The sequence below is a fragment of the Miniopterus schreibersii genome, assembly GCF_964146895.1.
Source record: "Miniopterus schreibersii genome assembly, chromosome: 12".
NCBI lineage: Eukaryota > Metazoa > Chordata > Mammalia > Chiroptera > Miniopteridae > Miniopterus > Miniopterus schreibersii.
In genome coordinates this window covers 15,812,618-15,884,706 of record NC_138112.1, presented here as the reverse complement: position 1 = coordinate 15,884,706, position 72,089 = coordinate 15,812,618, and the positions used below count along the sequence as shown (strand labels likewise).

The 72,089-nt window shown below is 40.8% G+C and overlaps 2 protein-coding genes across 2 annotated transcripts; both read right to left on the bottom strand.

The window, feature by feature from the left end:
* Positions 1-25,553: 25,553 nt before the first annotated feature.
* On the bottom strand, positions 25,554-36,268 carry MMP27 (matrix metallopeptidase 27). The gene is made up of 10 exons (XM_081153668.1): positions 36,159-36,268; positions 35,098-35,336; positions 33,866-34,014; positions 33,647-33,775; positions 30,026-30,187; positions 29,727-29,847; positions 28,328-28,458; positions 27,413-27,572; positions 26,774-26,877; positions 25,554-25,810 (listed from the first exon to the last, which is right to left on the bottom strand). Exons 1-10 carry the CDS (start codon positions 36,258-36,260, stop codon positions 25,569-25,571), a joined length of 1,539 nt encoding a protein of 512 aa, XP_081009794.1. The 5' UTR covers positions 36,261-36,268; the 3' UTR covers positions 25,554-25,568.
* A 4,368-nt stretch (positions 36,269-40,636) lies between these two features.
* MMP8 (matrix metallopeptidase 8) lies at positions 40,637-52,506 on the bottom strand. Its single transcript, XM_081153661.1, has 10 exons — positions 52,310-52,506; positions 50,324-50,568; positions 49,486-49,634; positions 49,274-49,399; positions 46,237-46,398; positions 44,615-44,732; positions 43,731-43,864; positions 43,023-43,176; positions 42,222-42,325; positions 40,637-42,057 (listed from the first exon to the last, which is right to left on the bottom strand). Exons 1-10 carry the CDS (start codon positions 52,475-52,477, stop codon positions 41,957-41,959), a joined length of 1,461 nt encoding a protein of 486 aa, XP_081009787.1. The 5' UTR covers positions 52,478-52,506; the 3' UTR covers positions 40,637-41,956.
* Positions 52,507-72,089: the final 19,583 nt, after the last annotated feature.

Genomic DNA, 72,089 nt, shown 5'->3' with positions numbered 1-72,089 from the left:
CTATTCAAGGGCAAAATATCCCTTCTGCAATTTCTACAAGGGGTTCATCGTGTGTCCCCACAGATCCAAGACATAGATCGACTCTCTAGTTGATGTTTATGGAGTTTGCATCTTATATTTAAGTTTCAGACTCTTAGCTTAAATTTTTGGGTTATTCTATCCATGACCCATCTTCTTATACCCTAAGAGCATGGTGAAGCAAAAGTGGTTGTGTCCATGGATTCTCCACGTCAACCCCAAAGTTCCATAATTTGCTAGGAGAACGGACGGGACTCAGCATATACGTAGTAGTGCTCATGGCTATGATTTATTATGGTTAAAGGATACAGAAAAAAATCAGCAAAGGGAAAGGGTGGAAGGGACCAAGTCCAGGGCAGGTCAGATACAAGTTTCCAAGGGTCCTTTCTCAAAAGTCACATAACATGCTTACATTTCCTAGCGACAAGTCGTGACAATATGTGTGATGTGTTGTCAACTGGGGAAACTCATTAGAGACTCAGTGCCCAGGGTTTTTATTGGGTGCTGGTGACATGCTCCCTCTGCCTGCCTCTGTCAGGCAGGTAGCCAAATTCCAGACTCCCAGAAGGAAAGCAGGTGTTCAGCATAAACCATACTGTTTGCACAAACAGTTCAGGCACAGCGAGCCATTCTTATCCATTAATGGTGGGAACTCCTCCAAAACCTAAGTTTCTAGAAGCCAGCCAAAGGCCAACCCTGCAAACAGAGCTTTCTAAGGATAGCTGTTTAGGCCTGCTCTGTTAATTCTTTTCTGCATGGTGGTCCTTTAGACATTTTCTGAGAAAGAATTCTAGTCTTGCCAGCAAAGGTAGGACCTCTGGCTCTTCTTTTGTAGTTTTAGGAATGAGTATAACCACTCTACAAACTTTCCTTCCTTTCTAAACCAGAAATAACAGGGAGAATTACAAGGGGAGAATCAGTAGGAGGATTTTTTTTTTTTTTAAATCCCTCAAACAGGACCAAATAAGTAGAGGCTTGTCCACATGAGCATCACAGTTTGGCCCAGGTAAATAACCATAAAAGAGATCCCTCACCACAACCCAGTGTCTGCCCTAAGTATGTGTTGGATCAGGAAAATATACACGTGCAGGAGCCCCAGTAAGCACTTAGAAGCATCCTGTTGGCTTACTGACAGGGGCTAAGTGCTGATTTCAGGCTTAATACACAGTCATCACATTAAACAGTGTTTACTTGTCAGGATCCTATTGTGTCTGGCTGGTGCAGCTCCTGGATGTTCTTTCCCCACTTCAGCTGAATGCCCCATCTAGCACATGTCCCCGAACTCTTTTAATTGCCTTCTTCATGTCTCTGCATCACCTGTGTATCTCCTAAAGTACCATCACCCCAGTAACAACAGAGTTGCCATAGTTTCCTTCCTCTACTTACTAGTGTCTCTTGGGAAAACCTGGTTCTACCGGTTATCCAGTAAGGGAATGGTGGTGGGAGAAAGAGAAGTTACTCAGGAATCACCTCTGAAAAGTTGAGTGGGTGGGACTAGATGCAGGATGGCAAATAGGTGACCAGGCCCCTCATGCCAGCCTCCTGAGCCCTTGGCAGAGAGCGTTATGGCATTTTTTCCTTTATGTGTCCAACACAGCATTCCAGGCAGCCATTGCCAATTCCTCAAAATTGGCATATAAAACAAAGCCTACTTGTTTCTGGAATAAATAGCCTTTAAATTCATTTTTAGTTATAAAAGAGGTAATTATTATTTTTTCTTTAACAAAATAAACTTTTAATGTGCTTGACTTTCACCTATGTTGACAGCTATTGTGAGATCAACTAATAGTTGTTTTAATCCCCAGACTTATCTTTGTTAAGCAAAGTGAAAAGCAAAATGCAGTAAAATAAAAATGGTAACTTACCTTTCTTTAGAAAAAAGACTCCACGGACAATGGCTATAGGTGACCCTTAAACAACAGGAGCTTTAACAGCTTGAGCCCACTTATTCATGGATTTTTTTTTCAATAAATACAGTCAGCCGTAATATCTATGGGTTTCATGTCAAAGGATTCAACACTTCACCTGAATCAAAAACTATTTTTGCATTCCCAACCACATATGGAAAGTACTGTTTTCTTTTTTGCTTTTAACTTTTTTAAAAAATTATCTTTATTATTGAAAAAATTGCAAATGTCCCCCTTTCCCCCCAATGACCCTTTTTACTCCAACCTCCCTCCCCCGGCCCCACCGCAGGCCTTCACCACACTACTGTCTGTGTCCATGAGTTATGCATTTATGCATATAAATTCTTTGGTTAATCTTTCCCCGCCACCCACCCACCCCCGACTTCCCTCTGAGATTGCTCAGTCTGATCCATGCATCTATGTCACTGGATCTACTTTGTTCATCAGTTTATTTTGTTCTTTTGATTCCACATATAAGTGAGATCATGTGATGTTTGTCTTTCTCTCCTGGCTTATTTCACTTAGCATAATATTCTCCAGGTCCATCCATACTGTCCCAAAGGGTACAAGATCCTTCTTTACAGTTATGTAGTATTCCATGTTGTAAATGTACCAAAGCTTTTTTACCCACTCATCTACTGATGGGCGCTTGGGCTGTTTCCAGATCTTAGCTATTGTAAATAGCTGCTATGAACATAGGGGTGAAAGTACTGTTTTCAATCCGCGCAGTTGGTTGAATCTTGGATGCAAAGGGCTGACTGTAGATTCAAAGTTACAGCAGGTTTTTCTCTGCGTGGTAGTGGGCTCCCCTAACCCTCACATTTTTCAAGGGTGAACTTGAAAAATGTACTTGAATTTATGGGAAAAATGACTCTCACCTGCAGTATTGGATTGTTTGTATTTGTGTAGAGAAGGTATATTGGCCTTGTGTGCAGTCCTAGTTAATATGTTCTCAGACTGATGTTCTTTCTGAGGGACCAGAATGAGTACTGGGACATGCTCATGATTCTCAGCATATGGGGTTTTGTAATATGCAAGCGGCAGCTTCACTTTTTACTTTGTCCTGTTTGAACATAAGCTTTTAGTCTTTTGTTCCCCGGATAAAATTTTCTGCATTGCATCTTCACTGTAGTATCTACCCATAATAAAAAGAGAACTGCCTCTGGAGAAAAACTCAGTCTGGGGAATTCCATTTTTATGAGGAAGCAGTTTCCTTTGAGAGGGTTGATTGGGTTGGAATCTACTAACAGAGTTCCTACCGGAGTATTGACAAGAGTTTATCATAAGGGTCCTGTTATCATAATTTGCTTCTGATATGAATGCAAGTTACTGATAATTTGCTCAAGTCATTAAAATATTGATTTATAGAGTACTGTACATTTCTTACAATATTATTCCATCAGTTAATAATTTTATTCTTTTTATAGTCCAGGGAAGAGCTATAACGTGGCATTATTCAAATGTAACAGATAAGAGAAAGTAGCTGTTCAGAGAATTGCCAAATGTACCAAAGCTATTTAATAGTAGACCAAAGTCTAGAACTGAGGTCCTATGAACTGAGTCCTGTGTTCTTTTATATACACAGTTCACAGTTTTCTCTCTCACTCACTTTTTTATTCTTCTGTTTTGTCACCCTTTCTTTTTTTTAATTAAAAAATTTTCAATGTTTTTATTGATTTTTTTTTCTAGAGCGAAAGAGGAAGAGGCGAGGGAGAGAGAAACATCAATGATGATAGAGTCATTGATCAGCTGCCTCCTGCACATCCCCTACTGTAGATCAAGCCTGAAACCCGGGCATGTGCCCTGACTGGGAATCGAACTGGCAACCTCTTGGTGTATGGGACAATGCCCAAACAACTGAGCTACACTCGCCCCGCTCTCTTTTTCAGTTGTGATAAAAAATTCAACTTGAAATCAACCTTCTTAACAAACTTTTAAGTGGACAGTGGAGTATTGTTAACCATATGAACATTGCTGTACACAGATCAACTACTTTATTCTTGTAACGCTATATAAACAAACAGGCTAAGCAGCATGACGCACATAGGGCTGTTTACCAAGGTGAGAGATGGACAAACTTTTAAGAATTGTATATTTATTTTCATGTGAATTAGAATAATTGACCAACATATCAATCTCACTTGTGAAAGTGAAAATGAAGTTTACATTTATACTATATTTATGTAAAGAAAAAAGAGACAAATTAGAGAATATTTAGTGAACAATAGTGCACATGTGGCAAAAGTCATGTAAGTGGTAGGCAGTTTTGAAAGAGTTAGCACAGAGGAGAGAGACAGCTTTGGGTTCAAATGCTTTCTCCAGCACTTCCTGACCATGTCATTTTGGGAAAGATACTTAACCTGTGTGAGCCTCAGCCTCTTACCACTTGAAGTGGGAAATACTGACTCCTTCCAGTGTTGTAAGGATTAGAGCTAATATATGTCAAGTTTTGAGCATCACAGCTGTCATACAGCAGACACTCAATAATTAGAATTAATTGAATGTTTACTATGTTTCAAGATTGTGCCAGAAAGACTTACATATTAACCCAATCCTCAAAAAAATAAAAATAATTTAAAAAAAGGTATGGGAAAGGTACTATTATAAGCACCTTTTTGCCAATGAGAAAACTGAGGCACAGAAAGGTTAAGGTAATATTTTCCCAAGTCACACAGCCAGTAAGTAGTGGAAGGGAAATTTGAACCCAGGCAGCACGGCTCTAGAACCTTCCTGTTAACTAATATTTTAACATTTTAAGTATGATCAATCATCATGTACTTAAAGTTTATCATTCAAGGGCCTTTTTCTAGGGGCACTAGGCAGTCTCTGACATGTGCTAACAGGGACGCCCAGGGTGTTCAGCCTGGCTGGGAGTGATATGTAGGGAAATAATTAAGGAACATGCTTGGTGACTTTGAAGATGGGGCAAGAGGCTTGGAATTTATTTGGTAGGTAATGGGGACCAACTATGGGGATCAAAATGCTCCAGATCAATTTTGGGGTATTGAATATTAAAACACACACACAAATAAATAAGATGTTGACCAGCCCTTGAAGACCTTCTAGTCAAGTGAGAAGCAGCTGGCTAAAAATTCATTGCAACAAGGAGGAATAGATGCTACAAGAGAAGTCTACATGAAACACAGTGGAGACCCAAGGTGAGAGGGGTCAGCTCTACTTGGACAGGTAGGGAGAGAGAAGGCTTCATAAAGGAGGTGGAACAAGGGGATCCCTACAAGGTCTGTATGTTAGATAAGACAAGGGCCTCAACATCTGGGCCCTTCTTACTAAATGCTCTTCTTGCTAAATGTTGAAATGTAGTGCAGTATTTTGCAGACCAACTGCAAACAGGATGAGCTAGAGAGGAACCCAACCTGATAAATGTAGCCAACTGCAAAGAAGAAATCAACACGTAATTGACCAAATAGGGTGCATAAGCATCACTAAGCCTCCCTTCCAGGAGACAGAGCTTTGGATATGAATCCCGTTTCTTTTACTTGCTGCAAGTAAATAAAGCTACCTTTTGACAGCCACGTCTCATTTTTCAATAGAGCTCCCCAAGCAGTGAACCCCTTGAGTTTGATAACACATTGGTGGTTTTGAGCAGAAGGTCACGGTCAGAGCTATGCATTTCATCAAAGAGTCTGTTGCAGAAACCCAGGGAAAGGAGGGCCTGACCCTGGTGGTGGTAGTAAGAAAGGAGAAGAGGAACATAGAGCCATGCTTGAGGTGGGATTATTAGGGTGTGGTGATTACACATGGGGTCTAACTAGAGCAATGACCTGAAATCCTGTGCTATTATCAAGGACAGTTTATGGAAGAAAATAATGAATTTATTTGAGTTTGACGCACCTATAAGACACTGAGGTGGGGATAAAAGACAACAAGGAGGAGATGTTGGGTTTTGGCAACATTTTTCTCTACAGCAACAACTACTAAAAGTCATGCTACTGATAAGGAAAGAAGGGGGTCATTCCTGATTTTTCCCATTATCTCAGAGGCCAGGCAAAGAGAGGTTAAGGTCATACTTTCTTAAGTCACACAGTTTATTAGCCTTGCAATTGTCAATGGAGGTTCAAGGAACATAGGAGGTGGGATGTGATTTCCACAGGTGAGAGGTGGGGAATCACTGCAGATCCAGCCCGGGGCTGGTTGGACATAGAGTCTCTCTTGTTCTCTTGAATGTGGATTTGCTTTCTTGAGGGAAAGAGAATGGGTGTTGCTTCAGCTAGTGGGTGAGCAACTTTTGAGACCTTGGGTATTCATTTAACTTTTATTTGATGAATATTTATGGCCTCAATTTTTATTCTTATGTAGTAGGCATAGTGCTTGAGGTTGGGGATGTCATAGGGAACAAAACACAGCCTGCTCTCCTGAGACATCGTAGAGGGAGGGAGCTAGTAAGTACATACATGAATGAGTGGATTATACGATGTCTGGGGAGGATCCAGGAAGATGGGACAGCAAGTGCACAGACTCTGTAGCAGGAGTGACCTCGGGTTGGTTGGATGAGTGCCTTTGTGGAGTAGGTAATGAATTGCTCTTCTGGACTGTCACCCGCTTCATCTTTGAACATCAGGAAGGAGCCCTGAATTGCTTGGTTAGGCAGCGAACAAATTCCCTTTGAGGGGCTACCCTGTGCCTTGGTGTGGCTCTGGGCCTGATTTGTAACATGAAAACCTGCCTTGCAGGCAATTTGGGGATTTAACTTCCTTCCAGCACAAATGCTCTGGGAGGCAACTGCCATCTAGTGGCAAAGTGAAGAAGCATCCCTGGTGCACTGGGAAGGAGGGAAGCTCCACTTTCCATACTTGTCTATGCAATTACTGTGAAAATCTGCTCATTTCCTGCTCTCACAAAACTCAGAGTTGAACAATTAGTCCAAAATGATTTCTATTACAATTGTTTTCTGACATAAAATGTCATTACTTTGACATCTACTTGGCATTTTACAAGTTTCTACATTTAATCTTCACATCCACTCTGCAAACTGGGCATTTTTATTATTTTCATTTTGAATATAAAGGTATTTAAAGATTAAATTTCTTATCCATTGTCTTAAAACTTTTTAAGTGACCCGGCCGGTGTGGCTTAGTTGGTTGGAGCATCGTCCAGTGCACCAAAGGCTTGCAGGTTTGATTTCCATCAGGACACATACGTGGGTTGTGGGTTCGATCCCTGTAGGGGGCATGCAGGAGGCAGCTGATCGATGTTTCTCTCTCATCAATGTTTCTATCTCTCTCTCCCTCTCCCTTTCTCTCTCTCTAAAAAAAATAAATGAAAAAATATTTTTTTAAAAAAGCTTTTAAGTGACAGGGCTTGCATTTAGCCCTTGTTTGTCTGAGACAAACTTGAACTACTTGCCTATAGGTAGCTCTGAGCACTTAGTAAATGAACTAGTTTTTTTAAAAAAATAATTTTTATTTTTCAATTACGGTTAACATACACTATTATAATAGTTTCAGGTGTACAACCCAGTGATCATATATTTATATAACTTACAAACTGATCACCCCAGTAAATCCAGTACCCATCTGACCATATACAGTGCTATTACATTATTGACTATATTCCCCACACTGTACTTTATATTCCCATGACTGTTCTGTAACTACCAATATGTACTTCTAAATCCGTCACCCTTTTCACCTGTCCCCCTAACACTGTCCCCACTTCCAGTCTGGCAACCATCAATATGTTCTCTATATCTATGAGTCTGTTTCTGTTCTGCTTGTTTGTTTCTGTTGCTTTTGAGATTCCGCATATAAGTGAAATCATATGACATTTATCTTTCTCTGTATCACTTATTTCACTCAGTACAGTATGCTCCAGGTCCATCCATGTTGTTTCAGATGGCAAGATTTTATTCTTTTTTTGGCTGAATACTATTCCATCGTATATATGTACCACTTCTATATCCATTCATCCACTGATGGACACTTAAGTTGCTTCCATATCTTGCATATTGTAAATAATGTTACAATGAACATATGGATGTATATGTCTTTACAATTTAGTGTTTTGGGTTTCTTTGGATAAATACCCAGAGGTGAAATTGCTGGGTCCTTGTTTGTCTCTTATTATAGCCTTTGTTTAAAGTCTATCTTGTCTGGTATAAGTATTGCTACCCCAGCTTTGTTTAAATTTCCATTTTCATGAAATATATTTTTTATCCCTTTAATTTTAACCTGTGTGTGTCTTTCAGTCAGAAGTGAGTCTCTTGTAGACAGCATATATAAAGGTCTTATTTTGTTATCCATTCAGCCACCATATGCCTTTTGATTGGAGCATTTAATCCATTTGCATTTAAAGTAATTGTTGCTAGATATGTATTTATTGCCATTTTATTATTCATATATTTATCTTTTTTTTTCTTCTTCTTCTTAAAGAAGACCCTTTAACATTTTATGTAATGCTGGCTTGGTGGTAATGAACTTCTTTAGCTTTTTTTGTCTGGGAAGATCTTTATTTGTCCTTTGATTCTAAATAATGGCATTGCTGGGTAGAGTAATCTTGGTTGTAGGTCCTTGGTTTCGACTAGATCAAAAGACATGGTATTCTAATTGCCCATCAACCACATTGCAATAGTTTACAGCTCTCCTTGAAGGCTGTAAGATGTCTTTTATTCTATACTCTTATCACTATGTGTTAGGACATTAAAAAGCAAACAAACAACTCTGACAATCTGAGAGTTAAAAATTAGTACATTAATGCTTTTTACTTTATTTCTTTAATTATGAGTGAGATTGAGCCTAGATTTATATGCAAGCTCTCCTTCCACTGGCCATGAGCTGTTTATTTCTGTTAACTTGATCATTTTTTCCTACTGAGTTGGTGACCACTGTCTTTTTGATGTTAAAAAGACTTTAAATATTAAAGAAGGAACTAGCCCAGCCAGGCGTGGCTCAGCAGTTGAGCATCTGCCTAGGATCCAGGAGTTCACGGTTCGATTCCCAGTCAGGGCACATGCCCGGTTGCAGGCTCGATCCCCAGTCGGGAGCTTGCAGAAAGCAGCCAATCAATGACTCTCTCATCACTGATGTTTCTATCTCTCTCCCTCCCTCTCCCTTACTCTCTCTGAAATCAAAAAAGATCTTTTTAAAAATAATAATAATAATAATAAAATATAAAATAAATAAAACCCTTTAAAAAAATAAAGAAGGAACCAATCCCTTTCCAGATGCAAATATTTTTCCTGTTTTTCCTTGTTTATAGTATTTTTTGCCATGGAGAAATTTAAATTTTTATTTAATCAAATTTTTTAGTTTTTCCATTGCTTTTTCTGGGTTTGTGGCTTATGTAGAAAGGAAAAAATGTTTTAAAAAAATCTCTCATGTTTTCTCTGGGAACTTTAGTGTTTGCAATGTAATCTAAAGCACCAACTCAGGTGGAATAGGTCTTTTTTATTCAAAGTGTTGTTTGGAGAATCTGAGCAAAGCTTCAACTAGGAGATTGTTAGAAATGAAGAGTCTCAGGACCTACCCAAGGCCACCTTTCATCAGAGTCTACATCTCTACCAAGCTCCTCCCCTAGCCGATCCATATGCACATTAAAACGAGATAAACACTGCAGCAGGCATGTACATTTGCATTTTCCCTTTTATTAAACAGGACAAATCTAAGAACACTTTTTCAGCTCACTCAGGTTTGCACTAGGTGGCGCATGGAGAATATTAAATGCTTAAGATTCAAAGTTTTAAATTCCGAAAATTGTGAAATCCAGACCTGACCTACTGGGTCCACCCAGTTGAGGATCAATTTTATGAGAGGTTGAGTGAACCCAGAATGTCTAGTTTTGTGATCTGATTTTACCCTTTCTGGTCATTGGTTTGAGTGTTTTCTCAATGGCCAAGATTGATGTTTTTCTCCCAATAACTCATTGGAGTTCTGTGGAACCTGACTGGTTTCTATGAAGCTCTGGAAATGGGGTTTTGACTTTCCCTGAGAGAATTACCCTCTTTAGTAACTGCTATATCCAAGCTAAGCCCAGCTAGCATCAGCCGTTGGCTAGTTACTCTCACTGCCCTGGCGGTCACACACTGCTGGACATAAATTTCCTTTGCCTTCTCCTTCTTTTTTCTTTTCTTTTCTTTTCTTTTCTTTTCTTTTCTTTTCTTTTCTTTTCTTTTCTTTTCTTTTCTTTTCTTTTCTTTTCTTTTCTTTTCTTTTCTTTTCTTTTCTTTTCTTTTTTTCTTTTTTCTTTTCTTTTCTTTCTTTTTTTTGTGTGTGTTTATTTTTGTTTAAAATATTACAGATGTCCCTTTTTCTCCCCAATGACCCATTCCAACCCACCCCACTCCTCTCCCCAGTCCCTCTCCCCACCATTGTCCGTGTCCTTGAGTTTTGCATATATGCGTATGAATTCTTTGGTTACTCTCTCCCCCTCCACCCACCCGCCCTCCTCCATCCCTCTGGCATTCATCAGTCTGATCCCCACTTCCATGTAATTAAATCTATTCTGTTCATCAGTTTATGAAGTTCTTTAGATTCCACATATAAGTGAGATCATGTGATGTTTGTCCTTCGCTGCCTGGCTTGTTTCGCTTAGCATAATACTCTCCAGGTCCATCCATACTGTCCCAAAGGGTACGAGATTCTTCTTCTTTACAGCTGCGTAGTATTCCATGGTGTGAATGTCCCACAGCTTTTTTATCCACTCATCTACTGATGGGCACTTGGGCTGTTTCCAGATCTTGGCTATTGTAAACTGTGCTGCTATGAACATTGGGGTACATATATCCTTTCTGATGAATGTTTCAGGATTCTTAGGATACATTCCTAGGAGTGGAAGCACTGGGTCAAAAGGCAGCTCCATTTTTAATTTTTTGAGGAACCTCCATACTGTTTTCCATAGTGGCTGCCCCAGTCTGCATTCCCACCAGCAGTGCACTAGGTTCCCCTTTCTCCACACCCTCACCAGCGCATGTCGTTTGTTGATTTGTTGATGGCAGCAATTCTGACAGGTGTGAAGTGATGCCTCATTGTGGTTTTAATTTGCATCTCTCTGATGATTAACAACGTTGACCATTTTCTCATGTGTCTCTTGGCCATCCCTATGTCCTCTTTGGAGAAGTGTCTATTCAAGTCCTTTGCCCATTTCTTAATTGGGTTGTTTGTCTTCCTCTTGCTGAGTAGTATGAGTTCTTTGTACACTTTGGAAATTAGCCCCTTATCAGATACATCCTTGGCAAATATGTTTTCCCAGACCGTGGGGTTCCTTTGATTTTGAGGCTGTTTTCTTTTGCTGTGCAGAAGCTTTTTAGTTTGATATAGTTCCATATGTTTATTTTTTTCTTTTGTTTCTCTTGCCCTAGGAGATGTATCAGTGAAAAGTCCACTACATGGGATGTCTGTGACTTTATTGCCTATGTTTTCTTCCAGGATTTTTATGGTTTCACTATTTATATTTAAGTCTTTTATCCATTTTGAGTTTATTTTTGTGTATGGAGAAAGTTGGTGGTCTAGTTTAATTTTTTTGCATGGATCTGTCCAATTTTCCCAGCACCACTTATTGAAGAGACTGTCTTTACTCCATTGTATGCTCTTGCCTCCTTTGTCAAATATTAACTGACCATAGTGGCGTGGGCCTATTTCTGGGCCTCTGTTCTGTTCCATTGATCTATATGTTTGTTGTTGTACCAATACCAGGCTGTTTTGATTACAATGGCTTTGTAGTACAGTTTGATGTCTGGTAAAGTGATCTCTCCCACTCTGTTCTTTTTTCTCAAGATGGCTGCAGACATGTGGGGTCTTTTTTGGTTCCATATAAATTTTCGGAGTATTTGTTCTAGATCTGTGAAATATGCTGTTGGTATTTTAATAGGCATTGCATTGAATTTATAAATTGCTTTGGGTAGTATGGACATTTTAGTGATATTAATTCTTCCAAACCATGAGCATGGTATATTCTTCCACTTGTTTATATCTTCCTCTATTTCTTTTTTCAGTGTCCCGTAGTTTTCTGAGTACAGGTCTTTTATATCCTTGGTTAACTTTATTCCTAGGTATCTTATTTTTTTAGTTGCAATGGTAAATGGTATTTCTTTTGGTGTATAAGAATGCCATTGATTTCCAGATGTTGATTTTGTATCCGGCTACCTTGCCAAATTCTTTAGGGTTTTCTATGTACAATATCATGTCATCTGCAAATAATGTCAGTTTTACTTCCTCCTTTCCAATTTGGATGCCTTTTATGTTTTCTTCCTGTCTGATGGCTGTGGCAAGGACTTCCAGTACTACGTTGAATAAGAGTGGTGAAAGTGGACATCCCTGTCTTGTTCCTGTTTTTAAGGGAAATGGTTTTAGTTTTTACCATTGAGTATAATATTGGCTGTAGGTTTGTCATATATGGCCTTTATTATATTGAGGTATGATCCCTCTATTCCCACTTTGCTGAGAGTTTGTATCAGAAATGGGTGCTGGATTTTGTTGAATGCTTTTTCTGCGTCTATTGATATGATCATATGATTTTTGCCCTTCATTTTGTTTATGTGATATATCACATTTATTGATTTGCGGATGTTGTACCAACCTTGCATCCCCGGAATAAATTCCACTTTGTCGTGGTGTATGATCTTTTTAATGTATTGCTGGATCTGGTTTGCTAGTATTTTAGTGAGGATTTTAGCATCTATGTTCATCAGGGATATTGGCCTGTAATTTTCTTTCTTTGTTGTATCTTTATCTGGTTTTGGGATTAGGATGATACTGGCCTCATAAAAAGAGTTTGGGAGTTTTTCCTCCTCTTGAATTTTCTGGAATAGTTTGAATAGAATAGGTGTTAATTCTTCTTTGAGTGTTTGGTAAAACTCACCTGTAAATCCATCTGGTCCAGGACTTTTGTTTGCTGGGAGTTTTTTAAATTACTGCTTCAATTTCATTAGCTGTTATCAGCCTATTCAGGTTTTCTGCCTCTTCTTGATTCAGCTTTGGAAGGCTGTATGCTTCTAGGAATTTGTCCATTTCACCCATGTTGTCCAGTTTGTTGGCATATAGTTACTCATAGTATTTTCTTACAATCTTTTGTGTTTCTGTTGGGTCGGTTGTTATATTGCCTCTTTCATTTCTGATTTTATTTATTTGGGTCCTCTCTCTTTGTTTCTTAGTGAGTCTGGCTAAAGGTGCATTAATCTTATTTATCTTTTCAAAGAATCAGTTCTCAGTTTCATTGATTTTTTGTATTTTTTTTTAGTCTCTATGTCATTAATTTCTGCTCTGATCTTTATTGTTTCCTTCCTTCTACTTCCTCTGGGCTTTTCTTGCTGTTCTCATTCTAGTTCTTTTAGTTGTTGTGTTAGATGGTTCATTAGAGCTTTTTCTTATTTCTTGAGATAGGCCTGTAATGCTATGAATTTTCCTCTCAGGACTGCTTTCACTGTGTCCCATAGATTTTGGGTTGTTGTCTGTCCATTTTTGTTACTTTCCATGAAGTGTTTGATTTCTTCCTCGATCTCATTGATAACCTATTCATTGTTTAATAACATGCTATTTGGATTCCATATGTTTGAATATTTTTTGAGTTTTTTTTATAGTGGTTGATTTCTAGTTTCACAGCATTGTGATCCGAGAAGATGCTTGATATGATTTCAATCTTCTTGAATTTGTAGAGGCTTGCCCTGTGCCCTAACATGTGGTCTATTTTTGAGAATGTTCCATGTGCACTTGAGAAAAATGTGTATTCTGATGCTTTGGGATGAAATGTTCTGTAAATGTCAATTAAATCCATTAGGTCCAGTGAGTGTTTCCTTGTTGATTTTTTGTCTTGATGATCTGTCCAGTGCTGACAGTGGGGTGTTAAATTCCCCCACTATGATTGTGTTGCTGTCAGTCTCCCCCTTATAGTCCCCCAAGAACTTTTTTATATATTTAGGTGCTCCTATATTGGGTGCATAAATGTTTGTAAGGGTTATTTTCTCCTGTTGGTATTCCTGTTGGATCCCTTTAGTATTATGTAGTGACCATCTTTGTCTCGTTATGGTCTTTATTTTGAAGTCTATTTTGTCAGAAATAAGAATTGCTACTCCAGCTTTCTTTTTCTTTCCATTTGCATGGAATATTTTATTCCATGCCTTCACTTTTAGCCTGTGTGAGTCTTTTGCTCTCAGGTGGGTCTCTTGTAGACAGCATATATTTGGGTCCTGTTTTCTTATCCATTCAGCTACCCTATGTCTTTTGATTGGACCATTTATCCCGTTTACATTTAAAGTTACTATTGATATATACTTATTTAATGCCATTTTTCCCCCTTTATGCTAATGTACCTTTCTCTCACTATTCTTTCTTCTTAGAGCAGTCCTTTTAACATTTCTTGCAATGCTGGTTTGGTGGTACTGAACTCCTTTAGCCTTTTCTTTTTTTTTTGTCTGGGAAGCTCTTTATTTCACCTTCAATTTTAAATGATAGCCTTGATGGATAAAGTAATCTTGGTGAATGTTCTTGCTTTTCATTACTTGGAGAACTTCATGCCACTCCTTTCTGGCCTAAAGAGTTTCTGTTGAGAGATCTGATGTCAGCCTTATGGTAGTTCCCTTGTAGGTCACTGCTTGTCTCTCTCTTGCAGCCCTTAATATTCTCTCTTTGTCCTTGACATTTGCCATTTTAATTATGATGTATCTTGGAGTGGGTCTCTTTGGGTACTTCTTGTTTGGAACCCTTTGTGCTTCCTGAACTTTTGTGGCTTTCTCCCTCGCCAGCCTAGGGAAATTTTCTGTTATTATTTCCTCCACCAAGTTCTCTATCCCTTGCTTTCTTTCCTTCCCCTCTGGCACTCCTATAATGCAAATGTTGTTTCATTTCATGTTGTCCCAAAGCTCCCTTAGACTGTCCTCATGCTTTTTAAGTATTTTTACTTTTTGCTGCTCTGACTGATTTTTTTCTACCTTGTCTTCTAAATCACTTATTCTATCCTCTGCTTCATTGACCCTGCTTTTAATTCCTTCCAGTGTATTCTTGATATCAGATACAGCATTCTTTATTTCTGTCTGAGTTTTGTTTATGTTACATATGTCTTTTTTCATGTTTTTACTAAGGTCCTCCATCTCATCATCTAGTGCCTTATTTTTCTCATTAATTTCCTCGAGCATCTTTATAATCATTATTCTGAACTCTGTTTCTGATAACTTGCTTAACTCCACCTCATCAAAGTCTTTTTCTGGCAATTTTTCCTTTTCTTTAATTTGGGGGTTTCTTGGTCTCCCCATTTTAGTGACTCTTAGTGTTTGTATTTATATATTAAGCATATTTGTTGTCTCCCAGTCTTATGGGGAGGGATTTTGTACTGTGAGTCCAGTGGAGCCCAGAGTGTGTTTTCCTTATACTTCTGAGCTCTTTGCTCTAGGCGTGTCCCTCTTATGGGTGTCCCTTTTGTGGTTTCTTTATGTTCTCCTGTTGTGGTTGGGTCTAGATTGTTGTTGGTCAGTCCTTGGGAGGACTCTCCTCTCAGGTTGGCTAACTGTGTGTCTCAGCCCCAACCATCATGTAAGCTGTTGTACATGTTCTGGAAAAGCAGGACAATACACAACTAAACTTCCAGGAAATAAGGGGTGACTTAAAAAATATCTTGGCAATCACAATGAAAACAACCCAAGTGAAAATAGAACTGGGGGAGTGAAGGGAGAGCACATATTCTAGAGTGGAAAAAAAGTAAAAAAAGAAAGATAATGAAAAGTATATTGCTGTTAATAGTGATGAAAATTTAGAAAGTAATAACAAACTAAAGTGTAAAAAATAGAGAAGCTACTGGGAGATAAAAGAGGCAGAGAAAAGATTCAGAAAGAAGGGCCAGCAAAAAATTAAGGGAGAGAATAGGAATAGGATAATAGTTGAAAATGAAAAAATAAAAATACAATAAAGAGAATAAGAGAAACTAACAATTGAACAAAAAGACAGGAAGACAGAAGGGAAGAAAACAAAAGAAATAAAGAAAAGAAGAAGAAAAAAAAGTTATGCCAATGGATCGAGAGGGGAGAGAGAGAGAGAGAGATAAAGCCTGGACAGTGAGGGAGTCCAGTAAGAAATTTGGGGGAAACTATGGAGAAAAACAGTACATTTGTTGGTTATAATGATAAAGTTCCAGCAATTAAGCAGGAATATCAAGAAAGTCTTGATAGTAGAAGCAAGGATAAAACAAAACAAAGCAAATATACAAAACAAAACAAAGAAACAAAACAAAAAACAAGCTAAGCAAAACAAAATTAAAAAAAAATAAAATTAATTAAAAGGTAAAATTTTTTTTTTAATTATAAAATTTAGAAAGAAGAAAAAAAAAAATAATTTTCCCCCTTTCTCTTCTTCCTAAGAGAAAAAGAGGAAAAAACAAAACAAAAAAAGAGTCAATCAGGTGGGTTTCTTCTGGGCAGCTTGTGTTGTCTGTGGCTCACTCTTTTGTGGGCTGATTTCCACTCTCCTGGGAGGTGCTTGTGTATCAGTCAATGTGAGGAGCCGTCTGGGTTTGGCTCTGGTGTCCTTAGGTAGACGGTTGATCTGAGGCTCTCCGTGGGCCACCTCCTCTTGTCAGCTATTTTGCAACCTTGTAGTTGCCTGGTCTTGCTCCAGAGTCTTCTGTAGAGTCTTTAGGGTGCAGGGTGGCTAGTGTAGCTCAGGGTTCACTCCCCCTAGAGGTGTCGCTGTCAGGCGCTCACTCTGTGGGAGTTAGTCTCTGCTCCACCGCCAGCTCCTTAGTCCCTACCCTGTCCTCTGATTCTAGTTCCCCAGGCTCTGTCCAAATTCAACTCCAGCCCAGGTTCAGCAACCAAGGAGAAAGGTGCTCAGTTCCCAGCATGAGAGGTGTTGGGACGCAGCCTGGGCTCTGCCTGAGGGCCAGGGTGGAGGTTAGCTGGTACAGAGGCCCAGCTCAGGGAAGAGGGGAACACAGTGTTGGGAGAGATTCAGGACTGTCCCCACCAACTGGATGACAGTCTGAACTGACCTTGCAGCCTCCCCAGGAATCATCAGCATCTTGGTCATTCAGGTTAACAAGCTGACTGTGTACATAGGAGATATCTTAAGGATGCTGCAGATCTGTGATTTTGTGCACATTTGCTCCCACTTAAGGCCTAATTTCAGTGTCTTATAAGCCTTGAGGTGACTGGCAGTTATGTCTTTGGGTGTTAAATGTTAAACTTACTGAATATTCCTCTTCTTTGGATGATACAAGGCAGTGAGTGGATTTTAATATTTCCCCAACCACCACTGGTACCCCAGGCTTGTGTCTGATGTAATAAATGCCGGGAACATGAAGGCCTAAACAAGATCATGGCACTGTGACCCAGATTTATTTCAATCTCATGCATAGTCCTTGAGGTCTCCTAGGAATTAGACACTGTATTGAATATAAATGCCTACTACATAATTCCTCTATTTAGGAAGGTGGTCAGTTAAGACTAAAACTAATTATCATCAACAATAACAACAAAAAAGAAGTTGGAAAGGCAAAGAGTGTTATCCAGGGAAGAGTTGTAGTAAAAAGAACACAGAACTACTAGCCAGGGTATCTAAATATAAGTTCCATCTTTGTTAGCAACTCATTGTGCATCTTAGCCTTCTTATGCGGAAAATGGATTTATCAGATTTATCACCATCAGCATTTTCTTACCTCCCAGGGTTATCTTGAGAACCAAACAATATCATAGATGTGAAAATAATTAGTGAAATACAAACTTTTCATTGTCACTTTGCCCTATTTTGCATCTGTAGTTCTATGCAAATAATTTATAAGCCAATATTTTTAGTTATTTTTATGACTTTGACAATTGCAAATGTATTCATGGAAAGATCAGGCACCGCTGGGTCTGTCATAACCTGGGTTACTATCTTTTGTCACTTGGCGTGTTGTACGATTGCTTAATGAGGAATGTACCATGCTCAGTCTTTTCCTTTTACACACATTAAGAAAGTAAACCACAGCAATCATGAAATCAGAACTTTGGTGAAACATGTTGCAGAAGAACCAGGAAACACATTGCGATGGAACCTGCTGGGTACTGCTGCAAGTTTGGGGGGTGGGCAGGAGAATCAGTTTCTTATAGGTAAAGCGATAAATGTGTACCATGGAGTTTTGTTTCGTTTGTTTGTTGTGAGTGGTGGTGAATACAGGGATGATACAGTGTTGGAACATCCATGTTTCATGAGAAGTCTGAAAATGTGAATATATGAGACAGGATTTGGATCCTAATATTTATCTTGGGCCTTGGGTAAGAAAAATAATCTCTCTAAACCTCATTTCTTTATTTATAAAATGCAACAGTATTTTAAAAATACCTTTATAGGATTGTTATGAGGATAAATGAGAAACCATGTAGTGACTAGAATATTGTTTAGCAAATGGCCACTACTATTATGATTATTTAAAGAGTCCTTATATAATTAGCTTAGAGATAAGCCATGTTTAAGAGTAAAAATAAGGGTTCAAAAATATAGGAACGCCTTTTCCTGTTGTCTGACCCAGCAGGGCAGGCACTTCATTTAATAATGTGCTCTTCTTGCCACAGGGGGTTGTATGTTTTCCTAATTTGAATGATGCAATGCCTAAGGTGGAAAACCATCAAATGATGTTTATGTTGTTTTTTAAAGAAATGTTGCCTCTAATTTAACACTTAAAAATTTCTTTTTTGTTTCTTAAAATAAACTTCATTTTTATAGAAAAAGAAAAATGTTAACAAGTTTACAATGCCTATGAAAATAAAGCCTCAATAGCCAGCCCACAAGGCCAGAAGCTCAGCTTGCAGATCATTTAGCAAGGAGGAGGGGCAGAGTTCTACATCGTAGACAATAGGTCTCTTCTCAAGATGGCACGAGGGAAGTTTTCTCATTTTATAAATTTTCCCACGTTAATGAAAAATGTATGATCTTTTTATGTGCTTATTATATAAAGCCACGATGTACATTGCAGACATAGGTTTATTTCATGTACTTTAGATAGTTATGCTTTGTTTAAATCTAGGAAGTTAGGGGCTAGTGCCCTCCTGCCCATCCGTCCCCATTCTGCAAGACGTGCCCGCTGGCCTGGGGAATCTGCAGAAGAGGCTAGGAGTGTGGTAAGTCCTGCAGGGTGAAGCTACGAGGTCAGTGGCACCAACGGGAATGGCCACCAACAGGAAGAATGGGCCCAGGGCATGAAGAATTGCTGTGGGGATCAGATAAAAGGTACAACAGTTCACCTTTAATTTGTTCGTGACTAGGGATCCATCCTCAGTGTCCTCCTGTCTCTATTTTCCTCACTGCCTAGGTGACCTAGCCCAGTCCCCTGTCTCTGCACAATGACAATTCCCAGATTCACGCCCCCTGCTCAGGCTCTCCTCTGAACTTCAGATGCACGCATCCAACTGCTGACTGGACTTGCTGACTTTTTCTTCAAAGTTGCTTTCCTCAGACTTGATCACCTCCGTAAATGGACACTCCGTTCTTCCAGTTGTTCAGAGAAAAAAAAAGTTGGGTTGTACTCAACTCCTCATTAAATCCCACCACCCATCCAATCGATCAGCAAATCCTGTCATCCTTCCTTCAGAGCCCATCCTCACACTGTCCCTCCCGCTCCGGCCAGCATGCCCATTGCAGCAGCTCCTGACGTAGCCACTGTCTCTGCTCTTTTTCTTCTACGGCTTATTGTCCTCAGAATGGCCAGAGTGATCCTTTTAAAATTCAAGTCAAATAATAATGTTGTTTCTCTTCTTAAATATCTCCAAAATCTAAGCTCAATATAAGGACCGATAAAGCCTCGCCGGCCTGTTTCCCTGCCACCTCTCCAACGTTGTCTCCCCCCCCACTCCACCCCCTGCCCCAGTTCCTCCCTGGTTGCAGGAGACTCCGGGCCTTTGCCCCGCACCATCCTTCCTGGGACTCTCTCCCCCCAGTATATGGTTTGCTTGCTTCCTTCAGATTTCGGTCTCAGATCTTCACTAAGAGCTCTATGTAATTCATCCCCAAACACCCCACATCTGTCACTGCCTCTCTATTTCCTACCAAAAGTATTAGCCAAGTATCAACAGGAAAACAGAAATCATTCTGCGTAGTTGAAACAGGGGGAAATTTCATGCAGGAAATTAGATCTACGAGTGATGGAAGAGGCCGAGAAGCCAGAGGGGACAGTGGAGCCCCCCAGAAGTTAGAAACAGCAGGGAACCACCGGGCTCCCTCCTCCCAGGGAGGCAGGAAGAAAGGCGCTCCCACGACCTGGCCAAAGCAGGACGCACAGCGGGTGTGGCAGAAGCTGGAGCACTGCGGAGGGACCTCCACGCCCATGCTGTCAGGAGGGGGGGGGATCCTGGCTTCTCTCCCCCCTCCTGCCTGGTCTCTCGGGGCCTCCCGCTGGCTGAACTCGCACAGACAGGGGCTAACGCTGAGGCCCGTGCTTGGCCTGCAGGGGGCAGCACCCACCATCCTGTTCTCACAGAGGCCCAACGGGAAGGCGAACAGAGCCAGCACTAACACAACCTGCTCTATTTTTCCTAGGAGCACTTATCATCCTTGGCACATTCACATTTTCTTGTGTATTTGTGGGTTCTCTGCCTTGACTGGAATACAGGGTCCGTGAAGGCAGGGGCTTTGCTGTTTTGTTCACTACTATACCCCTGGCTCCTACCACAGTGCCCGGCACATGACAGGACTCAATAAATATTATTTGAATGAAAGACTATGCCCCAGAAGACAGTGCATCTGACTTAAAGCAGGCACTAACCAAACATATATGGGATAAATGAAGCTGATTGATAATTACCATACCAAGGTAAGTGTGATGTGAAAAATAACAGGGTGACATCTTAGTTGAAATCTCTCTCAACAGATTTTCTAACACAAGACTCCTAAGAAAAATCACATTTATTTGAAGAGCCTTCTAATTTATGATGCATTTTCAAATGTGATTCTTTCCTTCAAATCCCTAGTATCATATTTCCTGAGGGCTTTTTGACTCATTTAATTTTTGCTTTTCTTCATGAATTTATGTCATTAAAAAGCTCCCTATTTGATTCTTTTTGCTTCTAAGTTTTAAAATAGTCCAGGAAACCTAAAGCTCTCAACTCAGTTTGTAAAAAAAATTTAAAAAAACCTTGAAAATAAATGCTTGTAGTATTTATTGCTAATAACATTGAATACCATACTTGAGAAAAAAATGGACAAAAATTAAAAATCATTAGTTTATTAAGTTTCAAAATTAAAACCAAATCTGGCTCTACAGGTAAGTTAAGCAATAAACGCTGCATGAAACTATATAACATTTATGGTTTCATTACCAATTTAAGTATGTTAAAGATATTTTTTAGCTACTGATCTTCCTTAAGATTCTCTATTCCCAAAGACAAAGAGGGGAATGAGTTTGAGGTTAGAGATATGTCATGTGTTTCAAATAACTTCAAGGCAAAAAAAAAAAAAAATTATATCATTTTGTCTGGGACAAATGATTCATTCAGGTGAGATTCTTAGGAAAGTCCACCAGTGATGAACAATAGAGAGAAGAGAAAGATTATGATGAGTTTCTCTTTTCCCTAGGCAAGAAGACAAATACATTCTCTTTGTGTGAATGTATTTGTTTCATCTCAGCTGCTCACATCTCCAAAATGAATAACTATTGTCGACATAGTCTTGTTCATTCTTGTCTTTAAGGCTTTCTTTCTTCAAGACTTAATCACAGGCCCTTGAGAAAACCAGGAAGGACACAGCAAACTGGAACAAAGTTTGTCGTTCTAGTTAATTTGTTCCCAGTAAGTGTATGGTATAGCAGGGGAAGAATTGGTTCATATTTTATTCCAATTTCCAGAAACTCTGAAATCAGCTTCTAGTTTTTCCAGTTGTTTTGTACTTCTGTATAAACTGCATAACTTACCTAATTACCGTAATGATGGCTTACACTTACCGAGAGCAACTCACTGTGTCTCCAGCACTGACCCTACCTGCTGTACGTGGCCAGGTGTTCAGACTTGGAAGCACCCTAAGAGCCTGGAGCTCTTACTGTCATCATTTCGCATACAGAGAGTCTCAGGCACAGAGATCAGTAACTGGCCCAGGGCTCCACAGCTAGTCAGAGGAGGCACCGGCCACCATCCTGAGCAGTCTGCCTCCGGAACCCATGCTCCTACCCGGCCTCCAGCCGGCTAAGGGAACGAATGTCTTCTTTATGAAGCCAGGCAAACGTATTCTGGTGCTCTTCTCTGGGAGAAAAAATACCTTCTTAAGCTGCCTTTCCAAGAAAGGGAGGCCCTGATGGAATGTTTGAGAGACAATAAAGCAAAGATACTGCTTAACTACATGTCGTAATTTAGGTATATATATTTTAAATAATCAATAAATAAGAAATTGAGCTCCTCACAGAGGGAAAAGCAGAAAAGGGGTCAGACAGAGAAGCAGGAGGCCGGAGTCTGGGTGTGAGTGGGGAGATGATTTGGGGGGTGGGTTGGTAAAAGGACATTAAGAATAAGGATGCTACTCCCCCTCCTCCAGTTGCTTGTCAGAGGGCTTTAGGATCGCCACAGGATTTTGGAAGTCAAGTTTATTTAAACTCGAAAGATGAGTGACATCACCTGACCCCTGGGTTATACTTCTCAATCTTAACATAGCTCTAATATTCCACACATAGGCTGTGGAAAATTGTTTTTAGATATTCCACTGGGTTTTTAAATAGGATTATTTTTATAGTTGTCTCTTTTCCTCTCCTAGGGATCATTTTTTTTCTTGAAAATAAAGGAGAAAGTAATTTCCCATAAGCAAGTCTGAGTGCAGTTTCAGACACTCTCCAAATTATAACATCAGAGAACTGAGAATATAGATGCAAGGAAGCAAAACAAGCTCCACCAGCGTTTGAGAACCTACTACATGTTAAGTACTAAGCCACGCTACCGTTTTATTTTTATTTTTTAATTTAAAAAAATATATATATATCTTAATTGATTTCAGAGAGAGGAAATGAGAAGGAGAGAGAGAGATAGAAACATCAATGGTGAGAGAGTCATTGATCGGCTGCCTCCTGCACACCCCCAACCGGGGACCGAGCCCACAACTTGGGCATGTGCCCTGACTGGGAATCGAACCCCGATCGCCTGGATCCTAGGTCGATGCTCAACCACTGAACCATGCCCGGCCGGGCCATGCTGTTTTAAATCAGCAGTATTGAAGTAGAATTAGTATATAATAACATTTACTAATTTTATTGGTATGACCTTAAAAAATATATTCAGTAGTCACTACCACCACAATCATGTTATAGAACATTTCCATCACTCATGTGCCTTTGTAGTCAGTCCCTTCACCTCCAGCTCCTGGCACCAGTGATCTGCTGTTTATCAATATAGTTTTGCCTTTTCTAATTTTTCAGATAAATGGAATCATATGATATATAGTCTTTTGTGTCTGGCTTTTTAAACTTACCATAATGCTTTTGAGATTCATTCATATTGTTGCATGTATCACTCATTTGTTGCTTTTTATTGCTGAGCAGTTTTCCACTACCTGGCTATACCACCGTTTTTCTCCATTCACCAATTAATAGACATGTGGATTGTTCCCAGGCTTTAGCTTTCATAAATAAAGCTATCATGGATGTTTATGTACAACTATAGGGTGTCCCAAAAATGTATATGCACTTTAACAGGTGATAGCTGTTAAATGGAAATGAAATGTATTTTAATAAACATTGCCGTTATAGTTATTCAAAGTGTGTGTATACAGTTTCTGGGGACACCCTGTATTTATGTGAGCTTGTTTTCATTTTTCTTGGATAAATATTTAGGAGTGGGGTCATTGGGTTATGTGGTTAGTCTGTGTTTAACTTTCTAAGAAACAGCCAAACTGGTTCCCAAAGTGACTATATTAGTTTTCTTTCTCACCAGCAGTCTAAGAGAATTCCAGTTACTGCACATCTTGTCAACACTTGGTATTTTCAGTCTTTTTAATTTTAACCATCCGGTGGATATGTAGTGGTATCTTATTGTGGTTTTAATTAGTGATTTCCTAATGATAAAGATGTTGAACATTTTTTCATGTGCTTGTCACTCATATAGCAAATATTTTGGATATTTAAAAAAGTTGAGCTTTTTTCTTATTTTTGTGTTATAAGTATATATACACATATATACTTATAAAATTTATGTATATGTAATTTTTTCATCCAGTGTGTGGCTTGACTTTTCATTCTTTTAATATTTTTTTTGAAGAGCAAAGGTTTTAAGAGTTGATGAAGTTTAATTTGTTAATTTTTCCCTTTATGGCCCATGTTTTTTTCAATTGTATCTAAAAATCTTTGCTTAATCCAAGGCCACAAATTCTTGAAAGATATTTTTTCCTAGAAGTTTTATATTTTTAATTCTTCTATTTAAAGGTCTATGGCTCATTTTTAGTTAATTTTTATGAACAGTGTGATTTAAGGCAGAGGTTTGTTTTTTTATGTGTATGGGTATTTGATTATTCTAGCACTATTCTTTATGAAGACTAACTTACTATTTACTACATGCTAGGTATTAAGCTGTAGATCCTAAAATTTACTTTTTGTTTCAAACATGCAGTAACTCTTTTCTATGCCCCTTTCTTTTAGGGATTTAGGAACACTGAACTCAAAGAAAAATTTGTGAGTTGAGGACCAGCTGTAGGAATTCTGAGATTTTTTATTAGCCTGTTACCTGATCAGAATCAGGTTCAACTGACAATCTCCCATCTTCTGGGTGAGAAAATTTATGAAGAGCTTTGCTAAGCATTTAGCTTTGAGGGTACAAAGATAAAACCTAACCATAAGAATTTAAAAATTTAACAAATAAATGGTGTAACAAAGAGGGCAGGAACTTTTCACCCTTAGGTTTAGCTGACTTATATATCCCAAACACAGGGAGGAAATCTCTACATTTCTTATGTATTAGAAAAGTGTGCAAAAAGTTGATTTTAAACCCTCTAAGAAATGGCTAAATGCATTGGTTTATACTTGAGGGGTTGGAGGGAACACTGCTTTCCTACTCCTGCTAGTTCCTTTATTGTTGGGGGATCACCTCCAGTGTTAACACTTCCTACATCTCTCTAGGCTCTCACTCCTTTCTTTGGGAGGTGGAATAATTTATTCGATTGGTGAATTTGGGAGTAGAAACTGGGCACATATAGCTCTGTCCTTGTTTCTTTCTCTTTGGGCTCCACACAGCCTATAGAGGGAGCTCACATTCTTGGGGAGGCCTAGAGCTTTCCAGTTCTCATGACTTGTGGGAAAGTATGCCTCGTTCTAGAAGTTGGTATTAAGAATTTGCTTGACCAAGATTCATTCTCCAATATAAGCATTATAAGTAATAAAGGTGGTATTTTGCTCTCCCAACTGTAGGATATTCTCAGTGGGTTCAGAATGTGGGTAGGGATGAGGGATGGAGTGGATCAGGCCTCTTCAACTTTAAAGGCCCAGACAAATTAGAAAACTAAAGACTGGCTTAATACATGTCTTCAGTATTTAATTATTGCAAGACACAGGGCTTATGTCTCCAAGTCCACAAAGGATAAAATAGGCTTAAAAGTACAGTGAAAATTTTATTTATACATAATAAGTTCCTATGAAAAGAATTGAGCACCTCCAAATGGCTGTTGAGTCTTTACCCAATAGGTATTAGAACTAGGACTGGCAACTCGGTGTTGAAGAAGCACAGTTCAAATGAAAAGACCTCGTGAGGTTTATTTTAGGTCCACGAATTTATTAATAACCGTAGATTTCTTTTAGCACATGAACAATACTGAAAATAAGCAAGTTTAAATTCTTAGAATAAAACGTCTCCACTCCTCCTGAATGTACCTTTTCCTCGCTGGCATTAAAATCAAATGATGAATTTAATGGTTCTTTGCATTGAAACCAAGTATTGGTTTTCAGCACTCGGGTGATGTTCTTTGCCTTGGGGTCAAATTCAAGTTGCTTTGATTTGCGGAAGAAATAGAAGAGTCCTAGAGAGAGAGAGTCATGATTAGTTATCTTGCACAACCATGCAGTGGTTCCATACTTTTTAATTTTGTGAACGTAGAGTAAAATAATTGAACATTATGCAGAGAAAAGAAACTTGTGTAATTATACAGACACATTTTACTTTATTACTATCACATGAGAAATACTTTTTTCATTTCCCTGAGGAAGAAGTTAAGGTATGAAACATGAATTTCAGGGGGTGACTGACTACCTTTTTGCCAGACTGTGGTTTATGCCAGAGGTTTTCAAACTCTGTTTCCAAGAGTATCTCAGTGAGGAGGAGAAGGCTGCTGTGGGTAAGACTTGGGCCCTATTTCTTCATTTCCTTAGAGCTGTTTTTCTTTATCTATTTTAGGTGTTGTGGTTCTGTGTTAGATATCATTGGAATAAAAGGCTGTGGCACTGAAAAACTTTTTAGGCTCCTGTTTACTCCATGGTCTAGGTTGTTGTCTTTGAAGATAGTAGTAGCTGGACTGGTACATTAAATTGCCTGAGGTTCTTTTAAGACTGCAGATTCCTGGATATCTGCCACAACACCAGGGCCTCAGAAACTCTGGAGAATTTGTAGTTTCACACACAAACCGTGAGCTGTGCATATTAAACTATATACATTATTATAGTTTGAGAATCGCTGTTCAGTTTATGTGCTTAGTCATTTATCAAGCTTAAAATTCTTCAAGGGTTGTCTTCTAGTGGGCACCTTGGACGAGTGATCAGTAAAACTAACTTTAGTGCTTTTCACATAGATGCGAAATGGTGTAACATAAGATAATTCAAGACTTACTGACTCAGTTTGTGATGATGCCCACAGGGTTAAAGTTTATTACATGCACTCAAGAGTAGTAAAATTACATTAAAATGGAAACCTTGAGGTTGTTGTGCTGTTTTCTTTCACAGTTAATAAAGCCTTCCGAGCATCCTGGGAGCATAGGCCTGATCCTTACCTTTATGCTGGAAAGCGGCGTCTACTCGGACACCAATTCCTGGGAAGGATTTTACCAGCCTCTGTGGGTACCCTTTGTCCATGGTTTGGGCCACTTCATCATACCTGTGTCCATGAATATGAAAAAGGTGGTTTTTTGTTCTTTGTTTTGGGGAGCTTAATTCATCTACTGCCCAACTTGAAGCCCAGCAGGGATGTGGGGAAAAGAGGCCTAGCAGAGAAAAACTAATTGGATCAATAACAAAAAATATGGCAAAGATTGTGTTTGGTTGAATCACTTACAGTGTCTTGAAAAGAAGAATTGATAAAGCAAAGAAAGCCACATAATTTGTCAGACAGGTGCTGCTGCTCTGAGGAAACAAAGTAAGGGCTCCACTTGGAGCTTTCATAGATTTTGATTGAATGTTTTTGTGTCACTGTCAAACTGGTTGACACCACCAACTTTATTATTTTATGGTATCTTTATTTTTTATGTGGGAGGGAGATCTTTGGACTCGCTAAAAAATTATTTTGTTTGATAGATGTCATCCACCTGAAATTGCCTTCTACATAATTCACTTTAAGAAGGCTATAGGTTAGTTTTATTTTTGCCTGTGCTAAAGTGATGCCATGTGAATATTTCTCTCCAGGATAATGCTACCTCCAGCACCAAATGCCCACAAAGAAGTAGGTTTTCCCTGTGTTGTGGTCACAGACAGCTGCGTCAATTTTCTTCACAGATCTTGGAAAGCCAAGCGTATAGATGGATTTAGGATAATCTGGTAAAACAGCATATCCTCTGATCATCCAGAAATTGTCATCTAGGAAGAGAGAAATTCATTATCTACTGATCTATTTTCTAGAGTGAGAAATAGATATCTTAAGAAGTTTGAAAAAATATTAGATGTTTAGCTCCTTTCAGGTTCAGTGCTTAGAGATTTAGTAATCTATGTCTCCATTTATTTTTACCACTTTCTTTAGCTGCTTGTATCATTAACATTACACAAGTGATATATACCTACAGTTAATAGTGTGCATACCCATGTCAATTGGATTCACCATATTGATTGTTTTTCTAACTCCGACAAAACAATCAAGTGTTTTTGGACACGTTCTCCTAAATTTCAGCACTGAAGGATTTTCATTGGCAAGTAATCTGATGAAACCCTTACAAAAAAATAAGGTTGCTAGATTAAATATAAGATACCAGCTAAATATGAACTTCAAATAAACAATCACTAAATTTTGGTATAAATATATCCAAAATATTGCAATACATGCTCATACTAAAATTATTCGTTGCTTATCTGAAATTCAAAGCATCCTGTGTTTTTATTTGCCAAATTTGGCAACACTAGTATAAAGGGAATAGAGAAAAGATATAGGTTACCTTTATTTGGCAGGAAAAAAATCTGTTTTTTAGTTCCTATTATACCCGTTTACATGTGTGTGTTTTTAAGCTCCTGTGCAATTGGGATAGTGTTCATCTTCCCAGGGAATCCCTGGATAGTTATTCTTTATGACAGAAACCTAAGTTCAGGTATTCATGGGGAGGACGCTTGATGGCAAAACTTACCTTTAAAAACCAGAATCTTATCTTTAGGGTTCTCATATGCAGCTTGAATATCAGCTGGCAGAGATGGCCAGAATGATGAAATTAATTCAAATTCAATGTCGGTGATATCACAATAGATCCTCCATAGGTACCTGTGTTAAACAAAAAACACTTTCTACAGACAGCCTCCACATATATATATTTGTGTCAATGGGAACATTGTAAACTGAGGTTTGTCTTTTATCCAATTGCTTGATATTTTCCTCAGATAATTTAGAGCATTAATATAATTTCCCTCAGTAAATTTAGGTGGCTGTGAATTCAGTTCTACCCTTTGGACTGCCATGGTCAGGACATGCCTTTGTGCCCATTCTCTTGGGCACTCAGAGTAGCAAACTATCCATGGAAACCTATAAATAGTACTCAGTGTGTGGGGGAGTTTAACTCATCTACTACCCGATTGGTGTGCTCAGTGGCCTCATTTTGCCAGAGCAGCTATACCCAACATTCTAAGTCAACACCAGGCATTCTGAGGACTCTGGTGCTGATGTTTGCTAGAATGAAGAAATGTTATTATGGGCATGGCAAAATGTTTCCACAGCTTTTTCCCTTCTGGAAAGTTCTGAGCCTATGAATGAGACTTGAAAAGTTCTTATATTCTAGTCCCCTTCCCATGCTGGCAACCCTCCCCTGAAAAGTGGTCTCCCAGCCTCTGCCGTGAGGAGCATGTCATTACGGTGCTGTGTGGTCATGGTGGAAGGAGTCTGAGTTCAAATATTTCTCCTTTTGTCCCTATGTCTTTGTTAGATGGTGTACATCCTGATGTTTGTTCTAAAAGTAGGGTCATGATATATGTAACTGACACATCGTGCTGCAATTTAAGTCCAATAAATGACACATAGTGAAAGAAGAGATTTCCTACTACACTTTATTGATGCAACATTAAAGAATGGTCTGCTGATATGAATTTAACATCGAGCTCTCCAGGTAGGAAAAAGATCTAGTTTTTATCATTTTCTGATTTGCAGGGTGTAAATACTCTAATCAGGGCCAGTTTCAAGCTACCAAAGTGATGTGAACTGGTTTACAAAATTCCTGAAAATTTAACAGTTGGACCCTGAAAAGGTATAAGGCAGCTCCAACATGCCACTGGGATTTGTGTATTAGTTTAGCTAAGAAATCACTGGAAGTTGACTTTTGGTGGAAATTTAAAAATTTGCTTAAAGACATTTAAAAATTAATTTATCAAACAAGTAAGAGATATACCAACATAGCAAAACGTTCAAACAGCATGGGCTTTTATAAGCGAAAAGTAAAAGGCACACATTCTCACTATCCTCATGACTCCCTCCTTGTCCCCCAGTCTCTTGAAAAGAAAAATCATCATAGGAAGTTAAGGTATTTAAGGGGATGGCTTTACCTGCCTTTAAAGAACATTACTTCTCTGCGAAAAGTAGTGATAGCATCAAAAGTCAAATTGGGGTCACAGGCACGGGGTACAGTGGGTCTCTTTGGCTTAGCAGTTGTCTTAGGTAGACGTCCTTTGATGAGAAAAGAAATACCGCGGTGAATTAAGAAGGCATGTGGAAATACCTAGAGAAGGATCTTACCCAAGTGAATATTTTCTTCATGATAATATTTCGAGAAGTGATTTTCTCAACTTCCTTCTGGAAACTTGCCTATTTAGTTCACCTATATTCAGATTTACAATGTGCTCACCATAGATGGATTGGATTCCATTGATATCGTCCTGAGAAAGTGGGTGTTTGCTAGGATCCAGGGAGACATAATTTGGGAACATCAAAGCCGTTTGATCATTGGAGTGAGAGAGCCCCAGTGAATGACCAAATTCATGAGCAGCCACAAGAAATAAGTTGAATCCTTAACAAAAACAGGGAGAACAGGAGTGCGTGAGTCATTCAATGGGAGAATGGTTAAATCCGAGATTAGGCCGTAGCTAAAGGTTTGCCACACAGCAGGTAATTCTTGTAACATATGCATCATCATTTATATGGGAAATATTTCAATACTAACTAGTGGTATTAGTCACATCATGGAGAAATATAACCCACAGCAAGCAAATGGTAGAAAACAAGTGTCTCAGGAGTGGGTAGTATTTAAAAAGATTGAAGTTGCCAGCTTTGGTTGTTCCCTTTGCACAAGGGATGGGACAAATGACTGAAAAAAAAAAAAATTAAAACCCAGGTCATCTAAATGAAGTCCAAACCTTTATTCTGGCTGCCAAGATTCTCTCCAATCTGAATCCTGTTCACTATTTGAGGCTTCCCCTCCACCGCAATTCTAATACTTCAGTTGGTTGGGTTACTCTCTCCAGAACACTCTTTACTCCACTCTGCCTTCTGAGTTCCTCCTTGGCCTTCAGGCCTCAGATTGGCCATCACTTCCTCCCCTGACCTCTTTCCCTGTATTTGGGTGGAATTTCTTTGATGTGCTTCTATTACATTCCCACGGTTTTCTTTATCCCAATGTTGAACGTACTGCATTGAATTGCCATTTGATAGTGTGTGCCCCCTAGATTGAAAACCCCTGGAGGTCAGCGTCTGAGTCTTATACACCATTGCATACTCCATTTCTATCACAGAGCCTGGGTCAGAGAGGATGCTGAGTAAAGGACTGTTGCATGACTTCATTTACCAAATATTTGTAGAGTATCTATCATGTGCTAAAAATGTTATAAGACATATGATACTGTAGGAAAAGGTTAGCATCTCTGTCTTCTTGGAGATGTGACTAGATAAATTTTGCATTATACATTGGTACCTTTGTAAATAGTTTTCTCCTGTGCCTGGAAATCACTCTAATCATCAATATTATCAATACTAATCATCACCAGTATAATCACCAATGTCAAACACCTTTTGAATGTTCACTGTGGGCAAATGCTTTGCCCGGCCAGTGTGGTTCAGTGATTGAGTGTCGACCTGTGAACCAGGAGGTCATGGCTCAATTCCCAGTCAGAGCACATACCCAGGTGTGGGCTTGATCCCTAGTATGGGGCGTGCAGGAGGCAGTCGATCAATGACTCTCTCTCATCATTGATGTTTCTATCTCTCTCCCTTCATCTCTTCAAAAGCAATAAAAACATGCTTTTTAAAAAAGTGCTTTGCAGGATATTTTATTACAGGTACTTGTGTCAACTTCCTGCAAGAATGGCATTATTAGCTTTACTTTACAGATAAAGAAACAGAGCACAAGAAAATTAACTAACATGCCCAGGGTCCCTCAGGTAGTAAATGGGATCCCCAAAAGAAACCAAGGGCTACCAAACCACAGGCTGTTGCTCTTTTCACATCACAACACTGTGCATTGGTAGCATCTAAAAGGCCTGTTTCAGGGGTTTAGTGCATGTGTGTGTGTAGCACATACACATTCACATACAGGCCTTACTTTGAGAGATTCTTGGAAAAATCTCTAATGAACTCAAACCCTCTGCCATCACCATGTAATGACTTGCCCTTCCCTCCGGAAGCAGCGGGATTAGCAGATGACTATTGTCTATTGCTCTTAGGCAAGTTACACTAAGGCTTTAGTGTTCTTTCCACAGAGAGAACCTATATATTCCAATAAAGGAGGTAACCATACATCATATGTTATTGCCAATTTTCTATTAAAAAAATCCCAATGTGATTGGAGATTACATTTGCTTGAGGAGTTTTGTTGTTTTTATTAGAGAACAGGAAGACATTTTCCCTTCTGTGTCAGTGAGCAAAGGAGACATACAATTGGGTGTCTTTGGCAACCCATTTGGGTACTGTTGCTTGGTTATACACCCAGAGCTTGGTGGAGAACTCTATTTATGCCCTACCTTGCCCACACAAGTTTTGCCAATTCAGGACCCAGAACTCTTTGGAGGTTTAATAATCCACCCCACACATCCCTCTTGGCAGAAAGTTTATAGCAGTGTGGGTAATAGTTATTACTACAAAATATTGGATTTAATAGGGATGAAAGGATGGTGAAATCTTTGACTATTCTCTGCCTCTAGCTATGAAAGTCAATCCTGGTCAAGCAAAGGGAGTCATGCCGATTTTGGCAAGTACTAGGGTATTTCCTATAACTGACTGATTGAACATATCCACAGTACCTTTAGGCCAAATCCAAAGAAATGTTGGGGCATGTCTCAGCAGAAGATACATAACAAATGGATCGTGTGATCCATTCAGTGCCTCCCTCATTTGAATGATGATGTCACCCGGCTTCCTTCATCCTCTTGCCCTTGCTGCTAGTCTATGTGGCAATGACAGCAACCAACTCCAGACTTCCCCTGGTGCCTGAAGTTCAGCCAAGTACTGACTTATTTACCCTCCTTGTTCACTAGCATTTGGAAGAACAACTGCATCACATGTTCAGGCTTAACAGTGAGTGGCCATGAACCATATTGAGTCACTGGCTTTCAGTTTTGCAGAAACTATAAAATTGACATGCAAACTCTTGGGAGTTCCTTGATCAGAACTAAACTGTGGCATGTATACCACCCTTCAGCAGAGCCATAAAATTTGCCTTCCTGGGACCCTGGACACCAGATAGCAGACCCAAGGTGACTGCTGTCAATGATAGAAAAAAAAAAAGAGTAGGAAGAACCTGAATGTCTACTGAACTCTTTGTTTGACACATATGCTTTTAGTATAGTAAAGTTTTGTTTTTTATTTAAAAAGTAATAAAATATCTTTTATTTTAGTACCAGACAGGCCCTTAAGAGAAATAAAATCAATGGCTTGGTCTGAAAGAATGGATCAGATATAAAGATTAGGGCCTAATTTCTTAGCAGATGGGCAAGAGTTAGAAGAGAAAGTTCATGCTTATAAATAGATCTTCTAAGGGTTATGAACTCACACACCACCCTTCAATCACTATCTGAAAATTACCACCTCCCTAGAGGCTCCTTTTAACCCTCACCCACAGATGACTTCCACCACTGGTACTACAGAGCATGTTCTGCCTTGTATGGTGGTATGTGTCAAGGCCTTACTTACTGCATGAGATCATGAACCTCCGAAGGATTGGAACTTTTTTGGTACACCACTGTGGTCCCTATAACACTTTGCATAGTTCCAGGCACATAGTGAAACCTCAGACATTGTGGGTGTGTGAACAAATATGAGTAAGTGAAGAATGTTCTGATCATAACAAGATTAATAACTTTGTGAAGGTGTTGTGTGGCTAAGGCTCTGGATTGTATAAGCCCAAGAACACTTTCATCAGTTATCTTAGAATATAGAAACTGAGAAAATTGGACAGTAAACAGCTGCTCATTGCAAAGCTATTTTCAGGGATTCTTTAGAATAATAAGATTTTGTTAATAAAGAAAATTGGGCTCACCTGTTCCATCCTTGGTCCAATGGTCATCTTCGTCAAAGTGAGCGTCTCCACCCAAACCCCAACCAGGAGGAAAGGCATGGCCAAGGACTCCCAGAGGGCCATCAAAATAACGAGGACACTGACCATGGACTAAGACAAAATTCATAGAGGGGAAAGGTCAGTTTCTTCAAGGCCTTGAGATGAAAATAGCCATATTTTTCTCTCTATTTTAAACCTTACCTCGGGTCCGAAAGGCAATCATAATATCCGCAATGCCCTTCGAAACCTTGGTGAATATTAGTGGAGTCACTTTGCTCCATACTTCTAAACCTTTTTGGATAGCTTCATCCACATCAGCTTGTTCCATATCTGGAGTGTAGTTCACAATTCTTAAAAATTAACAAAAATATGTCAATTGGTGGTTATACATGAGTGTATGCATACATACTACAAAAATAATAATTTCTATCATGAATCACATGCTGCGATAACTTTTGGTATGGTGCTATACTTACACTTGTATAATATTTTACTGTTTAAATGAAGTACTCTTCAATTCTCTCACCAACCCTATTAATCAGGTAGTATTATAACACTTTAACAAATGAGACTCCAAGAGCTTAAATAACTTCCCAAAGATCACACCCTAAAGGGGAAAGCATTCATCTCATGGACATGTTTGCCGTGTGTATGACTTTATTAGAAATGCTCTAAAAAGAATTGAGATTTTTCTCAAATGGGTTATGGAAATCAGTCTTATGCGTGTGTCATATGTTGAGAGTCTCACTCGAGAGTCATAAAGACTTAGTTCCTCAGAAAAAGATTTTCCTTTTTTGTTTATATTACCTATCTTGCTAAACCTATTTTTATCTTAATCCCTTAGGCTCAATAAGATGAAGGAAGAACCATCAGAAAGGCTCTTCAGGGCCAGCCAGGAGGGGTCTGGAACAATGGTCAACACAGCTCACAGGAACGCTTTGACCTTTTCGTGCCAGAAAGCTGGCCCCTTTCTTTAAGACATCTGGAGGCAAACTCCATACTTCGCTCTGGGGCCCATCTGAGGTTTGACAGTGTCACACGCATTTCTAAGGCCCTCCCGTTTTCTCTTGAGCACACTTCATCTGTACCTTCAAACATCTGCAATCAGATGGCAGTGCTTCTGGTCCTGAGCTTAGATGGAGGTGGCAGGGCCTAGAGACTTTTAGAGCGTACCTGCCAGAGCCAGCCTGCTGCTAAGGGCTGTGCGACCTTGACTATGGGAAACAACCTTCGGCCTCAGTTTCTCTGTGTTGAAGGTGGCAGCAACAGTGGTGCTTGCACCACAGCTTGTTGGCAGGATGGATAAATGAAATCTATGAAGTGCCACGCGCACGGGAAGTGCGCAGAGAAATAAACTATGATTATTTTTGTTCTTTGGAGATTATGTTGATGTTCCTCAGGATCGGAGGGAACTAAGCTCACAGAAGTATTACCTGTATGTGAGGTTGTATTTCCTCCACCCGGGGAGAGTGTAGCCATACTGACCCACATCGGGAACCCCACACCTGGGTGTCTTCATGATCTCAAGAGTGTTCGAGTCCAGTTTCCCAGTCACTGTCAATCCAAAAAAGGCTTGCATTTCCCGAATTTTGCCGTCTAGGAGACTCCTGTTCATGCTTTGAACAAGATGACTCCCTTCTATTTCAAGAGAGTAGAACTGGTTGAGATATGCCTGACCAAAAAGACAAAAAAAGGCACAGACTACAAGAGAGCAAATTTCCATCTCAGGATGAAACAAAACTGTCTCAAATCCTTTTTGGCAGTGGGGGAGGGGGAAGGAAATAAGGACTGAGGGGGAAGAAAATAAGGAGCTAGAAGGAAACAAAGAGCAAAGAAAAGAGTCGCCCTTTTTTTTCAATTTCCAAGAACTGGTGGAGCTACATGTCACCAGAATTGGCCAAACCACTCAGCCCATAAAACTCCAGACCTCCACAGAAGGGAATCAAGCTTCTTTCTGTGTTAAATGATCACATATCTTACATATTTTTACTGTTACATTCCTTTTGGTGTTTCCTTGAAACAAATTCTAGAAAGATAGGTGATTATTCATTTTGCGCATTTAATTGATTTAACCACATATGGTAAACTAACTGGACTGCTTTTTTAGAGGGAATTGCCAAAGCAACGCATTTTTCATAAGTAGAAGGGTAAGGGGATCCAAATTGCAATTGGCTCCCCCTGGCTGGTCTTAAAATACTTTTACCTAGAGCTCTATTTCCTGCAGGGCTGTCCCCTTTCCCCTCTCACCAGCTCTTCTCTTGCTATCACTGCTCACGGTTGTTGCAGACCCTGCCTTTCCCCCACCGCACCCTCACTCTCCACCCCCCACCCAGTTCCTTGATGTCCTTGGAGCTGGGGAAACGAAAAGCAGCTCCTTCTCACAAGAGAGTTCGGGACTCTTTTGAAGGAATTTGCTGCCTTTTTAAGGTCCCAAGACAACCAATAAAATGAATTTGTTATTGATAGTTATTAATGACATTTTCTGAGCCAGTACCTGTGCCAGCTGCATGTTTTCCTCATCTTCCACCTTTCGGTCTGTAGGAAATGCAGAAGAACCCGTTACGAAAAGCACAGATAGAAGCAGAAGGCTCCTCATTCCTTTCTCTCTTCAGCCGAAGCTGGTTCTCTTTGCACAGAATTTAGAAAATAATAGAGAGACGTGGCATGAATTGGCTTGTGTCATCATTTAATGAATAACAGAAAAAGGACATCTGCCATGAAGCGTGTCATGATATGCTCTTTTTCCCCCTTAGGTTGGATTGATTTTGCAATGAAGATCTGCAATTGCTTAGTAAACAAAGCCATTGTTCATTACTGAATTAAATATAGTAGGAAGTCAGCCTCTAAGTTACTTTTGTCCTTGCCAAGTTGGAGGTTTTCCTATCCATAAGTTCTTGAGAGTTTACAAAATAATTTTTTTGAATGAAACTCCAAAATATCTTGGGTAGCATGGTATCATGAAAAGACAGATGAATCAGGATTAGATTACCCTAATTAACTAGGATAAACACCAAATGTTTATTGAGCACCTACTATTTGTCTGTCACAGTAAATTCAAGTGTGAATGATACTATTCCAATTTTGGTGGCGAATTCAGACATATACGGAGACTAAGGCCAAGCAAAGGCCAAGCAAAACGGAGGCAAATGGCAGATGCACAGTGAAGATTCTCAAGACTTTAGAAGGGCCAAAAGGTAGACAGCTCTTTGCTGATGGGTGAGACCTGGAGTGTTTAAGCTGGTGGGACTTGCACTGGGTCTTAAGAATGGGTATGTTTTGGATTGCACAGAGGAAGGGAGAAGGCATACGAGTGGGGGGAGGCCATAGGAAGAAGGTACCACCTTGGAAATAAGCTGTAGGAAACTGGCTTGATTGGAGCAAATACATGCATTGACAGCCATGGTAGAGGGGATGGAGGGTCTAAGAAAGGGTGTAAGGAAAATGAATGTTTAGAATCTTTATTATTTCCTGCTCACATTTGACTGAGAGTGTGTCTGGATATAGAATTTCAGGCTGAAATAAATTTCCTTAAGAAATTTGAATGTACTGTTCCAATGTTTTCTAAGATCCAGTGTTGTTGAGAAACTTTTTAAAATATATATATATCTTTATTGATTTCAGAGAGAGGAAGGGAGAGAGAGAGAGAGAGAGAACCATCAATGATGATAGAGTCATTGATCGGCTGCCTCCTGCACACCCCCGACTGGGGATTGAGCCCGCAACCCGGGCCTATGCCCTGAATGTTGAGAAACCTTTTTATTCTGATTCTCGATATTTTTCTTCTTTTCTTCTGGAGAACTTTAGAAATCTTCTCTTTAGCTAGATATTCTGAAATTTCATAATGATGTGTCCTAATGTGGGTCTTTTTGCATTAACATTGCTGGGCAGTTAAGTAGGCCGTTTCATCATGGAAACTTCAGTTTGAGGGAACTTTCCTATATTATTTCTTTGATAATTTCTTACCACCATTTCCCTCTTTCTCTTTCAGGAATATATATCTTTTGGGCATCTAGATTGAATCTCTGTGTTTCTAATATATTATTTACTATTTTCCATCAACTTTATTTTTCAGCTCACTTACTGAGTTTCTCATTTCAGCTATATTTTTAATTTGCAAGAGCTCTTTCTAGTTCTCTGAGTATCCTTTTATTTTGATTTTTAAAAAATTTTTGCATTTTGTTAGTGCTTTTGGATGTAAAATAGGCCTTAATTTTGAGGGAAAGTTAAGCATATTTTTAGTTTATTTTGACATTTTATTTTGCTCCCAAGATTGTCTGTATTTCTTAAAAAAAAATTTTAGTGTCTGTTTTTCACATTAGCAGCTTCCCCCCCCCTCAAATGTTTGGAGACCTTGTGTTGTACACTCTGTTTAAGAATGAGAGACAAGCCTGGGCCAGGCAGCTCAGTTGGTAAGAGCATCATCCTAGTACGCCAAGGTTGTGGGTTCAATCCCCGGTCAGGGCACATACAAGAAGCAATTAACGAATGCATAAATAAGTGGAACAACAAATCAATGTCTCTTTCTTTCTCCCTCTCCCCCTCCCTCCTTCCTTCCCTCTCTGCCTCTGTCTAAAATCAATCAATAAATTTTTTTTTTAAAGAATTTAAAAAGAAAGGCTGAGAAAAAGAAAGCTGACTGGAAGCTTTGTGTGCGTGGGCAAGGCTTATCAACCAATGACCTTCACCGCCTGGAATGGGGTGGGTTCTAGGCAATTCATGTGATGTAGTAGTTGGAATGAGATTGGGTTGAATATAATAGAAAAACACACACCAAAATAACAGATGATTAAAAAAATAAAAGTTTCTTTTCCTCTCAGACAGGAAAAGCTCAGATCTGGTAGTCCAGGGCTTGTGTGAGGACTGCACACCACCAGGAAGGTAGTCAACATCTCGCTGCACCCACCCCTCTGTTCGTGTGGTCCAGGTGGCCCCTCAACCTCTGGCGAATGTATCTTCATGACAGGCAGGCGGCAGGAAGGGGAAGGCAGAAAAAGCAAATTCCTAGTCTCTTTCCAGAATCCCATACAGTATTCTGCTTTCACATTTTGGTGAGAAACTAAACACATGGCCACATCTGGCTGTAAGCGAGGCTACTCACTGCAGTCTTTTAGATGCATAGCTACGTCAAATGAAACCGGGGCCTTATTGCAGCAAAGAGAGGGCAGAGTCTTGTTAATGTAGGCAACTGGCAGCCCCTGCCACACTGAGATTTTTACAGCGGGTCTGTAAGTCTTTTTCTCTTGGGCTAGTAAGCTTTCCCAGAGGAGACTCTTCCAATTTCCCATCATTTGGATCTCCCAACCACAAAGATGGAGGGGACACCTCTGGTGCCCTGTGTCACATCCCTCAGGCACACCTCTGATTGTGGTTGCGGTGGCAGAGGAAGGATTTGTGTAACTCACCTTCCTCTGACAACATTCAGCCTTGAGCACATGCTGGAGATTCTGCTTTCTGCCCGGGGCACTGAGATGCCACCGAGCCTGACAGGCCAACACCTCAGAGCCACGCAACAGGGGGAAGGGAACAGAAAGACGAATGTTCGGCCTTCTCCCTGCTGGGGATTTGAACAATTGATTGGTGTTCTGTAGGCTTCTCAGGGGGTCCAGATGAAACGGAGCCCAAGGCAGTTACCAGCTGCCTGTAGCAAAAACCCAGTAACACCGATTTGTGTTGGCTTTTGCTCCTCTGTTTCAGTCTCCTTGTTACCTCACTCTTGCTTCCTGGGACCATGTCCCAAATAGAATAACCGCACCAAGGTCTTGGACTTTGCTTTTGAAAAAAAAAAACCCTCAAACTAAGATAAAAAATAATCTTATTATTTAAATTCCCATCTTAGATTCTTACATCGCTTGTACTCACATAAAACTGTAGTGTAACAGCCAGAAAATACCATATGTTGTCAAGAAAAGAACCTAAACAATGAACAGTTTTTTAATTCTTTATTATGCTTCATGTTTCTGTTCGCTTTCTATGACTATGAAATACAGTTAAGGAAATAATATGCACTCAGTTCTTATCTCAAAAACGTAAAGATGAAGTTTGGACCAAGAATCTATCAGGACGAGCAGGTGTTCTGAGAAGAAAAATCTCCCATCTTCGTGTCTGTACAGACTGACCTAAGTGTTAGAAGACATGATAGCCTGAAACTGAATCTATTGCTAAAAGTGAAATACATCTTCCACAGCATTCTGTACTTGCTGCATTGATACAATGGATTCTTTATATATCCCGCTCTCTTTCCCTAGCACAGCACCTACAGCCTGTAGGTGACTGATCAGTCCTTGTTGAACAAGTAAACAAATGAATAAAATTATAGTGTATGCTAGTGTGTGTTTTCTCACCTTGTAAAATAAGTTGAGAATAATATGCTAACATATTTTAAGAAAATTTTTCAGGACACTGAGCATTTATAAACTATTTCATAATTTGTGAAGCAATATCTAAAAGCTTAATATCAGGGTTATAATTCTTATTACGTTTTTAAAAATTTTTAAATCCTCACCTGAGGATAGTTTTGACTTGACAGAGAGAGAGGAACATTGATGTGAGAGAGAAACATTGATCAGTTGCCTCCAGTACGTGCCTCAACAGGGGATCGAACCCGCAACCTGGTGTGTGTCCTGATGGGGAATTGAACCCACAACACTTCTGTGCACAGATGATTCTCCAACCAACTGAGCCACACCAGCCAGGGCTGTGTTATTATTCTGACAACACAATAAATGGTTGCAAATATTATATCAAAATTTGCTATTTTTATACTTTAGATGAACTATGTGGTGGTATCTAAGAAAGTACATTAGATTACAAGTCAGAACACTTAAAATAAAATAGTTAGCTTGAATTCACTTAAGAGATAATTTTTTAATCAGAATAAAGTGCTAAATTATACTAAATAATAGTTACCTGTGGGATTTTAAAACTTTAACAGAAAAAGAAAATAGGATGTGCTAGTGATAAATTTATTTTACAATTCATATATTCATTGTGCAGTAAATTACATTACATTCTAACAACTGCAAATAAAATATTATTTTGATGTCTGGACTAGACATTGTGGCCTCACATGTCTTAAAGTTCTTAACAGAAAATGCCATTAACGAATTTATGCATCTATGCTCAATTTAACTCAATTTGGTGAGATTTATTAAATTTTGTGCCCAGCATTGTTTGTACAGTAAACCCCTGTGGAGGGGATGTCCTGAGTATCTCAGAAAAAAAAGAAATAAAGAACCACAGTTCCAATGAGCCCATTTGCTTGGACTTTAGAAGGAGAGAGTGGGGAGGAAGCAGGAGATGAAGTGGCACCTGTCCTTTTTGCTGCCACGCCTCAAGGTGCCAATAATCCTTTCTGGAGGTTCCACTTTGTCATCCTGTGTTGTTTCATTTCCTTAAGTGCAGGTATACCGTATAAGCTGTCTAGGGCTACTGTGACAAAGTACCACCACTTGGTAGCTTAAAACAACAGAAATTTATTCTATCATAGTTCTGGAGACTAGAAGTCCAAAATCAAAGTGTTGGTGGGGGAAATCATGCTCTTCCCTCTGAAGGCTCTAGGGAGGGTCCTTCCTTGCTTCTTTCTAGCTTCTGGTGGTTTCCGGCAGTTTGGGACATGCAGATGCATCACCCAGATCTCACTTCTATCTTTACATGGCCTTTTTCACTCTGTGTCTATGTCTCTCCTCATGAGGACACCTCGTCCAGTATAAACTCATCTCAACTAATCACATCTGCAAAGACTCTAGTTCCAAATAAGGTACATTCAGAGATATCTGGGGTTTGGACTTAAACATGTCTTTGTGGAAGGAACACAATTCAACCCACGTGAATCAACAATGTTTCTTTCCAAGAGTGGAAAATAGCACCACATTTTCGATAGAAGCAAGGGGTACTGTCTAAGCTGATCATAATCTTTCTAACCAAAATCCAGTGCTAAATTGCATACACCAGTACCCTTAGGATTTGTGTAAAGAGACTTAAAAATGTATAAGCATTTAAAAGTCAGATAAGCAAGTGTTTTATTATCTTTTAGGTGACAGAGGACTTAGTCTTCTCTGGTGATGGGCTCACTAATCTGAGACGGAACACGAAAGAACTAAATCAGACTCTGGAAACAGTAGACTACACCGAAAGTATTTTCATGAGGACTGGTCCAATGAGTACAGTGATAGCAAACAGTTATTCGCTGCTGAGAAAAGTATAAGTAGGACACCTGTCATAGATATGCAAATTAGACTTCCCTTTCACATTCAGAAAACAGATGCAAACACATTTGAATTTGCTTCAGCTTTATCAACAATTAAGCCATCGAATGCTTCTGTCAACCCTAGTGACTCTGTGACCATTAAGATCGAACGCATAATATCTTGGCCCACTGAAGAAAAAGAAGAAGTCTATAAAAAAAAAAAAAAAGATAACGTATTGAATTAGCCTGTAGAAGTAAGATTTCTGATGTTTTCAATTTAAAAGGCCCCACTCCTATCCCATGATAACATTCAAATGCAAATGTGCTTCTTAAAAAATTCAAAAGAATTAATTAGGTTTTTTTTCTACTTACTATTCTGCTGGAAAACTGCATCAATTCTACTTTGGATTCCTTCAAAAGTACTTGCTATGCTTTTGGGATAACCTGGTTCCATGGATTGTCTTTGGTTATCATATCTGATGAGAAAAAAAATGTCCTGTTTTAAGACCAATACAGTATATATATTATAATGGTTTTATTTAAATTGCATATCTTTACAAAGTGCCTTCCCACATATTTTCTCATTCAGTCTTCACAATGTCTTATTTACTAGGACTGAGAATAATTAACTTTCTTTTATTTATTTATACCTATTTATAAAATATATGGGTATCATTATTACTGAAATAAGCTTTTGATTACTGGTGCAGTGTTATTTTTAAAAAGGAGAGCTATATTTTCTAAGGCTTTTAGTTAACTGGTACATAGTGTCTCTCTCTCCCTCTCTCTCTCTCTGAATAAATGTAAATAATAAGTGTAACTTGGGCACCAGATTTTGTAGGCTATCTGGATAGCACTTGCTTGAGAATGTTAGATTTTAACTCATACATGAGAATCAGCCTAACTCTTTCTTTGCATCCCACCCTAGTGCTATATTAAGGTTTGTTCTGTGTCATGGTATAGAATCCTCAAATACCACTGTGCAGGCGTTTTAATTTTATAAAAATAAAATTATCAAAAAGCCATAGCAACATCAAGCATCTTATGAAAAAGAGTGGTTATTGAAGACCACCTATATTTTTAAAGCCTTCGAGTGCCTGATTGTTAGTGGTTTGTAGACAGGGCAAATAAACCTAGATTTCAATCTCCAGTTGAAGACATAATTGACCTTACCTCCAGAATTGGTTGTTCACAAAGAAGTATGTTTTTGTCCTATAGGAAACAGCTGCATCGATTGCTCGGACACTGCTTGGGAAGCCGTAGTCTGATATATCCTTGGGATAACCTGGCTGAACGTCATAGCCACTCAGAACCCAGTACTGGTTGCCTGCAAATGATTCAGGTTATATGTAAGATAAAGTTCTTCCTTCCCTACAAAATAGCGTGGACCACTTTTTATTCATTGCATAAGTTGATCATAGAAGTGAAAATGGGACAAAGAGCCTTTGAAAGAGAAAGGTGATAAAGTGAAGTTCGTTGGGCCGTGGTAGCCCCAGGGGTTCCCCAGCTCCTATGAGAAAACACACACCAACTTCTCAGCCCTCACAACTGGATGTCTTATCTCACGTGACATCTATACAGGGATGAAGCTACAGCCTTGGGGAATTGTAGAAAATTATATCTGGGGTGAGAGTGGAGGAACACTAAAGTTTTTCTCATTTTATAGCTGAGAAACCTGAGGCCCGAGGAGGGTGCAACCTGCTCAAACTTACACAGCAGTTAGTGGCAGAGATGGGCTCCAACCCAGGTCTCTAGACAGAAGCCTGGCCAGCATAACACTCTCTCACTGGCTCACCCCTCTGAACCTGGGCAGGACCACAAAAAAGTTCTTTCCCCCTCCCTTCAGGCAGAACTAAAATGAAATGAAGCCCTAGGCCTTACCTTTAAATAGGTAAACTAGGTCCCTGTCAGAATCCTCGAAAGCAGCCTGTATACCGCTCGGCAGGGATGGCCAGAATAGAGAAATAAAATTGAGTTCGACTCTTTGTAGCTGAGGGTGCCTTCTCCAGAAGAATCTAATGGAACACAAGGGAGAGAACCACACACACTGTAGTGCACGTGGGCAGCTTCTGGGAGTCTTGGGCTAGCACTGGCCCCTAGAAGATTCCTTGGCGGATATGACAGTCTAATAAAAGCAAAGTTCCTAGCGCAGTGACGGACATGCCACCAGTGTTTTATTGTGATATTATCCGTCTGGTGAGTACTTTATAGTTTTCGGAGGGGCTCACAGAGTGACCTTATTTGATTATATTTTGCACTGTCCCCTCCTCACATATTAAGTCTTATTTTAGTCTCTTTCATTATTGTTCTTACAAAATGATGGGAATATTTAGAATATTCCAGCAAAGCAATTCAAGTACTCTCAGCCTGCGATTACATAACCACAAAATAGCCAAGGGAAAGTAGAAAAATTCAATCACTTGGACAATTGGCCCCACAGCTTAAGTGATAGTTTCCATTTACTTGATTGGACTGGGTGACTTGAATAACTTTTTGGTGTTGGACAAACCTAGCTATGGAGTTCCCAAGCAGCTAGAGCCCGTGTCTATTTACATCATCATAAGCATCCGAATGTTCATAAATGTTTAGTTTTCTTTTCCTGGATGTTTTGAGTTGCTCAGAAACCACTAGACATTCTAATGAGATGCCTATGTGTAGAAGTCAAAGGAGAAGCTGAGTAACGTGTAATATGTGACTTAATTAAAATCCAGTTTAGAGTTATGCCAACAAAAGCAGCCACAGGAAGGAACAGTTTGATCTTATACTTGTCTTTAAAGAAAAGTATTTCTCCACGAAGTGTGGTGATAGCATCAAATGTCAGACGAGGGTCACAGGCTGTGGGTGTGCTTGGTCCTGTTGGTTGGACGGGGTTGTCTGAAGGTCCTGAAAAATAAAGGGCTTTTAGTAAGCACAAGTCCAGTGTGATTCTTTCTTGCATTTCAGCACTTGTCAGGATGGTGAAGGGCCTTCACATGAAGAGAAAAATGTGACCAGACTATCACACAAGGCATCAAAGCAACCGTACATTTGTCCCTCTTAATTTTTTTTAAAAAGTAAGAGTAATGGCGATTTTCAGAGACAGGTCGTGGTTAAACTGTGAAGTAAAGACATTTGAATTCTGTGCTCCCCCCAACACCCTAATCCCACCCTTCTCTCCCCTTTTTGCTTCCTTTTATTTGCTCACTTAGTATCCAATTCCTACTTTCCCTCCAAAATCCACCTTCAGTAAAGGAACTTGTACCAGACTTTTACCCCACAGCATAAATCCAAGTCAAACTCTAGCGAAATTTTTTCTATGACTATTTGCATTTCAATGTGTTTTCTCATTGTAGAATGAAGGGCTGTACTAACAGTTAAGAGACCTTAAAACACTGGTGAGCAAAAGAAGGAGGTGTTTTCAGGAAGAAGGGAGTTGGGGAGTAAAGGCAGCTAGAGAAGGTCTCATCACCCTTAAAACTTCTGCTGTGATGAGAAACTCCCCCAGTTGTGGCACCCTGGCGGCTTGGCTTTGTGACCTTCCCCAGTTCCACTCCACTCCTCGCCCTCCATTCACTCCCTCCAACACTGTTGTAGAGCCACAACCCCTTCTCTGAATTCTTGTTTTTAGTCACAGCGGCGAGGGGGCAGGAGGGCAAGAGGGAGGAGAGATGCAGTGGTCTTACCCAGGCTGCTTATAACAGGGCCAAAGCTTTCTGTATCCCTCCCTGAAGTTTCAGCCATGACTTTAAAAGATGTTTCTTTCTCTCCGTATCCATTCACATCCCCGGCCTTCCCCCACAAACAATCTTAACATGTTCAATATATATCTTTTTATTAGCATGTTGAAATGCCTGTCTTTGTCTATGTGCATTTTAAAAAATATATATCTTTATTGATTTCAAAGAGAGGAAGGGAGAGTGAGAGAAAGAGATAGAAACATCAATGATGCGAGAGTCATCATTGGACACCCCCAGCTGGGGATCGAGGCCACAACCCGGGCATGTGCCCTGACCGGGAATCGAACCGTGATCTCCTGGATCCTAGGTGGACGCTCAACCGCTGAGCCACGCCCGGCCAGGCTGTGCATTTTTAATTTATGTAGATTTGTATATTGTGTAATTTAATTTATACTGTGCATTATGAATCATTCTGTTTCTTGTGCATGGAGCACAATGTTTTACAGACCCATCCCTGTTGTCGCCATATGTACACCCAACTCAATATGTGCTCTCGCTGCTGGACATGCCCTGTGGTGCGGGACCAACACATTTTACCAACGCATCGTCCTCCCAGCAGACTCCCAGGTGCCCTCCAATTTCTACCACCACAAACAGGGACAGCAGCGAACGTCCCTGACATGCCCAGGTCTCACCATGTGCTCCAATATTTTTCAGATGCCCTTTCTTACCATAGATGGCCTGAATGCCATTGATGTCATCTTGAGGGAGGGAGTAGGTGTTGGGTTCGTTGAAAGCGTAGTTGGGATACATCAGGGCACCAGGGTCAGAGGAGTGAGAGAGCCCCAAGGAATGGCCAAATTCATGGGCAGCAACGAGAAACAGGTTGTAATCTGAAATGCAAGCATGCGGGGTGAATGGCTCCAAGAGTACCCAAGGGTGGTGGAGATAGGATCTCGAGGAATGCAGCTTCTAAGCCGAAACTGCCTGGAGAAATAGCCTTGCACGTCTGTCGCTATCTTTTCCTCTCAGGTACCTGAGGTAATGAAGATTAGAAGGAATCAAAGTAGGAGTTACAGGCTTACATTAGGTGACTATTAACTTTGCATCACATTTTATAATAAAAAATATCTCTCTTTATGGTGATTCCCACATTTGTGGATGTGGATCCGGTAGCAGAGCTGTCACAGGTCCCATGACTCTCAGAAGCCCTCTCCTCTCATGCCCTCACTCGCACCCCTCTCCAGTCTCTCGGGCCGTTAGTAGGGTCTCTGGAAACAGGCAGTGAGATAAGAAGCCTGCCAGGCAGCAGAGCAGCCTCACTGATCACCCAGTTCTTCCCTGGTTCCGAGCTCTGCAAGCAGCTTCCAGAATTCTCCACCAGAAAGAGACAAACTCTGCCTCTTATTGCTCCCTTCCCTCATCTTTGAACTTCACAAGCATAGTGCCTTTCACAACTGGGAACTTAAAAACTCCCAGGGCTCATCCTTTTAATCAAATAAAGCCCAAGTTCCTTTGCCAAGTCCAGGAGCTCTCCACGTGGCTCCAGCAGACATCTGAGGACTTGGTTTCTCTTGGTTTCTGATGCTAATTGAACCCTTCCCTCCAGCCAGTCCATGTACCATCTCACAGCACACTGTACTTTTTTTTTTTTTTAACGTGCTTGCATTATAAATCATAGCTGCAGAGTATTTTCTTTAGGCTGGGAAGCATAATATTATTTAATCCTCACAACATTTTTATCAAGTATTGTTAAAAATATTTTTACAGTAAGGAACTGAAGCCCACAGATTTTGAATATATTGTTATTAGTCTTGCAACTAATAAGCGGTGAAGCTGTAGTCAAACCCAGATATGATGGCAAGACTTGTGCCCTTACCACAATGTTCAATTTCTTGTTGATCAGGAACCTTATAAAATTCTACCCATGCTCCAAGACTTGCTTTCTCGATCATTATATCCTTTCATTTTTATTTTATTTTTTAGAATTTATGAATGCATTACAAAAAACACCTTTGAGTGATGGGGCTCAGGAGGATTTCTTACAGCACACAGCTGGAAGGGGAAATATATGAAAAAAGATGAGTGCACAGAATACTGAGGGCAGTCAGGGAAGGAGAAAGGGAGGCTGTCGGTGTTCTCAGGAGGCCTCATTTCTGGCTGAAAGACAAGATGGGGTAGCTCTGACACAGCACAGGAAGGGTTTGGGGTGTGGGGAAAGGCGTTTTAGGGAGAGGAAGCAACATAAGCAAATACAGGGAAGCTGGAAAGTACGTGGCGTGATCTAGGAACAGCTGCTGTCTGTGAAATACGAAGAGGAGCCTTGAAAGATGAGGCTGGGAAACCGCCAGGAGCCTTCAGTGCCCAGGGAAGGTATGTGGACATTGTTCGGTCCATAAGATGTAAGCACTGAAAGTTTTAAGCAGGAGACTAATGAAATCCCAGGGGGACTTTTCAAAGACAAACCCTGCTGCACTGTTGGGAAAAGTTAGTGGGAGCAGAAACGGGAGGCGAACAGTTCAGGCAGGAGCCTGGATCATTTCCTTCAGGTGAGAGGCGGTGACCGTCTGAACTAGCAGGTTGGGCGACAGGACTGCATAGTGGTTGAGAGTGTGCTTTATCTTTGGGTACACATGGCTCCTAGCACAAGGACCTAGGTAGAATGAACACTCACAACCTACATGGTGAGAAATTGTGGGAGGAACAAGGCCCAAGCAAAGCTAAAGGGTTTTCTTTTCTAAAGTGCTCTGTGACGTATTGTTACCCCATGGCCTTGTGAAGCACCATGTGGACTGGATGTACCTGTCTTTATCCTCAATTCTTCTCTCAGGTGTCCCCGTGCTTCCTACTCCAAGTCTTCTGAACAGGGTGGTTTGCTACGTAGGAACATACCATTGAAAAATCTCCCTGAAGACAAAATAACCAGATGAAAAAGAAGACTGTTGCTCTTTTTTAAACAGGACAGTTTTGTAAATGAACCCAGATATTTCTGAATTTCCAAAAATAGGACCTTTTACAAACATCATTAAATTTCAGAATATTAAGAGAAAGATATACCCTAGAGTAGAGGTCAGCAAACTTTTTCTGTAAAGGTCCAGGTAGTGAGTATTCTAAGTTTTGTGGGCCATGAGGTTTCTGTTGCAACTACTCAGCTCTGCCCTTGCAATAGGAAAACAGCCACAGATGATACATGAACAAGTAAGTGTGGTCCTGTACATTTAAAACCATGTTCACACAAACAGGGCCCATGATCTATGGCTTTCTGATTTCTGCCCTAGGAAACAAGATCAGTAATTAGCTTCAGGATTTTGTTTTGTTTTTTGGTAATCCTCACTCAAAGATGTATTTTTCATTGATTTTTATAGGGAGTGGAAGGGAAAAAGAGGGAGGGGGGAGAGAGAGAGAGAAACATCAGTGTGAGAGAGACACATCAATGGTTGCCTCCCACACGTGCCCCACTGGGGTGGGATTGAACCTGCTACTCAGGTACTTGCCCTTGGGTAATCTAACCTCTGACTCTTTGGTACCCAGGCCAGCACTCTAACCACTGAACAACACCAACCAGGGCAGGATATATATATTTTAACCTAAATCAAGTTAGTACCTTGAGGTAGCAAAAATTTTAAATGGTCAGTTTGTGTGAGTTTGAAGTGTTACAATAACCTGGATGTGTGCGTGCGTGTGTGTGTATGTGTTGTCAGGAGCAAATTCCAATGTGGCAAATGTTTATTCAGAAGCCCTGTGTTGACCCAACCTTGGTAAACTTACTTTCAGAGGTTTTGGTCCATGTTTCTTCTGCATCAAAATGAGCATCTCCTCCAATACCTTGGCCTGGCTGAAAGGCATGAGCAAGGATTCCATTGGGCCCATCAAATGGAGAATTGTCACCATGAGCTGAAATAAAACAGTTTGTGTTAGGTCTTTGCCAAGTCTCATGTCAGCCAGGGAAAGTAAATTGAGCATGACCGCTTCGAGCCTACCTCTTTGGACAAAAGAGATTTCGATGTCCGCCTTTCCCTGCGAGACCATGGTGAAGCTCAGGGGCGATGGGTCACTCCAGACCTGAAAGGCCTTCTGAATGGCTGCTTCCACGTCAGTCTTTGACAGTTGTGGGGTGTAGCTAATAATCCTTGAGAACGAGAAGGCGTGTGAAGGGCTCATTACTGTTTAGCACAGCGCTCGGCCGGTAGATCACGTTTCCCCATTTTGGAGTGAGTTGCATGCAGGATGGGCTACCACTGGGGAGAGCCTGAGGAGGGAGTGCCAGACTCAGGTGACAGACACCGGTTCTGGACAAGTTATTACACGTCTTTAAATTTAGTTTCCCTATTTCTAAACTGAAGAGAATCAAATAGTATCCCCCTCATGGGGCTGTTGGGGATTCAATATGTGTAAAGCATTTAGTTCACCACTTGGCAAATAGTAACATTTAACAAATCTTGGGTATTATTATTATTTCATCACCACCACCATCATCATCATCATCATCATTATTAGATGCATGGAAGGTGGGGCCCGTTTCTCTCCAGCAATGATTAAGCCTTTTTGGATCCTACCATGAGTTCTCAGAGAGCCAGTCTAACACTGACAGTCCTCTGTAGATTATTAGAGGAGCAAGTAGAAACCGGTAGGCTTTGGCGTGAAGAGACCTTTCCCCTTCTCTCTCACACTCATTCGTGAGCATCTGAACTCTGCAAGGGCAAGGGTATTTATTTACTTGCCTCGGGTGTATCTCAAGTCCTAGAACAATGCCTGTCATATTAGAAATGCTCAATAACACCGGCCGGAGAATGCATTTTGAAGCTCTAGGAATATCACCTGTAGGTGAGGTTCTTGTGCTGCCACCTGGGGTATCCCGGAGTCAAGGAGAAGTCACTAATGTCGGGCACTCCACAGCGAGGCCTCTGCATCATCTCCAGAGTCTCCTCGTTGGGCTTCCCCGTCTCGGCCAACCCGAAGAATCGCTGCATTTCTTTAAGCTTTTCAACAATCATGCTCGTGCTGTTCTTCCTTTTAGACTGGAACAGGTCCTTTGGTAACTGGTAGAAGTTCTCTAGGTAATTCTGGACAGAGACAAACCTGTGAGGGAATGTGCTCGGAGACTGCCTGCAGTTCTCTGGGCATTTGGCATCGTTCCTTTTAAGTTACTGCAGATTCGTAACAATCTCATAACCTGATAGTCACAGGAACAAAAACCACAAATCTGTAGGCTGCCTTTCAGAGAACGGTGTCTGTTGGAAAGCACAGCCCCTCAGTCAGTGCTCCTATTAATGTTTATATAAAAAATAGGTCTTTCATAAGGGATGGGGTCCAGGTCCTCATGCAAAATGCAAGACTACAACCAGGAGACTGCCTGCTGATTTTTACCTAAAAAATAGCACTAGTATTTATTGACTTCTTGAGGTATTAATTGTGTCAATTCAGATTCTCTCTTAATCTTTTTTTCACGACTGTAGAGGGGGTTTACTCCTGCTCATTGAGAAATGGAGGTGCACAAAATTGAAATGAAATGAAATGAAATGAAATAATGAAATGAAGTGAAATGAAATAAAATGAAATGAAATGAAAAAAAGAAATAAAATTTTAAAAAAGAGAAGTGGAGGCTCAGAGAAGGAAGGAACTTGCCAACATGACAATTCAGGTCCCAACTCATCATATGCTTCTCAAGTGAGAACTGACGATTTCAAAAAAGAAATCCAAATAAGTTTTGGGGCAAGAGCAGCCTCACTGACATTAGCATTTTATCCAGCACAGTAACTCTTTTAGAGGGGCCAACTCTCATCGGGAAGTAAAGGTTCTGAGGGGTGATCAACCAGTTCTAAGGCTTCTTTCTTTCACCTTAAGCAGACTGGGAATACCTGGCACTTTGCAAGGGACAGAGGACAGGCCACTTTGGAGCTATCACAAGCTATGGTATCAGATTGATTTGGGCTCGAATCTTTTGCCACAAATTGACTGTAAGTCCTTGGACATATCACTTAACTGACTTAAGAGTCACTTTGGTCTCTCAGGTGGAAATAATAGTACCCCTTTCACAAGGCTGTTGTGAGGATGAAATGAGATAATATTTCTGAAATATTTAGCAGAGTGCCTGATGCAGAGTTACTATTACCATTATAAGAGATATTTTTTTTTTAAGTAAAAAAAGAAAAGAAACAGAAACAAGAACAACACTTTTCTAAAACTGTAATGCTGAGAAACTGTGCATGATGAATTTGTGATGGCATTTTCTTGTGTGTCTTAAAAATTTGGCCTGACATTCGTACTGTGACACAAAAGAAAAAAAGCTATTGGTTCTGCTTTCATAGTGCTTCCGAGAGTTTATAAACAGCTCCATAATCTAGCGTAAGGAAATCTGCTTACACTATAAACTGATTTTATTTCCTTATAATTTCCCATCCTCAGGGTCTCTTGTACACCTGGGATTTTTGGCTGCAAGGACAAGTCATATGGAAGGCACCAGACATGTAGTAACTGAGTTGCAGACAGGCTGGAAGGGGAAATCTTAGGTAAGAAAAGAAAACCACTTGTTTTGTAATTAAAACCATTCCTTCTGAAAAGTTTCCCCAGCTGGAGGCAGCTGGGCGGCAGTGTTTTGCCAGGATTTGAAGAGCCCAGCTTGTTTTCATGCCTGGCTTTTAGAGGATCCAGTTTGGAACCCTCCAAATCACTGAAATAGGACGTTCAAGCTCAGACAAATCAGCCACATAATTTCTTCCAGGCTGTTTTAACTAAAAAGAGAAAACGACCCATACAATTTCCTAATTACCAGCAAATCAACCACCCACCTGATTATTACTTTACCTGAACAACTTCTACACTCTTCTCTTCTTTGGTGTGAGAAGATACTGGAAAGGCCTTGGAAAGCTGCATGTGGAGTAACAGCAGAAGTGGAAGCATCTTCAGACTGGACATGGCCTTTCCTCCAAACTCCACCTCCCCTGGCCTTCCTCTCTGGGTAGAGTCCTTCATCTGGGTAGAGTCCTTCCCCTGGTGGGTGCCCAGACCTTCACGGCATCATGTATGCTCTCTTTTGGTCCTTTATAAAGCTGTGTCTTAAACGATTGCCTCATCCAGGAATATGAAGAAACACAGGTTAACTACACTCTGACAATTTTGCAATGTTAGGATGTGATTTAGTACGCCCAAATGGAGGAGTCTTTCAACAGCAAAACAGTGCAAGTTGCTTCTCTTTGCTCTTGGAGTTTTTAGTTAGATATGTACTTTTGCAAAATTATCTGGTCAAGGAGTAGAGACTAATCGTGAAGTTATGAACAGCAACTGTCTATAGTTATACTTTCTGGTATGGAAGATGCTGAAGCTGTGCTAATTTACACAGGGGAATATTGTTAGCGGTAGGTAACTTGGGACGAAGGAGCCCGATTCAAGAGCCTCTGCACTTTCCACCCTTGCTGTGTGTGAGGGGAGTTTTGTCACAAAGCAGGATTTGTATGGGGGTCTTGGAGCAGCTCTGGAGGATGTGGTTTGGGCATCAGTGTAGTAGAAAGTCCCCAATCTGCAAGCTGGATTTTCCATAGGAAAGACAAAGAAAGCAATACTGATGATGATGATAATTGACATTTGCTGGATATTTATTATGTCCCGGACATACCTGCTGTACCTACACCACCTCAGGTCATCCTCACACGGCCCTGGGAGGGAGATGCTATTATCATCGCGTTTTGCAGAGGAACTCAAATCAGAAGTGAGTTGACTTGTATAAGTCACATGCAAAGACTGCGGAGGAGCCAGGATTCAATCCCAGGTGGAAATTTTAGGGAGACTGAGCAGGCCGCTACTACATCAGGCTGTTTTATGGTCTCTACTCGGGTCCCCGGCTGCCCATAATAGAGCAGTAGCTCCAGGTCAGCAACAACTGGGATACCCTGGCCTGTGCTCAGGGAGGAGACAAGTGAGCGGGAGAATGAGATGTCTTATATTCCCCAGGGAAAATGATACACGTGAGGATTTGCAGACAATGTGGTTACATAGTGGGATGCATTGGTGAGGGGCCCCTGGGCATGCTTTTCAAATTATGTTGCCTCGTCCCACTAATGCTAACTCTACGTGCATATAGATTATATGATCTTACTATACAGTTCTTTCATGTATGCATTTACATATATTTATATATATATATTCTAAAGGGAATTCTTTATGTATTCTTGTGTATAAATATATATATCAACATGTATGATGTATAATGTGTTAATATGTAAATGTTTTTGGTTGAGATGTTATGATAAGTAGTTCAGCTCCCTCCTGGTGTTTCTTAGAATCTTCGTAAACAATCCAAGGAAATTTGTCCTGGGTTAGAACATATCTGGACAGCAGATTAATGTTCACCATGTAGATTTCTGCGTTCACTCAATGTACATTTCCTGCCACCTACCATATGCCAGGCACTGTGATGGGTAATAGGTTATTGGAGATAAGTTAAGAGCGGTTTGGATGAAATGCTGTGAGAGTCTGGAGGAAAGAACCAGGGTGTTGGGGGGAGGAGGGAGTGGAATCAAGGGAGGCTTCATGATGGAGGTAGAATTTGAACTGGACCTTGAAGGAGAAGTAGATTGTGGACGTGTAGAGATGTGATGACCCATTCCCTGCATACATGTGGTAGCTCCCCCACCCCCACCCCAAGCTGTTCAAGATGTTCTAGGCCATGATCATGTTAACTCTCCCTGGGTGCACATCTTAGTCATGAGGCGGCTTCCTCCACATTAGGTCTTCAGTGAAGAAAACCTTTTCTTACTGAATAAAAATGCCTTCACATTGGTCTACTCTATGTTGAGTTATTTTGATGCACTGATTTGTTTATAAGATTTATAAATATATTTTCTTCTAAACATAACAGTGATTTAGATAAGAATTCAACACTTTGGTGAACTCAGTTCTCTGGCATATGTATACATGTTGTGTTAAAAACAGAATTGTTGAATCTGGTTCCCTGATAACAGGTCCAGCCCCAGTGGTGTGGTGGAGAAGGCCGTCACCTTCTGCTTTCTGAAGCCTTTCCTCACCCCTGACCATCACCTGCCTGCATGTGTCTGTGCCTTACCCCTTCTGATGCCTGGAACTCAGAGTTCTCTTAGGCCCTCTCCTGGAAACCCTGCATCTGGGAAAGGGTTAGCTATCAGTCATTTACACCTTAGAGTAAACTTAGAGCCTATTTCCTTTTAAGTCAATTTCTTACTGGGACAAATCAAACAAGCAAACAACTTAAAAAACAAAGCATTGTTTCCTGTAAGTTTCAGAGCAAGTAGGAAGATGAGGAAAATTTAGTTTTGGCCCTGGCCTGGTGGCTCAATTGGTTGCAGTGTCATCCCGTATACCAAAAGGTTGTGGGTTTGATTCCCAGTCAGGGCACATACCTATGCTGAAGGTTCAACCCCTGATCGGGGAGAGTACCAGAAGCAACTGACCAATGTTTCCTTCTCTCCCTCCTCCTCCTCTTTCTCTAAAAAATAAAGAAAGTTTATTTTGGGGGCAGAGACAACACAATGCAAGACAATGGATGATCTTTCTGTCTCACTAATGCCACCCCCTGATGGGCTGGCCCACAGAAGAGATAAAAAGTTGTATTTTTATGACTCGGTTTTGCTTTTTAGGTCTAAAGAGATAAACTGGTTGTATAGATACAGTCTATCTTCTTTGTAACTAAAAAAATGGGCCCAGCCAGCTGGGTTGGGCAGAGGTAGCTGGGAAAGCTGCCTGGAGGTGTTCATGTGTGCCTGGATCTTGAAGGATGGGTAGAGTCCCAATGGGGAATGTGATCCCAAAGAGGACATAGCAGGTATCAAGCTCAGACGTATACCCAGTGAAGCACATGGCTAATTTGATTCATATAAGCCAAGGCAAAATGTCCTTTGCATTAGGCATTTTTTGAGCTTTGATGATCAGGATGGATATCTACACCCTTTGATCAAGTTAATAGGATAATTGTTGGGGTCAGTTATGGTGAAAGGTAAAGAACATTGGACTTGAAATCATACTACTGAGTTCAAATTGTAGTCCTGCCACTTCCTGTTTATGCAACTTTTAGCAAATCATTTCCATCTTCTGAGCCTCAACTTGCACTTCTGTTAAACTGGTACATTAGCATTTCCCTTGTACAACACTCAGGATTAGATGAGGTGGCGTATGTGAGAGCTCTGTGCGAGCCCTCCAGTGTGGTGTCCTCTTTGCACTGTGAATGCGATGAAGCGATGGCCGTGCTAGTTCGTGTGTCCATTCCGTGAACCGAGTTAGCAATGTTGAAAAGGTCCTCTCTTCCAGAAGGAGAAGTGCTTCAAAGTTAAGCCACAGAGTGATGAAGTAATTTCTATACAGTTTCCTTCAGCATCCAGTGTTCGGTGCAGCCAGGGAAGAATATGCGTGTAACTGATAGGCCCTTTGCACAGAGTAGAAAGGGCTACGTTAAAGTCACACAAACCAGCACGAACCAAACACTGCGCTAAGCTGGCAGTCTTTACAAGCAAGTGAGGAACCCACGGTGCATTATTAGTGCCTGCACTCCATAGGAGTCTGTCTTACAGTAGCAGGAGTGAAGCTCACATCTGTATTTTTAATACAGATTCTGATGTAGAACTTGGGACTTCACTCCTGCTACTGAGTCAGAATCTCTGGGGAGGGCCCCAGTCATATGCAGTTTTAGAGAACATCCCAGAGGACTCTGAGAATGAGTTAAGAACCTTTGTGGTAAGAGAAAATAGAGAACATACCACAAGAGAGGTGAACATCACACCTTTAAGAGTTAAAAGAAGGAATAATCATATCCTACTGGGGAGACCAGCAAAGGCATCATAGAAGGAGTGGCCCTTGAGATGAATTTTGAACAATGGATTGAATTTTGGCATTGAGATTGGGGTGAAAGAGAATGGGATTGAAAAAGAACAAAGGGGGCCCTGGTCGGTGTGGCTCGGCTGGTTGGAGCATAGTTCCACAACCAAAGGTCACAGGTTTGATCCCTGGTCAGGGTACATAGTCAGGTTGTGGGTTTGATCCCAGTCGGGGCACGTACAGGGAGGCGACCCATCGATATTTCTCTCTCACATCGATGTCTCTCTCTCTCTCTCTCTGTCTCTCCCTTCCTTTCCCTCTCAAATCAATAAAGATATATCCTTGGGCGACTACTAAAAAAAGAAAGTAAAGGCAGAGAGATGAGAAACCTTGGGTTTTACAGGGGTGGGTAAAAGTAGGTTTACAGTTGTGAGTATGCGAAACAGAGCTTATTCTTGTATTACTATTCATTAGTTACTATATTATTTATTTGTATTACAACTGTAAACCTCTTTTGGCCCACCCATGTATGTGGGGATTAACAAGGATCCGGGTGATTGAGCATAGAATTTATAAAGAGAAGCAGGTTGGCAGCTTCTGTGGTTCACACGGTCCACTGGTCACCATAGGAATATTCCAACCCTTCTTTCCTCCAGGTCCTGCTACTGGGATTGCCCAGTACATGAGGACAGAGCTTCAGGGCGGCCTGCAGTGGGAAGCTGAGGCACAGGCAGCCAGTGTAGCTTTTGCACGTGGAATAGAAGTCCTGGAGACCTGGGTTTGATCCCTCCCTACCACCTACTTGACTTGGACAAGTTCCTTCATCTCCGTGCCTCAGTTTCACATCCTCCATTGGCCACCTACTGCTGCAGAACCCTGAACAACTCACTTCATATTCCTGAGCCTCAGTGTCCTCGTGTGTAAAATGGTCACAACAATAGCGCCTACAGCGTAGGGATATTGTGAAGATTAAATATAGATATGCATGGAAAGTGTTGAGCACACAGCCTAGCACATGGCTCAAAATAACAGATGAGGGTTACATTTCTCTGACAAGTCGGTATGAAAATATCCCACAAGATAGTTTATAAACTACAAAGGGTTGTTTAAAGGATTTATTTTATTTTAAAAATCATTTGTTTAAAATTATTCTCGTAATACACAAGTACATGGTAATTTGTTTTAAAATTTCAAATACTCAGAAGTATGAAAAACAGATGTGAAGCTTCCTAAGGCCCCCACCTCACTTCAATCCCCTCCTCTAGAGGTGCCCAGTGTTAACATTCTGATATGTGTCCATCCAGATATTATTTTATGTCTTAATGCCAAAAATTAAAGATTGTTATTTGCTGTAGAAGAAGTTTCCAGGACTACCGTGTTTCCCCAATGTAAAAATGTCAGATGCCCCAAGGCTGTGGCTGGTGCAGAGAAGCACACAAGGCCTAAAAACCAAACCCGGCCATCGCGCTTGCGGTGGTCACGCCCATCTCACACCAACAGAGGGCGCCCCGAGCCCACTTGGGCTGTGAGCTGTTCGGTCAGGTCAATTGTCCGAAACAGAAATGTACCCATAGCTGGCCGTTATCTTATAAAGGCAAATGTAAGCACTAAAATAGAAGTTTATAACCCAAAATATTAATAGTGCTTATCATTGCGTGGCAAGATTACAGATGATTTGTTTTATTTTTGGAATGTTTGGCATTTTCAGGTTTTCTTTCAGTTTCTCCCCTTTCCTTCCTTCTCTTCCCTTCACCTCCCTTTTCTAGTCTGGTTTTTTTAGACATTCATTTTGTTAATTGTAGCAGTGGACGGCCTCCTCCAGCTCTTCTGCCCCACAGGGCAGGGAAGCAGCCCCACAGCAAGCCCGCTTTTACAGGCGCCAGGGATTTCCAGTGGGCTCGCAGTCTCCTGGGCAGAGTCGATGTGGAAGGCGACACACACGTCGCCTAATGTGGCAGCAGGTGTCTAAAAGCAGGCGTTGGGAAGAGGAGCCTGTGACTTTGTTCCCGGCCCCACTAAGATTTCCTTTTGTAATGACTATAAGTCTCAGACTGTCTTTTTTTCTTATTGACTCAGCGAATTGGGACTGATCCTAGTACATTTGCAGGAAAATGAATGCTTGTTGCCTTTAGGACCCAACTGGGTTTTTTGTTGTTTTGTGGGGGATTTTTTTTTTTAAATACGTCTTTATTGATTTCAGAAAGACAAAGAGAGGGGGAGCAAGAGAGAGAAACATCAATGATGACTCAGTGATCGGCGGCCTCCTGCGAGCCCCCTACTGGGGATCGAGCCCACAACCCGGGCCTGTGCCCTGACCGGGAATCGAACCTCGATCTCCTGGATCCTAGGTCGATGCTCAACCGCTGAGCCACAGGGGCCAGGCTTGGTTGCTTTTTTAAAGGTATTTTGTGGGTGCCAGAGGATGTTCTCCGTCATTCTTTGGATTAAGTACAGGCTCTATTTCTCTGGAAATGGGGGTGGAGGAAGGTCTGCACAGAGCCTAGGAGTGGTACAGATTTTGCTTAGCCTTTTTCTTCACGGAATATTTTTTGTTTGTTTGTTTGCTTGGCTGATCCTCCTCTCCGTATTTAGCTTCTTGAGGCCGAGTATTTGAGAGACCTATTGCTGCATAGCAAAGCGACGCAAAACAGTGTCTCAACGCAATACAGTTACTTAATCATCTGTCCCGATTCTCTGGCTGATGGGGCCTCAGCTGGACAGCTCAGCTGGTCTTGTTTGGAGTCTCTGCTATGGCTTTGACTCTGATGGGGGCTGAGCTGGGACATCTAAGACGTACCAGTTTTATCATAGGTCTGCTGTCGTGGTAGCAAAGCCTGGAAACTGGGGAGTTTCTCTCTCTCTCTCTCTCTCTCTTTCTCTCTCTCTTCTTCCTCCCTCTTTCCATAAAGTCTCAGACCTTTTTCCTTTCAGCAAGGTAGTCAAATTTTCCTGTTACTACTTTTAACAACACTGTTCCCATAGATGCTTGAACACATTTGATCTGCAGAGCCAGATTGTATTTATTTATCCTTTCACGTGTGCATTCATCCATTCCACAGATATTTACTTAATATCTGCAGTATTTCAGTCACTTAAGGTGGGGAGGGGAGAAATGGGCCAGTAAATTTTTCACGGTACCTTGAGTTTGTGCTATGAGGGATATGTGCAAGATGCTACAATCATACAGGTGACAGACATTAATTCCCCTGGAGGACCCAGCAATGGGAGGCAGTAGACTTAGTCTGGCCCCTGTGTTTCCTGATCTTCATTAATCTTAATTCCTTCCCCTGGATTTTTGTCAGATATCATACCCTTTTTTGTTCTTTGCTTTATCTTTTTTAAAAAAGGAATCCTTTTAAAAACATAACCCAAGTCTAAGCAATGTTATCCAGGGGAACACGATTAGTACTTTGTTTTCATATTTAGTATTATCCCTGTGCTACATAAAAGCATCTTCCATGCCTCCAGTGGTTTGCTTTCCACCCTTTGGAAAGTGCTCTAGTCTGATGGCTTCTCCTCTCTTCTCAGCAAACTAAGCTCCTTCCCTGAGAGCTTGAACTAGACAGGCAAAGCAGAGGAAACGTTCATGCTGGGTTCTCCCTCTTCCTCCTCTTTGGCAGATGTCTCTCCCCTTTTCTTCCAAGTTCATTTGATGTCACAGAATTCCCTGACGTTACCTTGTGCATCACAGGAATGCTCGGGTGCACTCCAGTGTATGACAAGTAACACTTCATTTGCCCCTGTTCTGTCGACTTAGTGTTTAACCACAACTTCCCCATCTCTGTAGAGTGTCACATGGTGCAAGCAGAAAAAAGGAAGTGAATCCAGATCTTATGAAAAAAAACAGATCCCCTTTTTCACAAAGGACCCCTAATGCCTGCAGAGACCAGGGACATCAGGGAAGGTGGTATTTTCTCAGACAGGTGGCATACAGGCCATGCTTCCCCAGCCAGGGTAAGGCAGGAGCTCCCTGCCCACTGGGGAGTATGCTTTCTGGGATTGGAGGGGCTGTCACCTCAGTTCTCCTGGTGCTTCCAGCCAGGAATCACCCAGTGGCCACAGTAACAGGAAAGGAGACCTCTGGTGAGCTAGAGGTCTATAATTATCACCTAGATAATTATAGTTTTCTATAATTATCAGGAAACTACAACTGGGGTTAATAATGACTCATATAATAAGGGAGCCTAGGGATTATTCAGTACAATGCTTGGCAACGATTTTTTTACACTGCTGAAGGCTCCACTCAACACCATCACTGGTGACTGTTGCAGCTAGAATGGTCTGAAATGACTGGGGGAAAGACCACATCAATATACATGCCGAAATATTTAAACCCAAGGAATCTCAGTGCTCTCTTAGGAAAACTATCATTATCTAGGTGCTATAAAATATATAGACAAGGTCATGTTGGTTAATACAGCCTCTGAATTTGGTTTGTATAAACAAACTAAATAAACATGGACCTCCCTCACTGATTCAATAAAACATATTTGTGAAGATTCTCTATGGGAAACATTATGCTGTGTGCTGGGGTTCTAAAAATTATCAGACTCTTATTGTAGTCATAAGAAATTTAGCCTGGCTGGGTGTGGCTCAGCTGTTGAGCATCACCCTAGGATCCAGGAGACTGCGGTTCGATTCCAGGTCAGGGCACAGGCCCCGGTTGCGGGCTCGATCCTCAGTTGGGGGAGCGCAGGAGGCAGCCGATCAATGACTCTCATCATTGATGTTTCTATCTCTCTCTCTCACTCTCCATTCCTCTCTTTGAAATCAATAAAGATATATATTTTTTAAAAATTTAGTGTCTCGTGAAATGACTGCAATCAAGGGTATGTTACTATGGTCCTTAAAATTCTGTAGAAAGTTTGAGTATGATTTTTATATTCTATAGGGCAATTAGTTTCTGTAAAGCCACAAATCACCACAATTTTTATAGAGGAAACAGTTTTTAGGTGGGCACACATTACCAAAATTTTTTATGAGACATAACAGAAAAAGAAATATTCAGTATACAAGTCAGTGCTTTCCAGGGACTTTCCCCATGAGTATTAATTAGCTACCGCTGCATAACACATTGCCACATCTAGCTGCTTGAAACAATACCATTTGAGTTGTCCAATAATGACTTTGGATCTGAAGAGAGTGGAGTATATGTGAGGAGGAAGGTGGTTCTTTCATGCCATCTATTTAAGAAACCTACATGCCCCTGTGTTTCTTTTTACTCTCACATTACTACCACACTTACAACACTCTGACATCACATGTGTGGGCTTTATCCCCACAACAAGCAATTCTCTGTGACACCAGCTGGGTGTCCTACTACTGAACTCAATTCTGACACCATCTACCTGGAGACAGCATCAGATCTCCCCGGGTGAGGGCTCAGTTCCATTAGACCGCCTCCATTTCAAACACCAGTCACAAGCAGTAGGTCTCCAAGTTACCCGCCACTTCTGCTTGACTTTACTGCTAATTAGAGGTTTCCATGACCCCCCCCTCCTTGATTTCAGTTATTTCTAGAACAGCTCACAGACTCAGGGAAACACATTTACAAGTTTATTTGATAATAATGGATATGATGATACAGATGAACGGCTAGATGAAGGGATACACAGGGAGAAGTCTAGGAAGGTCTTGAGCTCAGGAGCTTCTGTCCCTGTGGAATTGGGATGCGTTGTCACCCTGGCGTGTGGATACGTTCACCAACCTGGAAGCTCTTCAAACCCAATACTTTCAGAATTTTTGGAGGCTTCATCACATAGGGACATCAGTCATTAATTCCACTCTGCCTGCCCCCTCCTCTCTGGAGAATGGGGTGGGGCTGGAAACTCTAGGCTTTCTAATCATAGCTTGGTCTTTCTGGTGATCAGCCCCCATCCAGGAGCTTCTCGATCACTTCATTAGAACATAAGACACTTCTATAACCCAAGAAATTCCAAGGGATTTAGGAGCCACGTGTCAGGAGCCAAGATCAAAGACCAAATATTAGAACCAAAAGCGCTCCCAGTGCTCTTAACACTTTGGAAATTGTAAGGATTTCAGAAGCTCTCTTGTAGGGATTGAGGGCAGAGATCAATGTAAATACTTTTTCTATTAATTCACTCTGTCCAAGCAGAGTGTTTGAAAAAGCACAGGATTAGAGTCAAAAGGCCTGGCTTTGACTTCTAGCTCCAACATCTGTAAACTCTGTAAACATGGAGACATTTCTTAACCTATATCATGCTCAATTGTTCAAAAGAAGTAACAATATTAGATTACCAGATTTTTATAAATAGGTTATTGCAGACATGTGTTTTGTATATTGCACTAATATGGCAGCTATTATTATTTCCCTGACATTCAAAACTTTCCCTGGGACCAGGTGTTATATGGTAACAAAAGGTAAACAGAGATGCTCGGGGAAATGTAACCCATTTTCTTGGTTCATAGTTAATACCTTCTGCTAAAGGAGTAGAAATCAAGCTACTGACAAAGCATGATACAACCCCAAGGGATTGACACTCCAAGTTGCTCTATTGCAAATGCTGAATAATTTCATAATAATGGGCTCGTGGGATGTTGAATCAGAGGCAGTACTTTCCTTGACTAGAAAACTGGAATAACAATAGCAGTGCTCTAACATGGTTTTTAGGAGAATCAGACAAAATAGTGTATATTATATGCATGTACTTCAGCACTTGTTACATAGTGCTTCTTGAGTACTGATTCTTCTTAGAGTTAAAAATACCTTAAAAGTACCTAATTGAACCCTCTTACATTGGAAATGAGAAAACTGAGACCTTCAAAGTCTCAGTTTACTTCTTAGAAAGCAGAAGAGTTGTGACTATGATTCATGGGACAGAGTTGGATTATTTTAAGAGGATTTGAACTTACCAAAGGAAATGAGTATGAGGAAATTATTGCTGTGCAATGAGATAAAGCAAAAAAAAAAAAAAACACCAAATATTTCCCCCATAATAAACCAACAAGCTGAATCATCTCCACAGATTTGGGGGCACTGCATCACTGAGCATTCAACATGCAGTTTGGTGGGTGCAAGCCTCTTGCCCACTCCCAGTGACATGCACATTTTGGTGCAGAGGTTGCAATACCCGTGGGCGTTGCCTGCCCACTGTGTGGCCACCACCCATGGGAAAATGCCTGGCTCAAACTCTCTGTCCTCTGCTGGGCATGATGCATTCTGTGGCTGGCGAGAAGGGGAACCAGCAGTTCCTGGGCCTCGCGTGCACTTGCACCCCAAATTGCCACAAAGGAACCCTAGGGAGAGTCCGCACTTGCCTTGAAATTATCCCTTTGCTCAAAGGAATGTGACATTAAATAGTAAATTAAAAATCTCGAGGGTATTATGCTAAGTCAAGTAAATCAGATGGAGAAAGGCAAACACCATATGATGTCTCCTATATGTGGAATCTAAAAACAGCCAAAAACCAAGCCCATAGATACAGAGAACAGATTGGCAATTGTCAGAGGTGGTGAGTGAGGGGTGTGAGAAATAGGTGAACTCTTTTTTGGGGGGTAAAATAAAATAAAATAAAATGTATTATTGGAACAATTGGTAAAATTTGAATCAGGTCTTTAGAATAAATAATAGCATTTTATCAATATTGATTTTCTAATTTGGTCTTTATTCTGTGGATAGATAAGAGAATCTCTCTGTTTGAAGAAATATGCACTGAAGTAGTTAGGAGTAAAAAAAGGGCATAAACAAAACAAAATATCCTGACAGGATGAGAGAGGGACTGGACTGCACGAGAAAGAATTGAATTCTTCCCGTTCCCGAACAAGGACTCTGCATTTTTGCTTTGCACTGGGCACTGCGCATCCTGTTGCTAGTCCTGTTTAGGAGAGTAACAAAGATCACTGTTGGTAATAAAAGAAATGGTTGAAGCACAACTTTTGATTTCCACTAAATCCCCTTTTAATGATCTAGTGTAGCCAGCATTTCAGGCTGATAGCTCCTGGAGGTTCATAAGAGGAGATCACAGATTAAGCGAGGTGGTTGCTCAGACCGTTCCAGCAGATCTGATAAACACCATACAGATTTGGCTAAACCTTTCATTTTTATCCCAATTTCAGAGTACAACCTAGCAGAAATTTTTATTCTCCTGGAATGGAAACCAGGGGTATAATTTGCCAGCATATAGTGAGGTAGGACTAGGATTTGATAATCGTAAGGACCAGTTAGTGCATTACATTAACGGTATCATGACACCCAGGATATCATGATGATATCAGACACATCTCACCCCACTGGTCTGTATTAAAATGTCTTTTTCATTCAAAGTCCTTATTACCCACAGCAGGATGTCTTGGTCTTCATTCTAACACCTAGAATGGACTTAGCGATTTCTAGATGTCTCATTAGTGTGTCTGTTCTCTCTGGCCAAGTTTTAAGTTTTTCTCTGGGATCAGCACTCTTTTGACTCCTAAGTCTTCAGGAGAGGAAGCTCTCTTGGCAGGAAGAATAGATTTCTACTGAAAATTGATTTCCCCTTTCATGTTATTTCCTTACCCTTTGAATAACGACACACCCACCACTTCAGCAATAGCTCTGATGTTAGCCTCCGACCACACAGTGAGAGCCCAGGCTCATGTGGGTTCCCACAGAACTATAATGTGTATTATCTCATTGGACCATCTCAGAGGGAACTGACCTCCCAAGGGGTAGGACTAGCAAGTGACCAAACCACCCCTTGAATGCAGTTTGTGACCTCCCTCAAGAGACCACCTTTGATTTCCTTTCCCTAAAACACTCCCCACGCATCCCCAAAGCTGCATTCATTCCCCTTTCTCTCGTCATCATCGAAATTGCCAACCCACTATTGAAATCATCTGTTTTTCTGACTGTTTCCCCCACTGACCTCCTTATAACTGGATTAAATCACAATTGATACTGTCCATGCTTAGTAAAAATCTTAAGCACAGTAATAACAACAATAAGAACAACATTTATTGTTTTATCAGAGCTGGGTTTTGTGCAAATTAAATTTGCTGTGATAGAGCCTGTGAAAAGTGAGGGAGTCTTTTATTTTGAGGAGGACTGAATGGAAAGTGGCCGAGTGGGAAACCTTGCATGTCCTCTTCAATTTGAAATATAGAGTTGGTTGTTCCACCTTAAAGAAAGAGTGCTGATGGGGACTATATAAAACAGAGTCATTTTAACCAAGCTGCTAAATTCATTAACACTATGAAGGTTGACACATGAGGAAAGACTTCACTCTTGTTCAAACTAGCCCAGGAATTTAAATTTTTTTGCACTTTCCAGTCCCATGTCAATGTCTGAATGTACATCTGAACCTCCAGATAACCCTCTAATTGTCCCCTGAAGGACCCATGTATTCAGGCCACCTGACGTGCAATAGCCAGACCCCCGGGACCCGTCTCCCAGACCCCCTGGCATCCATCACCCTGACTGCCTGGCGTCTGACTGATAGCACCTGCAGCCATGCGATCAGGTGTCGCTGCATCATCATGTCACCATGAGATAAGTGTGATTCTCAGAATAATTGCTAAAATGGCATGTTTCTGAGAGAGACAAATGGTGCCCTAAAGCCATGGATCTTACATAATCAAACTTTTGGTTTAGCTAATGACAGTGCAATACCACCCCATTAATTTTGGGGAAAGCTTTACTGATACAATCATTTACAAATCAGCTTCTGGATATCAACCCATCTATCACTGCCATGTCCATGTTCCAGGGAAGACTATTTCCAAAGAGCCGTGTTTCCTACTGACCTTGCAAGTGCAGGGATCGGGTTTTGTATGAATCTTTAAGTACTTCTGTGGAAGATACAAAAAATGGCCCCAAGTGTTTGACATTTCCCCCACTCCCACCCCCTTAGCTCTATGTCCTATCCTCTTGAATCTGGGTGGATTCTATGACTGCTTTGATGATTATATTAAGGCAATAGTGACAGAGTGCCTTAAGAGGTTGGCAGCCTTTACTTTGTGTCTTACATTTGCTTTTGGAGCCCTGAGTTGCCATGTACAAAGTCTGTCTTTGCTGTAAGGAAGGCCAGCGCGGATGGAAGGGCTGAGTGGAGGGCATCGGGGTGTTCCCCCCATTCCAGCCAGGTGCCAGACATAGGCGAAAAGAAGCCTGTAATGACTCCAGCCCCAGGAACCATCTGACTACAACCCCATAAGAGCCTGAGCAAGAATGGCACAGTTGTAGTCGACCCACAGAGCCAAGAGGGATTGTCGTCTTAAGCCACTAAGATTTGGAGTGTTTTTGTTGCTGTTATGTAGCAATAAATAACCAGAAATCTCCCTTGGCTAAATCTTTGGGAGACTAGGTCATTTTCCCCCCTGCACACTTACTGAATAATGTTTGTCTGCTGAGTTTTTGGAGAAATGCAGCATGCAGGCAGCAGAGGGTAGGTCAGTGTGTTCCTTAGCTGACTGAATACATTGTTTTTCATTTACATCCTGCCCACTTCAGAATGAATGTAATGCTGTGACTGACTATTGAATGAAGAAATGAATGAATGTGGTAAATGAATCACTGACTACATAAGGTAAGATGAGACATGAACTTCATGGAGACATTTAACTTTATTGTTTCATATATTGAATAAAGTTTCATGCTCTTAATAACAAATTGACAAGTTGAGTGCTTCTTGATTTCTTTCCAAAATATCTATCAAAATGCCTACTTTTCTTGGCTCTTACTAAACATCTTGAAAGTCCCCAAACACAGCGTGTCATCTAACATGCTCATGCCATTGCTCATGCAGTTCCCTGCACTTAGAACCTACTTTCTTTCCAAATTTGTGGCCTTACAACTCCCATTCATTCTTTAATCTAAGGTGAAATATTACTTCTTCCTAGGCTTAGGGACCCATTTATTCATTCATCCAAAAATCATTCATTGAGCACCCACTTCATGCCAATTATTGTGCCCTTGAGTAAGTTAGAGTGGAAAGTAATTCAAGGAAATTTCAGCCTGGTATGAGATAAATTTGACATATTTTGGAAACACTTTGATGTGATATGAAACATATCTGGGAGAACAGAGGAGGCGTCTCAGACAAGTAGCACCTGACCTGAGTCCTGAAGTACTAAGAGGTAGCTGGAAAGCAAGAGAGAGAAGTTGTTGGGGAGAGCTTTTGTGGTTTGTTTGATTTTTCGTTTACGTTTTTAATCAAGTCAATTAAGTTGAACTAAAGAGGGTTTATTGTAAGAAGATTTGCATGACAACAAATAATAAAATTACTCTGAGGAAGGGATTAAAAAAAGAAAGAAAATTTTCCTCACCTCCTCACCATTTATTTTCCATTTTTTCTGTTTCAGCTGCTGGGATTCTACTGTCTCTATCATATTAGTCCTGGTGTTAACAATAAAGGTTTTGAGGATTTAACTGTTACGATTCACTCAGGTGCATAATTAATTTTTAGACCATTCAGTAGTCTGAATGCCTGCTCTACCCAGAAAGCACTTGTGGCAGTGGAGTTCCCTGGTTTCCCAGTGCCTCCTGTAGTGCATACCTGTACTTGTATACAACAGGCCAGTGCTACTCAGGGTGTCATCTTTGCTGGCCCATAAACAGTATGTTATTATTCCATAATGAGATAAGTACAAAAATGGACAATAAGTGCTTAGAAGCTTTTCTAGCAACTTGATGGAGTGATTTATGTCTATTGAATCTAATAATTTAAATATTGGGCCCTCTTAAAATCTTTGTCCTTTTATTTTTCTAGCAATCATTTTTCATCGTATTTTACAAAAACATTGGTCCATAATTCACTGAAAGTTTAAGAAGCTGGTTCTCTACTACAGATGGATTGAAAAGCACTGGTTTAGACCACAAGCTCTAAACAGCTTTCATACTCTCTTCTCTCTCTACTTGGACCACCTCCCTCCCCCTTGCTTTCTAAATTATTGCTCTTTGATTTGCCACTTAGATGTTTCCTCCACTTGGTGGCTTCCCATGAGTTGTCAGTATTGGATATTGGGATGGAGCCCTTTCTACGCCGTCCCACAGCACTGCATGCCCCTCCCATTATGCCCATTGCACTTGGCATCGTATCACATAGCCTGTCTCCTCAGGAGATTACAAGCTCTGGAAAAGTGGAGCCATCCTGTAAAGCTCTGTGTCTTGTGTCCCTAATATAGTGCCTGCTATATTGTAGGCCTCACTGACTATCTGTTACATGAGTGAATTAATCAAAGAATGAAGGAGTTGAGGAGGGGACAGCTGTCATTCAACTTCCAGGAACCTACTTCATGCAGGCACCTCTTTCTCCACTTAGAGAGCAGTCAGGGCTTGCGTCTTAGGTGGACTGGCTTGAACTCTCTCTGATCCTGGTGTTGGAAGCACAAGGACCCTCCCATCAGGTTCTTTGTTCACTCCAGGATTGAAGATGAAATTGCTCTTCAGTCTTCTCTTTCTTCTCTGATCTCTAGGTTGTTTCCTAGATGGTCTGGCCCAGAGTAACTTCCTAAAGTGACCCTGCCTTCGGTCATCTTAATCCTTTCCTTCACTCGCTCCCTCCGCCCCTCCACCAATTCACAGACTTCTTCTGGTCTGCACATATCTGGATCATGTTCCTGCATTTCTAATGTGGTTCAGACATTCTTGCCCAAACCTGTTCTCAGTGCCGCCATGCTACCTTTTGCCTTCTCTCTGTCTCTCCTTCTTTCTCTCTCTGTCTTTCTGTCTCTATCCCTCTTCTGTGTGTGTGTATGTGTGTGTGTTTTGCTCTGACTCTACCATTTCTCTCTCTCTTACAAGCATACTTAACACAAAACCCCTAATATTTGTCCATAGCAAGAAAGAAACATTTATAATTCAAACACATCAAGCATGTTATCATTCAGAATTTTGTTAATGGCTATATATGTTGTGCAATAGTGTTATTTGATGCCTGCATAAGGAAGTGAATAAATCACAGAAAGAGAAAGATACCCCAAATCAAGCAAGGGCATCAATGACCAATGTCCCCTACTTCAAAAATTTGCCTTAAAGCTCAACAAGACAGAATCATCTGCCTCTCTACTTCAAGAGTATCAGTGCCAGATTATGAGCTCCAGAAAAGGGGAGGCATTTCTGCCTTAGACCTTTTTTAGCAGAACTGGATTTTGACCTGAATTATCTAGTTAAATGTTATATGTCTGTGACTTCACATAATTCACTGCATAAGACATGTATTACAGACTTTAAATGACCACAAACTTAGCGGGTTCAGACAACACACATTTACTATTTCAGCTTCTGCGAGACGAGCGTCTGGCCATGGCTTAGCCGGGGTCTCTGCACAGGATCTCAAGGCATTACCTGGAGGCTCACTGGGAGAAATCTGCCTCCAAGCTCCCTCAGGCTGTATTTACTTACTCTCTTTTCTGTCTCATTACCACATCCCGTGGCTATTTGCTGATGAGTCCCAGCCTGTCCACCACCTCAGCCTCCCTCTCTCCCCAGTGCTAGAATCACTGGATCTCTTCCTGCAGCGGCAGTCATACTTCTTCCAGTTGCCTGGACCAAAGGTAGGAATCACTGAGACACCCACGGCCCCCCATTCTGGGAGCCCTCCCCAGTGCACCATTAGTGCTGGCTTGTCCTAATGTGCAAGGGCAAGCTTGGCAATAGTCCTTGGCTCCAGATTGGGCAACCTGTGGTTTCAGTTTCTTAGAGATGTTTGTGCTGATACCAGCCCAGCCCAAGGCCAAACTTCAGCCGGTGGCTTCCTCCCCCACAACATCAGTCTCCCTTGCGGCTCTGTCATTTCTTTAGTAACAGTTTCATGATTAATAATAATTATATGTTTATTTGTATTCTCTTCATTTGACATCTTATTCCTACTGGACAAAACGTAACGAGGTCACATCAAATGTGTTTTCCTCACTGTCCTACACATTGTACCCAAGGCCGTGCCTGTCATTTCAGTGAATGGATAAGAGAGTGAACAGGTTTCTATACCGTCCCTGGTGTGGTGTACAGCATATGACTTAGTGGCGACAAACCTGTCCCATGGTTGGCATCTGCACACCAACTCTCATCACCCAGCAACTGCCAAGTACAACACGGTGACAAGGGAATTCTTTTAATGGGACAGTGAGGATATGAGGAGTTTTGTCCCCAGGGCAGTCAGGGAGCACCACTGAACAAACATTTGGGCTAAAAAAGAGGTGGCTGGATTCCAAGCTAATTTTGTTTCCTCACCTGTAAATGATGACACTGGCAACATGATTTGTGAGGTTTCTAAGCTCCAATATCCTAGAATTCTGTTTCCCTGTTTTGTCCAGAACCAGTCCTACAAGAAAACTACTGACTAAGGTCTTTCTTCCTTAGATGTGTAAGGGACAATTCCAACACCTGGGAAGTAAAAATAAAGATCCTGTTGGTAGAGAGAAGGGGAGAGGGTATGTGAGAGCAATATGCTCCATCCAGGGCATGTGTTCCTACCACACTTACTGGCAGAACATCTGTTAAATGCTCAGTCCACAGTGTCGTCATTGAATTGAAAATAAATCATTCTAGAAAGTAAGGGACAAGACAAAAATAAAAATCTTTATTAAACAGTAAATGAGACACCCAATAGAGATGCAGTCTCTGTCTACTGCACACTAGTATTTCTCACTTCTCCTTAATATAATCTAACAGCAAGTGAAGCGGTCCAGATAAATGTTCCTTGCCACATGACGATGACTGTGAGGCTCATCTTCTTTGGTCACTGCACATGCAGGAAAAATTAACCTTTCTGACCTATAATAAGTTATGTGAAAAAATCATTTTAAATGAACCTGTCTTCTCCGTATCTCATCTAACATAACCAGTCGTTGCTCTTCAATACGAGTGTCACCATCCTGACATTGGGGTCAAACTCAAACTTTGATGATCCGCAGCAGAAACAGAAAAATCCTGTAAATATAAATGAGAAAGATAATGAGGAATTCTCAAATAAATCAAGTTTGCAACACACATAACTCAGTGAGCTAAGAATAAATGGCATTTAAGTGGATACTCTGGGCCAGGCACTGTGCTCAGTGATTTGCATGCTTTATTTCATCTATAGTTATTAAGAAAGTGTAAAGCATTCCCAATGAGAAAAACCCTGAAAATTAGGGAGATACTGCGATTTTCCCAAGGTAACATCTCTAATGAAAGATGGAGGAAGCATTTCAGCTCATGTGTCCAACTCTAAACCTCTGAAACACTAAATTATACTACCTCCAAGCTGATAAAATTCTAAGATATTTTAAACCCTTAATTTGTTCTCCTCTTTCTTCCCAGCCCCCTCTCTCCACATAGGTCCTAAATCACAGCTTGGGTGAATATTGGACCCAAGAGAATTAGGCCGACGATAAAGTGCACTGGGGATCCGCTTCCCGCTGAGCGAACATTAAGGCTAAGTTAGCTTAGTAACAAGATCATCAGCCTCATGAGCATTATGATTGTTAAGCCCTGGCAGCTCCCTCTAATATTGCCTCAGAAAAAGGCCAAGCTTTACTTTCTTATCTGCCCATTTCCAAGAATCAAATCTTACCTATTTTGAGCACATGGGAGGGCTACTATTTATTTACAAATGAATTATTTAATGCAGACAATTGCAGACTGCAACTGAAGGCCAGACTAGGCACCTTGGGGTGGAATATAAGAATGACACCCAGCCGTTAGTAAACCTGGCTCACACTTGGTTGTATGTTTATGCCAATGGTAAAGGCTAAGCTGGAGGGAGAATCCTTTGGTTTTATGTGCAGATATAAAACACAGACCTGGAAATTGTTCTAGAAGAACAAAATTTAAATCTAATTTGCATAAATTAGAAAGTCAAAATGTTCAAGAATTTGGAATAAAAAGGCT

Bases quoted from the DNA above. Each gene is read 5' to 3' on its own strand.
- MMP27 (XM_081153668.1), bottom strand. From the start codon at position 36,260: ATGAGGAGCCTTCTGCTTCTATCTGTGCTTTTCGTAACGGGTTCTTCT. The intron at 34,015-35,097 runs GTAATACTTCTG...TTAATTTTTAAG, and splicing joins AAATACAACCTCACATACAG to AATTGTGAACTACACTCCAG. The intron at 27,573-28,327 runs GTAAGTTTTGCC...CTCTCTTCCTAG, and splicing joins TAAGATTCTGGTTTTTAAAG to ATGACAATTTCTGGATGATC.
- MMP8 (XM_081153661.1), bottom strand. From the start codon at position 52,477: ATGAAGGACTCTACCCAGAGAGGAAGGCCAGGGGAGGTGGAGTTTGGA. The intron at 49,635-50,323 runs GTGATATTCCTA...CTCGTTCTCAAG, and splicing joins CACAAGAACCTCACCTACAG to GATTATTAGCTACACCCCAC. The intron at 42,326-43,022 runs GTAAGGTCAATT...TTTTCTCATCAG, and splicing joins GTGAACAACCAATTCTGGAG to ATATGATAACCAAAGACAAT.